The 72,089-nt window shown below is 35.4% G+C and overlaps 2 protein-coding genes across 4 annotated transcripts; both read left to right on the plus strand.

The window, feature by feature from the left end:
• Positions 1 to 51,994: 51,994 nt before the first annotated feature.
• On the plus strand, positions 51,995 to 56,103 carry LOC143564853 (uncharacterized). 3 transcript variants are annotated; one of them, XM_077052000.1, is made up of 5 exons: positions 51,995 to 52,149; positions 55,020 to 55,098; positions 55,509 to 55,678; positions 55,841 to 55,901; positions 55,983 to 56,103. In XM_077052000.1, exons 1-5 carry the CDS (start codon positions 52,021 to 52,023, stop codon positions 55,997 to 55,999), a joined length of 456 nt encoding a protein of 151 aa, XP_076908115.1. In that variant the 5' UTR covers positions 51,995 to 52,020; the 3' UTR covers positions 56,000 to 56,103. The 3 variants fall into 3 exon arrangements, with proteins under 3 accessions (XP_076908115.1, XP_076908123.1, XP_076908129.1); XM_077052008.1 differs by having other exon boundaries at positions 55,844 to 55,901; XM_077052014.1 differs by having other exon boundaries at positions 55,847 to 55,901.
• Positions 56,104 to 65,423: 9,320 nt separating this feature from the next.
• LOC143564077 (uncharacterized) lies at positions 65,424 to 66,419 on the plus strand. The gene has a single exon (XM_077051465.1). It carries the CDS (start codon positions 65,424 to 65,426, stop codon positions 66,417 to 66,419), a length of 996 nt encoding a protein of 331 aa, XP_076907580.1.
• The last annotated feature ends 5,670 nt before the right edge of the window (positions 66,420 to 72,089 follow it).

Raw genomic sequence — 72,089 nt, forward strand, 5'->3', positions numbered from 1 at the left:
TTAGAGACTAAAAATCAGTCTTAGTACTACTAAAAGTGATTTGACTTAGGGATTATTATTCAGTCGTGAATGTCCTTTTATATATAAAATGATTAAGAACTGATTTTTTAGTCTCCAAATGTGTTTCACAAATTCTAAAATTTGAATTGACTATCAAGTACAATTGTGTAGGCAACTTATCTTTAATCCATCGTATGATGCTATATATTAGAGATTAAAAATTTGTTCTTCATATTTCTACAACACTTGATTGCACTATGGACTAATATTTAGTCCGGACTGTCTTTTGCGTATGAAATGATCAATGACTAATTTTTGGTCTACAAAACGTTTAGCACAAATTCTTCTAGTTTAAGAAAACTATTAGAGAGACTCTGCTACTAATGATATAACTCGTTAAAACATGTACAATCGTAAAAACGTAAAAACGTGATTTTTTTTAACTCAAGAAAAAAAAATAATAACAATAATTTGCAAAGAAACATTTAGTAAGTACTAAAGTTTGCGAAACTTTATAAGACCTTTTAGTGTAAAAGATTTTCTGTCGGGTTGTGTCTTATGAAATCACTATGGAGGATCTTCAAATGTTATAACTGTTATAGTGATAATATTTTTATTAACGAGACTCACGGATTTAACAAGTATGTAGAAGTTGGTTATTGAGTGAAAGGTGATAAGATTAATTTGTAACAAAAAGAAATAATAATAATCTTTTTTTTAAAGATCTTTTTTTTTTGGGAATAATAATAATAATAATAAAAATAATGATAATAATAATAATAATAATTTTTAAAAAGATAATAATAATAATAATAATAGTAATAATAATGATGTACGAGTAGTAATAATGTTAGGGATAACCACTACCAAAAAATGGGCCATTAGGGACTAAACTATCAAGGACTGATATATCAGTCTCAAATACATACTATCTGGGATTGATTTGTCAGTTACTAATATTATTGGAGACTGATTATTATGTGACTGATTTTGACGACTAATAATCAGTCTCTAATATTCCGCCTTGCTATTTGAGACTGAAATTTAGTCACACGTAAGCCTATGTAATATAAGGTTTTAAAGGGGAAGTTATTGGCAACTGAATTTCAATCCCTAATATATGATGACACATTGTGTAAGTGCATGGTGACTAATCTTTAGTCTCTAAGATGGAAGGAACGCATTAGAGACTAAAAATCAGTCTTAGTACTACTAAAAGTGATTTGACTTAGGGATTATTATTCAGTCGTGAATGTCCTTTTATATATAAAATGATTAAGAACTGATTTTTTAGTCTCCAAATGTGTTTCACAAATTCTAAAATTTGAATTGACTATCAAGTACAATTGTGTAGGCAACTTATCTTTAATCCATCGTATGATGCTATATATTAGAGATTAAAAATTTGTTCTTCATATTTCTACAACACTTGATTGCACTATGGACTAATATTTAGTCCGGACTGTCTTTTGCGTATGAAATGATCAATGACTAATTTTTGGTCTACAAAACGTTTAGCACAAATTCTTCTAGTTTAAGAAAACTATTAGAGAGACTCTGCTACTAATGATATAACTCGTTAAAACATGTACACTCAATTATAACTCATCATGTACTAATATTATTAGCTTTATCCTAGTGTAACCTTTCAAGAAAATTAGTCTTTTAACCGACGTGTTGCATCGAGGAAGGTCAATAAAACTCAGGCGTTGTCGGTCCCAAGTCTTGAGGCGGTAAGTTCATGTGCATTCGATTGGTTTCGGTTACGTGCGTTATTGTACCATACTTAAAACCAAAAATATAACAAAAAATTATAAAATTGAGGTTGACTAATGGGTGGCATCGGTTGGTAAAACTCGAGCGTTGGTAAAACCTGACCGCTATTGATCCAGGGCATTAAGGCGTGGACCTGCGCGAATTCGGTCGGTTCCTGTCACGTTCAATACAGTACCAGAGTTAACAAATCCCAAAAAAATAAAAACAAAAAATTCGGTTGGTTTTCGTTACGGTACTACGGTACTGGAACTAACACAATGCGCGATGAGTATGCTTGAATTACGTTGGTTTTCGTCACATTCGTTGAAGTTCTAAAACTATAATCCGAAAAAATAAAATAAATAATCTAGAAAACAAACAAAAAGGCCAATAAAGTGAACAAATTAGGTGCTGCCACACGGTCCATTTACGCTATATTGTGCGAGTGGCATGACAGAGCTAAAAATGAAAATACTTGTTGGTGGAGAGGCCACTACGCATGGTCTAAATCCTAATACGACTTAACATAAGAGCATTAGCATTCTATCCAATAAATTATACTTGAGTAAGATTTTTATACATATCTTGTTAAAAAAAAGTTTGTTATAATTTTAATTTCATATTTATAAAATTTGTATATATATATATATATATTAAGTTTTTTCTTTAAATACAAATATTATCATGCCCTTTTCGAACCCAAAAAAATCAAAAACTCTTATACTTATTCTGGCCCTAGAAAAACTACCGTCTCAAATGAAGATGGCGATGAACAACTATCCCCGGCAATAACTACACTTATTCATCTCTCACTCACCGATCTCAATTCCCTACTGATATCACTTGTCTCAGTTTTCTCCATCGCCGTCGTTTACTTCGTCTCCGACCTCGGTGTGAATCGCATTCAGACAGTGGTTGTTGTGCTACCAGGGGTATGTGGCGGGATATCTGAACTGCGGGACGCAGCACTGAAATCACTTGTAAGCAGGTCGATTTCTCGTCAATCTTCTATGCATTGTTAAATTTTTTATGTGCTTCTGATTACGTTGTTGGATTATCATTTATCCGAAGGTCTAATCACTAAAAATTATGTTACGGTTTGAATATTTGATTTATTTAGAAAATAGTTAACTGCAAGTATGTGCTAATTTGGGTTTATTGCCAATTTTACAGATGAGTAATGGTAGCTGAATATCAGTCTTTGAGTGTCCTCGTTAGGGCGAGAGGTGAGTGATTATTAATATATTTTATTGAAGTTGGTTTAGTTGAAGTTTGATGCCATTATAATGTCTTGTTTTGTGACGTTGTTGTTGATATGAAGGAATAATGAGGTGCAGCTTGCTGGTGAATATAACCCAAAGGTTCTTGCTATCACTTGGAATTCTCATCAGATGCTCAAAAGGATGTTGGCTTACTTCACTTGTTATGTTATTATTTATTTTCTAGATTACTGGTTCTAGACTACTCATTTAAGTTCAGTTTGATTTGAGTTTTTAATATAGCCGGCTCGAGCTCGTTTAAGTTTGGTTTGATTTGAGTTTTAATGAGGCGATCTCGAGTAGCTCACGATTGGCTCGGCTTGTTTATACCCTACTCATGACAATGGTATTTAAAAATCCATCTTTTCAGTATTTAATTGTCAGTGATAAAATTTCTTATTTTGATGAAACAATTGCAACACAAGTTTATGACAGTAGAAAATTGGTTTATAAATTATACAAATTTTAGCTCTTTGTCAGTGATAAAATTTCTTATTTTGATGAAACAATTGCAACACAAGTTTATGATAGTAGAAAATTGGTTTATAAATTATACAAATTTTAGCTCTAATATTTAACAATACTTTGATCATATCTTTACTTTGAAGCTATATATGATCAGTATCACTTTTTTTTTCCCTGTAGTTGGATCTATTTTTAATTGTGTTGTAATATTCTTCATTATTCTAATATTTATGTTTGCAGATAAAATTTAAGAAATAACCATAACTATATGCTGTTGTGCCTGTGTTGAGGAAAAAGATAATTGGAAGAAATCGCTAGCCTAATCATCTCAACGTGATTCAAGTGAGATTGAAGACAATATGAAAGAATGCAAAGAGTTCTTGTTCACAAAACACAATCTAGCACATTAGTTAAGACGCTTATTATAGTTTTTTGTGTAATACTATTTTAATCTTGAAAATTGTAATTATGATATTGATGCTTGAATGTATTGATCAATTTATATTATTTGTTTGGTTATATGGCTCTAAAAGTACATACTAGAGAATAAAATAATTGCTATATGAGATTATATTTTAGTCTCTAAAGAAGCATATTAACGTCTAAAATCGAATGATGCTAGGGACTAATTGTTAGTCTTTAAATCTTATTTGGGAATGATTTGATATGGAATAGTGAACCTAACAAATAGGGATGGCAATGGGTCGGGTCTGGGACGGGTCTAGGCATTCCTAGACCCGAACCCGATTATAGAAACCCGTCCCAGACCCGTCGGGTTTTTATCGTGTAATTACCCACGGGTTTCGGGCATACCCACGGGTTTCGGGCGTACCCGTTAGAGAAATGTTCCCATATCAGTGAAGGTAATATTCTTTTCCTTTCTTTAGTTAATTAATATACTAAGGAAAGTGAATAATCAAATAAATTTTGATTAATTAATATACTAATATAATAGAATATACTTTTTTCTAATGTTACTCTATATACTATCTTTTAACGTTACTGTATCTTTAGCCAGTTAGTTGAATGGCACCACCGCACTAGTTAACAAAAAATCAAAAATACTATTTTTACTATTAATATATTAAACATATGTATTTATATATGTATAACACACACATATATATAATATTATGTCGGGTATATAATCAGGTAAATGAGTCAATATTATCGGGTAATCGGGCCGGATAACTGGGTATTTTATAAACCCCAAACCCGTCCCAGACCCGCGGAAATTTTTAAAACTAATCCCAAACCCGTCCCAAACCCTAATGGGACGGGTAATACCCGTCCCAATTATGTCGAGTTTCGGGTATTCCCGTCGAGTCCGGGTTTGACTGCCATCCCTACTAACAAAACGTATTAGGGGCAATGTGGTCTTTTTAAACTATTGATTTTCAGTCTCCAAAGTCATATATTAACGACTGAAATATCGAAGTAACTGAGACTGATATGCAGTCCTTGAAGAAATGTTTTAAGGACTGAAATAACGTGATATCAGGGGATAAATCAAGGACTGAATGTTTAAGTATTGGTGGCTGACCAGTAGTCCCAACTGGTGTCATACATCGGAGATTGATTTTCAGTTACTAAAAGCGATTTCTAGGACTAGGTATCTGTTACTGGCTGGGGACTAGCAAATCAGTCCGCTACAAGCATTAGGTACTGATTCGGAAGTGTCAGAGACTAATTTTTCAGTCCTAGATAGCAATTGATGTGCTTGAAGTAGTTTAATATTTATTAACTCAATTAACTAAAAATAAACACTAAGTAATACTCTAGACTCTCTAAAACTCGACTAAACTACTAACCGGCAAGTGAACCGATCGACTATAGTAAAGCTAACTAAGTCCGGATATCGAACCCACGAGACTCTCTAAATTACGTTTATTTCCTAATTAGACTCGACTACAAAAAACGACTTATTAATTATATTTGTTTGGGGGATTTTTTTATTTAAAATACTAATTTAATACTATAATTAAAAACCAATTAAGAAAACAAGTAATTTAAACGAAAGCAAAGTTTGTTATGAAAATAAGATGATGATGATGAGAAAACTACCTAGGCCAGACTCCTCTAAATTTCAGTAATGAATTGACTTGGGAAAATATTTAGTTATGGACTGGGATCGTAAAATAGACATTTGAAAGAAAACCCGAACAAGACCCCTAACCTCTTCTCATGAGAAACCTATGGATTTCTAACAAGTTTTAACGCACACCAGTATTAAAAATCAAGTTTACGGTCACTCAATTGTTTATAATTTAGTTCCTTTATACGAAATCGTACCTTACAGCGCGGAAATCAATGGCAATTTACTATACTTAATTGATTTGATAAACAATAATAAATAATTAACCCTAGACGGACTTCTTACGAAGAACTAAATCTAGCAAGATTAAATAGTAAAGACTTGTCAATAACCTAGCACTTTACAGATTTTAGGTTAGTAGCACACTTAGGTTTATTTGACAATATTATTCCTATGATCTTATCATGACATCAATCATAAAATAATCAAAAACATAAAGTAATTGACCTAATAGCAATCCTATCATATGACAAACAATAATCAAGGAAAACTATGGAACAAAACTCATCAAACAATCCTAAGTATCCATATGCATCAATTAATTATAGATAAATCTTTTACTAAACCATAAAAACCATAACGATAAACAATCACAAAGTCAAATCAAAACATCAAAATAAGTTCATCATAACCTAGGCAGTTCATGTAATTTAGCCTAGAATCTTAGGTTTAAACAAAACAAACATATAAGAATTCATGACGATAAAATAATGAAAACGAAAGAAATAATAGATAGAACCCGTGTTCTTCGTCTTCAACCAATATGCGCAACACCAGCTGATTCTTCGACTCCAAAGTTGCCGGAAACGGCTCTCAGTTGCCTCGGAACCCACCAAATTCATCTGGACTTCAAGGTATGATTAATGGTAAGTTTAGAGGTCTTTTTATAGGCAATAGGGGTCCAAAAATAGGTTAAGACGGTTAAGCATGGAAGATTCAGGAGACTAGGCACCGCCACCATCATGCCGTGCTGCGGCGGGCTTCCCCCTCCCCGTCGCACGGTGCTCCGGCCTGAGGGGGGGGGGGGAGGGTCTGGTCCATCTTGCTGGTTCGGTTCATTCCTGATTCGGTCCGGTTCGTTTCCTGATGCGTCGGTTCTCCGGTTCGGCTTGTTTTTGCTCGTTTTTCGCCCTCTTTTCATCGGAATTAAAACCCGAAACCTAAAACATAAAACTAATTTGGTAGTATACAAATATTATGAGAAAACACACAAAACTAATAAAATAATAAATAAAATGTACACGGGATTAATGTATAATAAACGTTATATCAGCAATCTTTTTTGTAGTGAACCCATTTGGTTGAAATGAGATTTCTTTTAGAAAAATATCTCGATTATACGAAATATATATGGATGTATATTTGTTAATTGACTATTTAAAATAATCGAGATTTGATTATTTTTCACATAAAGAAATAAACGGGGAAAATTATGTATGAAAATTTATATATTTAAAATTTAGGAATGGTTGATGAGTTTGAAAAGACTAGGTATTAATGTCGGAAGCAAATAAACTTTTTAGTAGTCAAGGGATGTGGGGTAAGGTATGGCATGGCGGAAACAAGTTAGGCCTTATAACGGGTGTGCTTGAGTTACTGCAATTGTAGCGAGCATGAGGTAAGGCATACGGTGGGGAATAAATGGTTGGGTAACAAGTAGTGGGAATAAAGGTGTTGTATTGAGTATGTATAGTTATGAGGCAAAAGTTGATGAGTTGGCCGAACTTAACACTATTTGGGACATTTTGACATCGCGGTAGCGGAGTGGGAGAATCGTTCGTGTTACAAAGAGTGGGTTCTCGTGTAAATACCTCGGTTGAGTTGGGTTTGAGTATCCAAGTGTCAGGTTGGGTTTGAATTTACTTAGGTATGGCTTTGAGGTTTGAATATATTATTGTGGTTGGTAATGAATCTTGGTTTGTTATGGTCGGGATTGCGGATGGTCAAATGCTTGATGATTTTGGTTGTCATTTTGTGGGTTGAGTTTCAAGGGCAGCGCCGAGGAGAATGAAAGGACATGAAGTGTGAACAATTCGCGTGACATTGGACGTAAATATGAAATTCATATAAAAATCAAAAGAAACGTTACACGAGAGATTCCTAAAAATCGGAATCCATCTATAAGTATGAAAATAAATAAATAAGTACAATCAAATGAAAAAAAATTTGAAATCGAAATCGAAGTGCTCATGAGTGAGTATAAGTTTTTGCATTTCACTAATACTAATCTTGTAAATTTTGAATAAACATATGGGAAAATATATCACGTTTGAAATGAAAACACGAAATTAATAGAAACCTAATATGGGTAATGAAATTGAATTGAAAATCGAGTGTTTATGTACCTCCATGACTTTTCGAATTTTCAATTAAAACCATCATAATAAGCAAATTATATAGAGAAAACGAACTGAAAATTGACAATTCATGTATCACCATGACTTTTCGAATTTCTTAATTTAAAAACACATGAGAAAATGAGTATTGAAAATCGACTATTCATGTATCATCATGACTTTTCGAATTTTAAATTTTAAACCAAAAACAAAAAACAACTTGAAATTTGACAATTCTTGCAATTGCACGACTTTTAGAAATTTCAGTGAATATATAACCACAGATAACGAATTAAAAACTTGACCACTCACATAACCTAGTGACGTTTCAAAACCGTAATATGAACAATTAAGTTTTTGGAATCACACGTTGTACGAATCATCATGACTTGTATGTTCCAATGAAATTAAAAAAAATGCGAAATCAAATTGAACCAAAAGCTATGTATTCGTGTATCACCACGACTTGTCAGACTTTTTGTTAAAACACATTGTAAAACATTGAGGGTCGGAGTCACACGTCGCATGAACCACCATGACTTGTGTGACATCCTAAGGAGTGCAACCATATCCTTATCACAAAGGGGACATGGTCTTTAAGAAGATGAACTATCGGAATACCGACTTTGAAAATTGCTTGAAATTGCTTTTGAGAAACCATAATTTAGGCCTAAGCCTTGTACTTGTATGTGTGTACTTGTGTTCATGAGTCGTTAATGAAATCAGTAGTACAGTAATAGTAAATGCGTTTAAACAATCAAGTATAGGCTCACATAATTCTATCATGCAACCCTAAAAAATAAACAAATAAGCTATATCTAACTAAGGCACTACGTCTAATCTCCTATCTTAAAGTCACGGCTCTAATACCAATCTGTAACACCTTGGCTAGAGTGGAAACGCCTGAGGGTGACGTACAGATTGCTCAAACACACGTGACACTATTAGGTGACTATAATAACATTATTTCATTTAAATCATCATGTAACACAAGTTTATCAAGTAATACAAGTAAAAAATAATTAAACGAAACAATAAGTTGTTCTTTGAATATCCTATAAGCATGCTATGTGTCTTCTAACCTTCATCCTCGTACCTTTACACCTGTAGCATATGTATAAAATAAAGTCAGCTATGAAAATAGCTGGTGAGATTAACACAGTTGATATAATACGTAAAAATTATACAATTCCATGAAACTTGTGAAATGAGCACATAAGGGTTCTTTACACTCGATGCAATGGACCTGAGTGTAAAGAACAATGAAGTTCCTTTCCAGTTGGGGCTACCAAAGTACTCGGATATGAGGTCCCTTTTCCACTCGATACAAATGGACCTGAGTGCAAAGGGGGGCGTATGATCATACTTATTGAGGCAACTACTTGAAATCCACGTATATAACAAATAAGAAAGTAAGCACACAAGTCCATGATATGAATTGTAGTTTGTAAGCAATATTGTAAATAATGAGGTTTGATAGGATACATATACTACCCCCAAAATATGAAAACTTTTAAAAACGGGGTGTAAGAAACTCACCTTAAAATCGAAGATAAACATTGCAATGAAAATCGAAAGCATGATGACGAAACCGAAGCGATTGAATCTCACGAACTATAAATAATAACGAAGATACAAAATCAGGGACTAGCTACCGGGATCAATAAAGTTAAAGTAATTTGGTTTTAGGGTTTAAGCATTATTTTAATATTTTATTAATTTATGACATTATAATTTTATTTTTAAGTTTTAACAGAATTTTAATTATTTATATTATTTAAATATTATAACTAATGTTATTAAAAGACTTATGGTATATACAAGGCACAAATTTTATCTCACAAAAATTAATTATGTTATTGGATTAAACTAGCGAATTATATCTAATGAATTATAGTTTAACGAAACTAATATTAACGAGAAAGAATTATAATATAATATTAGTTACATGTTATTTCAACTAACTGTTTATTATTTATTAATATGAGAAATCTTATGGAACATCGAATTTTGGTTTAATATTTATTTTGAAAATGGTTATGTTAGCCTACTTAACGAAACGGAAAAAAATAATAATAATATAACATTATGATATCAACGGAGTCGTGAAACGAAAAATTAGTTGTTTAGATTTATAACTAATTTTAAGATAATTTATTTTAGCGATTTATAAAGTTAACTAAAGGTTAAATATTAATCTAATATTAGCCAGGTTTTAACGAAAACTGAACGGAAGCGAAAGTCGTTTTTTTAGGTGATAAGTATAAATTATAACTACTTCTATTTAATTTTATTTGATTTTTAGTAATTACATTTGTTTTATTGTAAAAGAAAAATAGGTAAAAAGATAAATAAAAAAATTATGCATTGACCCAGGTTCGAACCCGGATCTGGTGTGCATCACCCTTGCGTTTTATCCAGTGAGCTAGATTGATTATTTGTTATTAGAACGAAATCAGAAATATATATATATATATGTGTGTGTGTGTGTGTGTGTGTGTGCGTGCATTGCAACTTCATCTTCTTCCTTAACAATACCTAGATTTCCAATTCAGTTAAAAGATTCCATGTTTGCTTAATTAGGTTGGGGGTTTCGATGTACATCTAAAAACTATAACGTTGCATATAACAATTACCTTGTGTCGTTACGAGTTGACGGAGAACCGTGGTTGGCCAGAGTCGGATTAAAACGAACTGATTATAGATTGTAGAGAGTATGTTTTGAGATTGTGAGCTAGTTTAGTTTGATGTTAGGAAGCTATTTATACTACTAATTGAAACAGACCATCGTTAATTCTTGATTAATATGTTGGCCGAAAATCCGGCAATATTAACGGGATTAATATGCTCGAATTAGTACGTTATAACTTGTTATAGTTGATGACTAAAGCGAGATATTGGTGTCAAAAGTCGTTACAATGTTTGGGTTGGTCAAAAACGCGAGAATTACAGTGGTTTAATGTTTGGCCGGAAAACCGGCGTTGCCGTCGGCGAGGTCGCCGGAAAAACGAGGGCTAGGGGGTGGCTGGGTTGGGATATTAAATTATTATAATTTAAAATACATTTTACAATTTTGGCCATCCTACTTTCAGTTTATATTAAATCAGAATATTAATTATAATTTACAAATTAAACCTTAAACTTTATATTAAGATAAAACTTGAAATATAATTTATAAAGCTTGGATAGTTTTTGTATCAGACTCGGATAGTTTGCAAATCGATTTACACCTTTAAATAAAAACTTTAAATCCCGGAGTATCGTTGGTTGTACAAAATGAACAAGAAAACGAATGAGCGTTAAACGTAAATCTTCGTGAATATTATGTTAACGATGAACGTCAACACGAGTATGATGAGACGTAAACACGGGTCGGTTCAGTGAATATGAATACAAACCCAAATAGAAATAACGAATGACACGTAAAATAAATGAAGCGAACTTGAGATATAATATATATTTATACATATATAATTTATTAAACAAAACCGAAAATTTAAAATGGGTCGGGTTTTCGGGTTTGAAAAGTAACGAATGTAACACAAGTAAGGGTGTAAACGAGCCGAGCCGAGCCCGATCTCGACTAGGCTTGAGCTTGGCTCGTTTAACTTACACAGAGCTCGAGCTCGGCTCATTTCGAGCTCTATTTTCAAAGCCCGAGCTCGGCTCGTGAGTAGATTTTCAGGCTCGAGCTCGGCTCAAGCTCGGCTCGTTTACTATATATCAAATATTTTTATATAATTATAATTATTTTTATATATTTTTTTCTATTATAATTTAGTTATTTTTATATAATTATAATTATTTTTATATACTTATATTATTTAGTAATTTTTTATTTATTTTTTCATAATATTATATATATTAATTAACAATTATTAAATATATATTTTAAAAAATTATATAAATGACTGGCTCATTTAGGCTCGCGAGCCGGCTTGAGCTCGCTAAGTGAAGCTTGGGCTCGGGCTCGTTTATTAAACAAGCTTACTTAGGCTCGAGCTCGGGCTCAATTAAGCTCGGCTCGATCGAGCTTTTTAACGAGCCGATCTCGAGTAGCTTGCGAGTAGCTCGGCTCATTTGCACCACTAATAACAAGCGTTTTTAATCTTTAATATGAGTATGATTTTGTTATATAAAAATTAAAACAAAAATTACGTCATTGTGTCTTTTTGCTTACCATTATGTATTTTTTCTTCATTATGTCTTTTTGTTTGTGATTGTGTTTTTTTGTCATTGTTTCTGAAAACTCATCATTCTTTTTTTTTAAATACCAATAGCACCGTTGTGTAATAATAATATGTAAATATAATGAAAAATTCTAACAAATTATCTTACACATAAAACACAATGATGAGTACATATTACACAATAACATGAAACCTAAAACATAATGATGAATACATATAACACGAAGACTTAGAACGTAAGACACAATCGTGAATACATATAACATAATAACCCGAAACACAAAACACAATGGAAACTACATATTACACAATGACTTTAATGTAATACCCAATGAACACAATATTATTTTTCTCAAATTAAGTGAATGCCACATGTCAATTACGAACAAAAGACATGAACGCATTACACAGTTACTAAAACAGAATGATAAGTGGAAAGACAAATGTTGAGCACAAAGCACAATGACGAACTAAATGACACAATGATGCAATTTTTGTTTTAACTTTTATCTTTAATATGAGTATCAATTGAAAAACATAATAACCAAAATTTATAACACAATGAATAGAAAAACCCAATTAAAAAACATAATGAACAACCAAATAACACAATATAAAAAAACCACTAATTTTTTTTATTTATTTTTATATAACAATACAGCAACAACGACTATACCTAGTATAAATCCCACCAATAGCAAAGCTGTTGGCAAGGTCTAGGGAAGGTGAAATGTAGGCAAACCTTACCTCCATCCCAATGAATAGAGAGGTTGCTTCCAGAGAGACCCCCGGCTCGAAAACCATATGCATGGAATCAAGTAAAAGAAAACCGGATTCAACCACTAACCTGTAGGCCAGGAAGGAAAAACATATATCTATAATAACTAAATAAATAGGTAATTTAAGATAATTATAGTAGTCGTAATAGAAATGTCATATGAAAAAGTTATAGACGTTCTAAAATGATGAGGGGAATTGACATGTGTCATGCATGTGGAAAGAGAAAGTCATCATAAATGGGTTATTACCTTAATGCATTCTCATCAATTTTTATTCTTAAATAATTCCCACCATCCAAATCTAAGACTAATAAATTAGATTTATTCTTATTTTTGTTGTACTTTGTATTTTAACCTTGTCCCACAAACACAATTGTTGTAACTGCTCTTTAAATTTAAAAATTACTTATCACATATTTCTCTAGGTTAAAATTACTTGGATATTAAACAAGATTATATATATAGATGTTATGTGTTAAAAAATTGGGTTGGTTTAAACCTTTTTTTGTTATTATTAGGGCAAGAGGGGCGCGGTCGGTAAAAAGAAATCGGATACCCATACATGATAGTCAACATCGTCTCCATCAACTTAAATGGCTTTAAAGATACCAGAAATAATGGACAACTACCCAAGTAAATTGTGTGTGCATGGAGAGGAGAAGGAGAAAGAGTTAAATTAGTTGAATGAACTGTTGCTTATTGTTTAAGTAGTTTTAGGGTGACATGGCATTATGTGATTGGGGGTACCTTGCTTAACCACCCATCTTGCTCTTACACTTTTCTAGGCTAGCAAAATGAACTTTGATTAAGCAAACAAGCATTCACTAGAACAAGATCAACAAGGTGTTGAATTAAGACAGCCCCTAAGTATAATGAATTATCACGGCAACTTGAAATAATCCATACGTGTCTAAGTGTGAAAGATATTTGTTGTCGAGGGTGTATGTGTCGTTACAAGATTCTTTTATTGGCAACCGATTCAAATAGAATGAAGTAAATTAGAATTCAAAACTTTTATCTAATTCCTTCATATTAATCAATCATTCAAATTTTAATAATAATAATATAAAGGGGATGTTTTTTTTTGAACTGTGATTATATAAAGGGGATGTTAATATGCTGTTTTGGTTATTATACATATACACACACATTAAATATAATATAATATATGATGTTATACATTCGCGTGAACAAACGGATAAGCCAAGGATTTAAAGTGGAATCCAAATTGAGTTGTGTCTTGTGACGAAGTCAAGGAACATGGGTTTCTTATTATCAACTGCAGAAATCGTGGCACTCTGTAATTGGTTACTTTTCTTGTGTGCCCATATCTAAATAGGATAAGTCGTAAGATCCTTAACACCTGGCACGAGGTTTTCCAACTGAAAACGGCAAGGTTACAATCAAAGCCCCCTCAACTTTACGAATCTTTATTTTCATCCTTCAAGTAAACATTTAATCAATAGACATCACAAAAACTAATATTACTCGTTTGGGCATAGCGGCAGAAAGTGTCTTTTGAATAAAAAAATAACATAAAAAGTTGAAATGTTTCTTATTTAAAACCAAATATAAAACATAAAACTTACGGTTTATATTAAAAAATGTAATTAGTCGAGTATATTACACCCTATTTACATAAAAATAGCATAATGGAAGTAGAATGCACTCATGTTTTTAGGTAACCAAAATCATGTATATAAATATGAAAACATGATCAAATACATTTTATTCTTAACATGAAAATAGTGAGAACTACTTTGCTGTTATTATTAGTTTTATTTTTATAAGTGTTTACTGTTATTTATGGTTCTTATTTGTTAATTTTCGATTATGAGACGTTACAAGTATTTGTTGATTTCTATTTTGTTATTATTAAATTTTTTCTTTTGCTGTTATAAGTATTTAATGTTATTATTTTGTTCTTAATTTTGATTATTTTCTTGTAATTTTTAAGTTTTTTTCTTTGTTATTATAAATCATTGTTTATGTAGATTGATATTGTAGTTGATATTGTTTCTTATGTTCTCATTTTTTTTATAAATTGTTATTATTTCCTATGTTCTTATGTTAAAATTAAAATACACGTGAGCTCTAAATATATTAAATACCCTCTATATAATATTAAAGTATGTCACATACACATAGTCATTAAATATATTTCTTTAGTTCAGTAGAGGGTGTCTCTAGCTCTCTATCTTGGGTCTGGTTTTAATGTTTTATAAGCTTCGTCCAATACTAACTTGGCCCACCTCCATCGTATAAAAAGATATTAAATACTTATTTGGACAAATATAATAAAAATCAGCATGCTCTTTTTTTTTTTCCCTTTTCTTTGTTTTTTACAAGTCTCTTAACAATTTTATGCTACATAAAAAGCCAACATATCTTTTGTTTTTATCATAAAAGTCATACATATGTATAGGGTTTGGATTAAATACAGATTAAATTAGCGTGCTAACTATGAGAGTCAATGAGTGTAATTATATATACAACATAGTGTAATTATAGTGTAGTGTATTTACAGCATAGTGTAACTGCACCATGATGTAATTGCATAATTATACTACTTGTATATATGATTACACTAATTGATTCTCACAGTTAGCACGCTAATTTAGTTTGTACGTTAATTTTCCTCTCTATACACACACACACACACATATATATAACAATATTTTATACATAAAAAACCAGTATACTTTTTGTGTTTTTTATCATTAGTCATTTAACATGTTAAATTTGAAAAAAAAAATATTTCTTAATTATCATTGGATGAAACTATGAAAACAAAATTACATTATAAATTATCTTTTTAGCAATTTTCAAATTGTTACAAACGTATTTATATGTTTTTAGTTTTTTAATTACTTTGAGTTACATTATCACAATATTGATTTTGAAAGATTATTTGGGATTTATCAACTTATGGAATTAAAATATGAAGAAGAAAAGACGAAGATTGAGCGAAATTTGTCTTGCCGCATATATTTAGAACATTAATTCATCTCAATTCTTCCCTCATGTTTTAATAAAAGTAAAAATGTTCAAAATTTTGTTCAAGTTTAACAATTAGAGAGACTATAATGTATAAAATATTGTTGTGAGACTCTTAAGAGGACAAAAGAATTTGTTCATTTTTTAAATTCAAATAATTGTTAAGGGAATTATATAAGAAAAAATACAAAACGTATTGCATTTTTAATTGTATTTGCACATCTTTCTCCCTCTCTCCCTAACTACACTATTTAAACATCTTAAACTTATTATTCATGTACATATAGTTGTATTTGTAATGTTAGATAGATATGCTAACATGATCGTTAGGGTGTGGTCTTCTAAGAGTGAATGTATTGGGGCGACAAGTGAGAAGATTTTGGGCGATAATGGGTTATAACACCCCCCCCCCCAACAGACGATAAGTGGGTCATAAGTGTTTTGCGGGGGGAGGGGGGGGGGCGTATATTTGTCGCCGTGGTTTTTTTTTTGGGATAATAGTATTATATTAGTATATGTGTGTAATATATATATATAGGAGGGATCTTTTGAGAACTATGTTGAGTTTTAAGAACTTAAGAACTCAATTCTAGACCACACATTTAATTAAATGAATTGGAATATATGGTTGAGATTAAATCTGGCAAAACAGTTAAAGTAGGAGAGAGAATAAATATGTAAGTGGTTATACTAACTTTTACGTCCGTTACACATGTTTAAAAAGTCGACTCGGTGCGTAAAAAATTCTGTAATTTTTTTACGTGTATGTAACTTACATATATTACGCATGTGTAAAAAAAAATTCGAAAAAAAAATCGTTACACTGAGTTCTTTCGAGTTCTTAAAACTCAAAGGGGTTTTTAATTGAAATCTCCTTTGTATGTATATATATATATATATATATGATGTGATGGAGCTACAACACCATTACACCCTTAAAATGAAAATCGCTCATTTGCTGGCGTGACACCATGTGTCAAAAATCCCCCACATTTTGTAACTCTCCACTACACATAATCTAAGTTGTGGCCTCATGAACCTCTATAATAGGTTTTCAATGTGTGCATCCATGTCCTCAACTCTGAAGAGGATGAATGGCCTAACACGATCGTCAAGATCACTTTAAACTAGAGGAGTCTCATTCCTTCACATACTTTCTTTCACTTGTAAAATTAACTTGCAAATATTTGAAGTGACAATGTTCATTGTATTTGAAAGAAACTAATTATTGACTACACAATTACTGTTTAGAAATATTTCACATTACGGGGGAATAATTTTGGTGGATATTCATAGTTAAGGGCCAAAAGCAATAAAAATGTATAAAGCCATAGCATGGGTCATGAGACATCGGAGGGATAGTCGCCAACAGCAAAAAGGACAAAAAGAAAGTTCCAACGATAACAGCAAGTGCATCATTATATTTATGTGTGTATATATTTTTTAATATCAGAATTGTGTAAGTATTTCCTATAGAAATACCCAATAGCAAAATTAGGTCATCGTATGTTGGTCTAATCTAGTTGTATGGAGCCTCTAAACGTCTCCAAGTTATTTCCAGTTTCAAGGAAAACTCACATGCCCGAAGTCACATTGGTGATATAACCCGGACGCCCTCAGGATGGAAACAGAGATCATGGTCATCTTTCGTTGAACAACTCATGTCCTTCCCAAAATGTTTTCTATGGGGATTAAACTTGGGTCTCTACTAAAAAACTCAGTCTTTCTACCAAGACGCCATATTCCTACATAAATAAAAAAAGCATATGTTATTTATAAAAATAAATAACACTTATTATACGGTATGCTTAATATATGACCACTTTTAAATAGTTACTGAGAAAACTACATAACAAATAGGAAAATATTAATAACACTGACTAGTAGACGGCATGTAACCATCTTATATATTGTGAATTAAAACAAAAGATACAAATGTGTATACGGTTAAATAAAAATTAGTTTTAACGCGCCTCAACTTGATCGATAGACTTTCACTATATGTTTTCATTTAAATTAAATAAAAATTCTTATTCAAATCATAAACAACAATTTAAATAATTAATATTAGATTATTCAAATTGCCATTTTTTTAGGGTTACGGGTGTAATCCCAACCAGGGGCAGATCTATAGTGTACGAGGGTGGTTCCCAGAAACCACCCGAGTTTCGAAATAATAATGTATCGATATATAGAAAATATTAGAGGAACCACCTTATAAATTAGGAAGGAACCACTCTATTTACACTATAATGGTTGGACTAGCTGGTAAGTTGCTGGTATTTTAAACAGAAGGTCACGGGGTTGATTCCATGCAGCAAGGTTTCTATGTTTTTTTTAAGTTGTTGTCTCTCTCCATTCCTCATACTCACCCTTGCTACTCTTCCTAGACTCCTCTCACTGTAAAAGTAAGTTTAGATTCATTTGTTAGATATTTAATTGTTCTTGATGTTGTTAATTGTTAAGTTATTTGTTAAATTTTAGTTTTTAATTTGTTAGTTTATTAGTTTTTGTTAGTTTTTAATTTGTTAGTTTGTATTGAATTTTGTCCGAACCATCGAACCGATCTGAATCTCGTGCACCACGTGAAAAAAATTCCTGGATCCGTCACTAATCCTAACCTTTCCTGAAAATTCTTTAAAAAAGAATCAATTATTGAGGAACGCCATATTGCAACCCAGAAATACCCATATGGGTTACAACTTACAACATCGTTCCCCGTCAAACCTAATATTACCCTAGTGGTTTATTGAAGGTGCATCTAGCACCTTTGGAGCATATTTGGGATTCACTAAACATTAAAACGAAGAAAGAAAAAGAGTTGTAGAAATTAATTCATGATTCATAACCATTAATTTCCTCTCCATTATGACATCATTGATAAGGTTATGTGTAGTGAAAGCTACAAATTTAGAGGGATAATTGTCATGTGACGTATAGCAGCAAATGAGATATTTTTGTATTAAGGGTGTAGTGGTGTTTTTAGCGTTGTATATATATATATATATATATATATATAGGGTAAGGTTAAAATAAAAACCCACTTGAGTTATGAAAACTCTAGAAACTCATTCCCAAACACATGTTTTTAATTAAAGTTTGAACTTATGGTCCACAATTAAAGTTAATAAAAAATGTAAATATAAATATAACTTTTTCTCTCTCCTGAAAACATATATAAAAATTAGTAAAAAATGTTAAAAATTAGTAAAACATTTTTTTTTAGTTTTCGATGTTTTGTATTAAATGTTACAACATATATTACGTGTGTAAAAAAACAAAAAAGAAAAAACGATGTTACATAGGGTTTTCATGGGTTTTCATAACTCAAGTGGGTTTTCATTTTGTACTTATATATATATATATATATATATATATAGGGGAGGGTTAACGTACAAATGAAATTAACGTGCTAAGCATGAGAATCAAGTAGAGTAATTACATAATTACTCTACTTGATTCTCACGTTTAGCACGTTAATTTCATTTATATTTGATCCAAACCCATATATATATAGGGTAAGGATCCTAAGAGAATCATTTGCAAATTGAGAACTTTAAGAACCATTTTGTACCACTAAAAAAACCTCTAAGAAAATATTTAAAAATGATAAAACAAAAAAAAAACGAAAATTTTAAAAAAGTAAAAAAACCAAAATTCTTATTGTTAGGGCTCGGATTTTCAGTATCCTCAGCAAACATTAAATTCAAAACAACTCCAGGATGCGGTATCCTCCAAGGTGATAGGTATCCTAAATACGTTATATTACTAACAATTCGCTTGCAGCCTTTCCTTGTTTACCAAGTCAAAGAACGTTGCATAGATTCCCCAAAGACTCGCACTTTCAGTTAATAGAGTGTGGTAGGAAAGGAAACGTGCTAATTAAGGGGATTAACGGCTAATTGGACTCATTCCTTAGTTTCCTAAATTGTAGAAAAGTTTGTTAGACTCTTTTTTGTTATAAATAGAGCGATAAGCTTCGATCAAAACACACACTTTATCACTCGAGACTTACTAGTACTCACATTCTCTGTAATCAGGATCGAGTTTTAGCTCCACACTTGTAACCACTTTGTTATTAATAAATCGGTGGTGATAGTTTTCACCACCCGGGGTTTTTCTTGTTATCCTAAGGATAACAGGTTTTTTCCTCGCAACAAATCTCTGTGTTCAAGCCAATTTTACAAGCACCTAGTCCCATTTTACTAATTTGGTTATAAAATCACGATTGTCAATTTTTGACCAAAACAATTTGGTGCCTACCGTGGGGCTACGGTGCTTCAATCCTTGAAATCCGTTTATCTCATTTTCAATCACTTTCATTCTCTTGACAATTGTGACATTTGTCAATTTCGGGTTATTTTATACTTGTATTCTTAATGTAAACCCAACCCGTTTTGTATCCCGAACCTTTCGATATTAACAAAATGATGAATTTTATGTTACATATTTGTTTTATAGTTGTCGGATCTCAAAAAAACACCCTTTTCGGTTCTTCAAATGCCTCGAAAACACTTAAAATGAACTTCAGGGACTAAAACTACCAAAATGAAGACTTGAAAGACCCATTTGTAGTTTGTGCTTTCTTGGGTCTATAACCAACCCATTTTCATGCAACATCCTTTATGAAAGACCCATTCAACTTACCCTATATATACACCCATCTTCTTCATTTGTGCTTGCTCATTCCTCATTTCTCTCTCAAATTCTTGAATTCTAAGGTTGTTCTTTATAGTTTGACTCTCAAGGTCAAACTAAGCAAATCTTTCAATTTAACTAACTTCTCGATACTTAAAGCTTGATGCTACAACATATACAACATATATATAATATACACTCCTTGTTTACCTTCGGTATTTCATTTCTCCGGTCTCGGCCAGTTGAAATGTCGGGCTAGTAAGGCAAGGTTATAAGGAGGACTTTGTAGTCCTTGTTTATATATTCAACAAATCTAACCATATAACTTGTTATACTTGCTTAACTTCTGCATATTTTAGTTTATTGTTCATATTTGTCAAGTTCCATGGTATTGGGTATGTGGTGACTAGCTTTGGTTTCATCCCGAGTTGAGAACCGAGCCAAAAACTGAACTTTCGTTTAAAATCTTTATTGTTAACTTTTTGAATGTAAAACTTGAGTATTATTATTTATAAGTTATTTTACGAGTTTCATGGTAATTGGGTATGTGGTAACCATCGTCGGTCTTATTCCGAGTCAAGGACCGAACCAAAAACCGAACTAAATCGAGTTCACTCGCTTAAGACACACAAGTGTGTTTTTAGCCACCAAAACTCATATTTTTCTTCAAGATTATATTTTAAAACAATTTTAGTTAATTTCTAAAGATAATTGGCATGTCAGTAACCAACTTGATCTTATAACAAGTTCGGACCGATAAAGTCGTATACTCACTTAACGAACGTTAAGGTTCTTCACAATAGAACTACATACTTGGTTAAGTCTATTTTGATTTTATTGAGTTATCTCATAACATTTATTATTTTGGGAAGTTAACTTTGAGCTTGGACAATTATCAAGTCTCGAACTGACAAACCCGAACACTCGTTTAAACCTCGTTTTGGTATTCTTATAACCAAGGGTTTTGCAATATTGCATTTTAACCCACATTATTACTTAACATAGGTTGAGTAAAAAAAAACTAATGAATAGAATACCGAGACCCGGTTTCGAGTAAACTTATTTTACAAAACTCGTTTTTTTAATTTCTCAAGTATTTACATTTTAAACCCTAAACTTTATTTATTTACTTTATTTGTCATGTATTCTCACTCAATTTTCAATTGTATTCTCACTCAATTTTCGATTGATCTTATCCCGATGCAAATGGGAAGTTTCGATGTCATAGTAGGCATGGATTGGTTATCTTTGCACCGTGCCGAAGTCGTTTGTCACGATAAAATCATTCGAATCCCACTTGTAAACGGTAAAACACTCAAGGTCCACGGCAAGACTACTCCTAAAAGGCTCTACCTTATGTCATACTCTCAATCCCGAAAATATTTGCGCCAAACGTATGTTCCGTTCCTAGCTCAAGTGGTGGTTAAAGACCTTAAGGAAAGAAAAATCCAAGACATCTCCATCGTCTGTGACTTCCTCGATGTCTTTCCCGAAGACGTTACCGGTCTTCCACCCATTCGCCCGGTAGAATTCCGAATCGATCTTGTGCCCGAAGCATTGCCCGTAGCCAAAGCTCCTTACCGTTTAGCCTCGTCGGAAATGCAAGAGTTATCAAACCAACTTGAAGAACTTTCCGACAAAGGCTTTATTCGTCCAAGCTCTTCTCCTCGGGGCGCTCCCGTCCTGTTCGTGAAAAAGAAAGAAGGTTCGTTTCGTATGTGCATCGATTATCATGAGCTTAACAAACTTACTATTAAAAATCGTTATCCTTTGCCACGAATCGACGACCTCTTCAATCAACTTCAAGGCGCAACGTGTTTCTCAAAAATCGATCTTCGATCGGGATATCACCAATTGCGTATTCGCGATGAAGACATCCCAAAAACCGCATTCCGTACTCAATGTGGACATTTCGAATTTCTAGTCATGCCTTTCGGTTTAACCAACGCAGCCACGGTATTTATGGATCTCATGAACCGCGTTTGCAAACCGTTTCTAGATAAATTCGTCATTGTCTTTATTGATGACATCCTCATCTTTTCCAAAACCAAGGCCGAACATGAGTATCACTTGCGTTCCATTCTCGAAGTCTTAAGAAACGAACGACTTTACGCCAAATTCTCAAAATGTGAATTTTGGCTAGAGGAAGTTTAATTTTTGGGACACATCGTCAATGACAAGGGTATTCATGTCGTTCCCGCAAAAATCAAAACCGTCAAAGATTGGAAGACTCCGACTACACCCACGGAAATTTGATCTTTCCTCGGTTTGGCCAGATATTATTGGCGTTTCATCCAAAATTTTTCCAAGATCTCTTTACCCCTCACTTCCCTAACTCACAAAGGAAAGGCTTATGAACGGGGATCCAAACAAGAAGAAACCTTTAATACTCTTAAACACATACTTTGCAATGCTCCCGTTCTAACCCTTCCCGATGGAAACGACAACTTTGTAGTATTTTGCGATGCTTCTCATCAAGGTCTTGGTTGCGTTCTCATGCAAAGAGGTCAAGTTATCGCGCATGCTTCAAGGCAACTCAAGGTCAACGTGAAGAACTACACGACACACGATCTTGAACTTGGTGCCGTAATTTTCGCACTCAAAATTTGGAGACATTACCTTTACGGAACGAAATGTGTGGTTTTTACCGATCACAAAAGCCTTCAACACATTTTTGACCAAAAAGATCTCAACATGAGACAACGACGATAGGCTGAGTTACTTAGTAACTACGATTGCGAGATTCGCTACCATCCCGGTAAAGCGAATGTCATGGCCGATGCCCTTAGTCGAAAAGTTAATGTCAAATCTGTCTTGCTTCTTAGCGTCACCGTTCAAACCGATCTCCAAGCCAAAATCTATCAAGCCCAACGTACCTCCGTTGATGAAGGCAACATGTACGACGAAATGTTATGTGGAGCCGAGCTTCAACTCGAAACAAAACCCGATGGCTTATTGTATTATCTCAATCGTTTATGGGTCCCGATCGCGATGACCTTCTTACTTGCATACTCGACGAAGCTCACAAGTCACGATATTCTGTTCATCCCGGCACGGATAAAATGTATTTCGTTCTTCGTTCTACCTTTTGGTGGCCGGGTATGAAGAAAGACGTAGCAACGTACGTTTCGAAATGTCTTACCTTCTCTAAAGTCAAAGCCGAACATCAAAAACCCTTTGGGTTACTCGAGCAACCATCGATTCCCATATGGAAATGGGAAGAAATTACTATGGACTTTATAATGAAACTACTCACTACTCAAAAAGGCAACGATAGCATTTGGGTGATTATTGACAGATTAACCAAGTCCGCTCACTTTATTCCAATTCGAGAAAAATACTTCATTGAGCAACTTGCCCAAATCTACGTTCGCGAAATCGTGTGTCGCCACGGTTTACCTTTGACTATTATCTCCGATCGCGATGCTCGATTGACGTCTCATTTTTGGCTATCAATTCAAGAAACCTTAGGAATTCATCTTGATATTAGCACCGTTTATCATCCTCAAACGGATGGACAATCCGAACGTACGATTCAAACACTTGAGGACATGCTTCGAGCGTGTGTACTCGATTTCCGTGGGAATTGGGATTCTCACATTCCTTACATTGAATTCTCTTACAATAATAGTTTCCATTCTAGCATCGGTATGCCTCCTTTCGAAGCTCTCTACGGTCGCAAATGTCGTTCCCTGATTAGTTGGAACGAAATCGGTGAAGCTCAAATTACTGGACTCGAAATGGTCCAAGAAGCCACCGACCGTATCGACCAAATCCGCAAGAACCTACTTGCCGCTAGAAGTCGACAAAAGAGCTACGCCGACAAACGGCGAAAACCGATCGAATTCAATGTCGACGATCTCGTCCTTCTCATGGTATCCCCTTGGAAAGGAGTTGTTCGTTTTGGAAAGAAAGGAAAACTAGCTCCCCGATTTGTATGCCCATTCAAGATTCTTGAGCGAGTCGGAAAAGTAGCCTACCGACTCCAACTACCGGAAGAACTCACCGGTGTTCATCCGACCTTTCATGTTTCAAATCTCAAGAAGTACTTAGCCGAAGGTAATCTCCATATACCTCTCGACGAAGTACATGTCAATGAATCAATGATCATGGTTGAACGACCCGTTGAAATCATGGACCGCAACGAAAAGAAATCCAAGCGAAGTCGCATCAAGTTAAGTAAAGTTCGATGGGAATCACGGCGTGGCGCAGAGTTTACATGGGAACGAGAAGACTCGATGAAAGAAAAATATCCACATTTGTTTACATTATCTTAATTTCGGGACGAAATTTCCTAAAGTAGGGGATACTGTGACATTTGTCAATTTCGGGTTATTTTATACTTGTATTCTTAATGTAAACCCGACCCGTTTTGTATCCTGAACCTTTCGATATTATCAAACTGATGAATTTTATGTTACATATTTGTTTTATAGTTTTCGGATATCAAAAAAACACCCTTTTCGGTTCATCAAATGCCTTGAAAACACTTAAAATGAACTTCAGGGACTAAAACTACCAAAATAAAGACTTGAAAGACCCATTTGTAGTTTGTGTTTTCTTGGGTCTATAACCAACCTATTTTCATGCAAAACCCTTTATGAAAGACGTATTCAACTTACCCTATATATACACACCCATCTTCTTCATTTGTGCTTGCTCATTTCCTCATTTCTCTCTCAAATTCGTGAATTCTAAGGTTGTTCTTCATAGTTTGACTCTCAAGGTCAAACTAAGCTAATCTTTCATTTTAACTAACTTCTCGATACTTAAAGCTTGATGTTACAACATATACAACATATATATAATATACACTCCTTTTTTACCTTTGGTCTTTCATTTCTCCGGTCTCGGCCGGTTGAAATGTCGGGCTAGTAAGGCAAGGTTATATGGAGGACTTTTTAGTCCTTGTTTATATAATTAACAAATCTAACCATATAACTTGTTATACTTGCTTAATTTCTGCATATTTTAGTTTATTGTTCATATTTGTCAAGTTCCATGGAATTGGGTATGTGGTGACTAGCCTTGGTTTCATCCCGAGTTGAGAACCGAACCAAAAACCGAACTTTCGTTTAAAAGCTTTATTGTTAACTTTTTGAATGTAAAACTTGAGTATTATTATTTATAAGTTATTTTACGAGTTCCATGGTAATTGGGTATGAGGTAACCATCGTCGGTCTTATTCCGAGTCAAGGACCGAACCAAAAACCGAACTAAACCGAGTTCACTCGCTTAAGACACACAAGTGTGTTTTTAGCCACCAAAACCCATATTTTTCTTCAAGATTATATTTTGAAACAATTTTAGTTAATTTCTAAACATACTTGGCATGTCGGTAACCAACTTGATCTTATAACAAGTTCGGACCGATAAAGTCGTATACTCGCTTAACGAACGTTAAGGTTCTTCACAATAGAACTACATACTTGGTTAAGTCTATTTTGATTTTATTGAGTTATCTCATAACATTTATTATTTTGGTAAGTTAACTTTGAGCTTGGTCAATTATCAAGTCTCGAACCGACAAACCCGAATACTCGTTTAAACCTCGTTTTGGTATTCTTATAATCAAGGGTTTTGCAATATTGCATTTTAACCCACATTATTACTTAACATAGGTTGAGTAAAAAAAAAACTAATGAATAGAATACCAAGACCTGGTTTCGAGTAAACTTATTTTGCAAAACTCGTTTCTTTAATTTCTCGAATATTTACATTTTAAACCCTAAACTTTATTTATTTACTTTATTTGTCATGTATTTTACTTTAAACCCTTCCAAGACTACCTACTAACAGAAGACACGTTTAATATAGGTCTTGCTCTTTAAACCGATCTCTCCGATTATTCACGACACTATCTTTCAAGTTACTTGTTAAAGTGAGTACTTTTTCATCCCCCGTTTTCCATCTTTCATTTTGGGGGTGGCATTGCATACTTACTCAAATTCAAATAATTTATATTTGAGTCTTAAACCACAACACTTATTGTATATGTTTACTTAAATAAATGCTCGATTTGGTGTTACTTGCTTTACATGATCATGTGCAAATTCTTGAATGCTAAGGCGAGTAGCCTCTTGAATGCTAAGGCGGGTAGCCTCATCAAAGTATGATCATACGTTAATCCGTGTATATATGGTATCCCCATATAGAAAGGTGTTGTCAATGTATTCTTATTGACGATTTCATTATTGTCGTCAATGTATTTTTATTGACGGTTCATCAATGTATTCTTATCGATAGTTTTATTATCTAAATTGTTGCTATTATTTATTGTTTTCATATACTTGTTGTGGATTTCATACTATATACTTATTGTCCAAAACTATGAAAATTACTCACCAACCTTTGTGTTGACAAACTCTATTTTATGCAATGTTACAGGTTTGATGTTAGCTTGATTGGATTACTTGAAGAAACTTATCATCTTGGCTTTAGGATATTAGAAAATGAAAGAACAAGTTATTTGTTATCTATCTATTTGGCATATTGTATGAACAATTGTTGTGTTATTTATGATGATATGGTTTTAAATGAGTTGTTTAAATATTGTCACTTTATAGTGTCGTTGTGCCATGAACAATCATGTCGCGCCTTGACGTTTCCGCCTTCATTGGTCGGGGTGTGACAACAATGGCCTCACAACCAAAAACGAGTTCAGTTTTTTCTCCGGTGGTCACTGCTGCTTCAAATGTCAACCCAGGACCTCCACCATCGCCGAAGAAAAATATTCAGCCCAGAGGAGAACTTCCACCATTCGCGGGATCCTCTACACAGGTAGATCCGTCTATTTCTAACAATGATATTTTTGCTTTGATAAAACAGGTCAAAACTCACATGGAGCAGCAAGAGAATACCAACTCAAGGCTATTTAAGGAGATTAAAGGGATCAAAAAGAAACCAAGGCAAGAGGCCACTCCAATCATGCCCAGGGTCCTTGATTTGGTTCTCCAGGATCATCTATCCTTCAGAATCCCAGATCCTTGGGGACACAATCAGCAAGGATTCCGCCCCAGCAGCAGTCAGGATACTGGGAGACCTACCCTTGGTTATCCTCGGAACTACCGAGACCTATGAAGCTAGACTCCATGAACATCCAACCTCGTTCAACCATGCCAGCCGGCATATTCTCGTCAGGATCTCCTATGGTGTCCTCTGAAGTGCATATTGGAGATGACATCCCTATGCAGACGTCACCTAATCTTGAGGATACTCTCTATGGAGGAACTAGCAGTCAAGGCTCAGGATACCAGAGACCTAACCACAACCTCGGTGACAGTTTACTTAATGCTAATTTATGCACTAACCGTGGACACGGGCAGGATAAGCGGATATCCCCTAAGATAACCAGGGAATTACAGAAGATGAAGGATATAATTTTCAATATCCCGGGGATAATACCTCCCATAGCTGAAGTTCCCGCAGGTAGCCACGGGATATCCAGGTTCACTTGGCCTATATGTGACGTGGAGATCCCCAAGAAATTCCAGACGCCCATCATGAAGCTGTACGATGGCACTACAAATCCCAAGGAACACGTAGCTCAGTATAGAGAAAGGATGGAGATCAATCCCATCCCCATTGACATCAAAGAAGCTTGCCTATGCAAGGGATTTTGTTCAACATTGACGGGGCCAGCACTCAAATGGTTATTGAGTATTCCTTCCAACACTATTACCTCATTTTCCCATTTGAATAACTTGTTCAATAATCAATTTTCTTGTAGCAGATCTTTTGAGAAAAGGATAGGTGATTTATATAGAATTGTTCAGCATAACCATGAATGCATAAGGGATTACATAACTAGATTTAGCAGGTAAGCTTTAGAGATCCCCAACCTTGACATGGGAGCTGCTGTCGAAGCCTTCATGGGACTAAGGAAGGATTCTCCTTTCTATGATGACCTTGTCATGACTCCATGCAGGAATCTTGATGAAGTCAGAAACATAGCGTTAAGATACATTCGGCTAGAGGATGACACGAAGGCTCATGGAAACTCGGTTATCCCGAAGTATGAGTCCACCAATAGAAAATCAGACTCTCCACAAAATTTCTCCAGGTCAAAACCATATTCCAAACAGGATAATTCCAGGGTAAATGCCGTGGAAGAAGATGAAGACGATGAAGAGTATTCTAAAATCTCTGAATATTGTTTTAATATTGATATTAGTGGTGTGATTTGTGCCATGCAGGATCTAGGTGACAAGGCCAGATCGCCTAAGAAAAATGAAAAGCCCGGATCCATCAAAGACAAGTCCAAATGGTGTGCATTCCATGAAGACTTTGCCATCGCACTGAAAATTGCATAGCACTTCGAAAAGAAATAGTATATCTTCTCAGCAAAGGGTACCTAAAAGAACTGTTTGGAAAAAACAAGAACAAGAGTCAGGATCCTGTCAAGATACCTGAAAGAGCACCTTCTCCTCCACCCGGAGCTAAGGTTGTATCCTTTATCTCGGGAGGATCCGACATCTGTGGAACCTATTCAGCAACTAAGAAGCGTTCTAGAGAAACAAAAATGGACAACGGAGAAAGACCTCTCCGCAATTTCACTCTGACAACTCAAAGGATCATATCCTTCGACGAGGAGGATCGATGTGATCTTGTGGATCCCAACCATGATGGTTTGGTAATCACTTTTTGTATAGCTAACTGTTTTGTGCGCAGGATACTCGTTGTGGAGGAAGCTCTGTGAACATTATCCAGATGGATGCCTTGAAGAAAATGGATATCCCAGAAACGAAGATTATTCCAAAATCCTCAGTTCTCGTAGGATTCAGTGGCAAGACCAAGAATACTTTGGGAGAAATCAAACTTCCAATATATATTGAGGGAACTAACTCTCTACAAAAATTTTGTGTTATTGACTCATTATCTTGTTGTAATGTGATATTAGGCAGGCCCTGGATCCACAGCATGAAGGCAGTACCCTCGACTTATCACCAATGTGGAAAACTCCCAAGTCCTTGGGGAGTCATCAAAATTGAGAGTGATCAGCAGGATGCCAAGGAATGTTATGCTTCATCAATGAAGTGGACTACAAAGCCTACTCAAGCATAGCAATTACAGAAACAGCCGGGGAAGGTCCTGCAAGCAAGAGAGAAGGATGTAAAGGAAGTATCTTTGGATCCTCAAGATACTGAGATCAAAGTATTATTAGGATCAAATATTCCTGAGGATATTGAAATAGAGTTGATATCCTCCTAAAGGAAAGAGCTTCTACCTTCGCCTGGAAACATGAAGATATAACAGGTATCTCTAAATCTATAATTGCTCATAAACTTGGTATAGATAATCTTTCAGGCCGGTACATCAAAAGTGAAAGAAGTTTGCTCCTGAGAGAAACATTATCATGCAAGAAGAAGTGCAAAAGCTGCTCAAGACCAAGATGATAAGAGAGGTCCAATATCCTAGATGGTTAGCCAATCTAGTTGTAGTCCAGAAGAAGAATGGAAAGTGGAGAGTGTATGTGGACTTCACAGACCTGAATAAGGCCTGTCCAAAAGTCCCATTTCCACTCCCACACATTGACTCAATGGTGGATGCAACTCCTGGCCATGAACTGCTAACCTTCATGGATGCATCATCAGGATTTCAACAAATTCAAATGGAGCCTTCGCATCAAGAAGATACAGCCTTCATGACTCCTACAGGTATATACTGTTATACTGCAATGCCTTTTGGACTAAAAAATGCAGGTGCAACATACCAGAGGCTAGTCAACATGATGTTCAAAGACCAACTGGGGGACACGATGGAAGTCTACATAGATGACGTGGTGGTAAAGTCAAAGAAGGCAGAGGATCATCTCAAAGACTTGGCAACAATATTTGATATCCTGGATGAATACAACATGAAGTTGAATCCAGCCAAGTGTCACTTTCGGGTCAAAGCAGGAAAATTCCTTGGATACATGGTCACCAAAAGAGGGATAGAAGCAAGCCCAGAGCAGATCAAGGCTATCCTGGATATCAAATCACCAAGAAATGTTAAAGATGTCCAAAGGTTGACCGGAAGAATCGCTGCTCTCAACAGATTCAGCTCAAGATCTTCGAAGAAGTGTAAAGACTTCTATGATATCCTGAGGAAGAATCAAAAGTTCGAATGGGGAGAGAAACAAGAAAGGGCATTGGTATCCATGAAGGAATACTTATCCTCAGCACCACTCCTAATGAAGCCAGTCGATGTGAGCCATTATCCCTGTACCTAGCCGTTTCTGGAAGTGCAATCAGTGTTGTCTTGGTCAAAGATCATGAAGGTTAACAACATCCAATATATTATGTAAGTAAAAGTCTACTAGATGCTGAATCCAGGTATTCTTATCTTGAAAAGTTAATTTTAGCACTCATAATGGCTTCTACTAAATTAAGACATTACTTTGAAACTCATACTATACATGTAAAGACTAACTATTATATTAAGGCTGTTTTGAGAAAACTAGAAATGTCAAGTAGGATGGCAAAGCAGGCTGTAAAACTTAGTGCATACGATATCTTGTATGAGCTAAGGACAGCCATCAAATCTCAAGAACTTGCCGACTTTGTGGCTGATTTTAGCCAGGATATACTTGTAGAAGTAGAAAAAGAAGTTCATCAATTGGAAATCAAGGAGAGTTGGACCTTGCATACTGATGCTGCCTCCAACATAAGAGGAACATGTCTAGGTATCCTGCTCAAATCACCACAGGGGGACATTATACCTCTATCCATATCTTGCGAATTCCAGGCTACTAATAATGAGGCTGAATATGAAGCCTTAATAGCTGGTTTACAATTAGCTAAGGATATGAGGGTCAGGTATCTTCAAGTTTACGCTGATTCTTTGTTACTAGCTAACCATTTTAATGGCTCTTATGTAGTGAATGCAGAAAACTTAGTAAAATATTTAGAAGTAGTTAAGAAATTAGCTATGTGTTTCGAAACATTTGATATAGTACAGGTACCAAGAGAAGAAAACACTGAAGCAGATACTTTGGCAAATTTAGCATCAGCTCTCAAGATACCTGATGAAATCAAGATATCCATCATACATATCTTGACTCCAGCAACAAAAGAGAACCACGAAGTTGTGGAAATTTCAAAAACTGAGGATGACCTAGTATCCTGGACCTATCCTATAATACGGTATCTTCAGGAAAATAAGATCCCAGAAGGAGAAAATCCAAGAGCTTTCCGAATCAAGGTAACCCAGTATATTATCCTAAATGATGTTTTGTATAGAAAGTCACTTGCAGGTCCATACTTGAGATGCTTTGAATATCAACAAGCACAAGAAGTTCTCAAAGATATATATGAAGGTGATTGTAGAAACCACATTGGGGGCAGAGCCTTAGTATCCAAGATACTGAGGACAGGTTACTTCTGGCCAACAATGAAGAAGGACGCAATGAACTTCTCCACAAAATGTGATGCTTGTCAAAGACACAGCAACATCTTGCATCAACCAGCTGAACCATTATATCCTATCATATCCCCATGGCCATTTATGAATTAGGGAATGGATATTGTGGGAAAGCTGCCCAAGGCTCCTGGTGGAAAGGTCTTTATGCTGGCCATGAAAGATTACTTCTCCAAGTGGATCGAAGCAGAGGCATTTGTCCAAGTTAAAGAAAAGGATGTGATCTCATTTATCGAACGTAATATCCTGACAAGATTTGGTATCCCGGCAGAGATTGTTTGTGACAATGGATCACAGTTCATCGGTAGAAGAACAACCAACTTTTGTGAAAGTTGGGGAATCAAGATGGTGACTTCGACTCCAGTGCATCTTCAAGCTAACGGTCAAGCAGAATCTAGTAACAAGATCATCATCAACAATTTGAAGAAGAAATTGGGATCCAAGAAGAGAAAATGGGCTGAAGAACTACCATTTGTTCTTTAGGCTGATAGAATCACTTCAAAAAAATGCAATGGGACCAACACCTTTCTCCTTGGTGTTTGGGGCTGAAGCTGTTATCCCTACAGAGATGGTGATCCCCACAGCAAGAACCAGCATCCAAGATACTGAATCTAACAACCAAAGCCTTACTGAAGACCTGGATACCATCGATGAACTCATAGATCTCGCCAGAATCAGAATGGCAACATACCAACAAAGAATAGCCAAGTCCTACAAAAAGAATATCAGAATTCAAATATTCCAAGTAGGAGATATGGTGTTAAGAAAGGCATTTCAGAATACCACAAACCCAGCAGATGGAAAACTAGCTCCAAAGTGGGAAGTTCCTTACTTGATTGATTCAGAAGCAGGAAAAGGGGCCTACAGGTTAATCACTAAAGAAGGTGTTCCTATACCAAGAGCTTGGAATGCTATCCACCTTAAGGCATATTTTTGTTAATATCCTTAACCGGTATATTCGTATCCTCAGGATAAAGGTATGTTCCCTCGTCCATGTTTACATTTTTGAACTTTATTATTTCGAAATCAAGTTTACTGACTTAAGCATCGGAGGGGTGTTAGCCAGGCTAACACCCACCCCTCATTAAGAGCTTAGTGTTTTGCAGTTATCCCAAGGATATGTTATCTTCACAACAGTCAGAGGCTGGTCACCTCACACACGAATAAGATATCCTTGATATCTTCTATGGTTTCAAGATCTTCACCTTGCTAACGAACGCCTGGAGCGCACGAATAAGATATCCTTGATATCTTCTAAGGTTTAAAGGTCTTCACCTTTCTAACGCCGCCTGGAGCGCACGATGATTCGGATATAGTTCAAGGCAGGCGGAACAGACCAGCTGATAATCCGTTTGTTGTTGGCTATATACCGAATCCTTAAGATAAGTGGCAGATGTGCTACACATATGGTTTATAACATTTTCATGTTATCTAAGGTTTATACTATTTTCATGTTATCTAAAGTCTTGGCATTTTCATGCCCATACGATTGGGATTTTCCCCAGATTTATCTCAAGCTTAGACATTTTTATGTCTCTCAAGTAAAGACCTAGTCGCCAGTGAAAAGGCTTTATCGCCAGTACAAAGGCTTTATCGCCGGTAAATGGGCTTTATCGCCAGAATTATCTAACTTTATTGTGACAGGACGGAGATCGGCCAGATCGTTAAGTATAAAAATGTTACTAAATCCCAGAAGCATGGTACTTAAAAAATCATCACGGTTGGGGACATCATATGTATGCTAACTAGATTTATAAATGATCTCCACGAAGGTACTCTTTACACTTAGTATTATCACAATTTATATTTCAAAGCATGATCTTTTGGTTTGATTGTGACAACTTACACAAGGCGTAAGGATGTATTATCCTTGAAATGCTTTATTTCAATACATAACAAGTCTTAAAGATATATTTTCTACAAATATATATAATCCTTAAAACATTTTATGAATAGGACACATTATCCTCAATATGTTTTATCCTCAAGATGTTCAAAAAGCATGTTTTCAGGATACTTTATCTTATTTCAGAAAATGGAAGATATGTAATATTCCAATTATAACTTATTCACATAAGTTATGTAAAAGTAACATACATATTGAACACAATGCTTAAAGCCAAAAGATTATGTTATTACTAATCATAAGTGCAGGAAATTAAAAGGGCAACACCCGGGTTTCGTCTTGAAAAGCCAAGATCCCTCCACCCGAATATTGCCAGATGTTCAAAAGTCAAGATAACATGGGCTTCGTCTTGGAAAGTCAAGATCTCTCCACCCATGTATCCTATTATCCTAAATCTAATTGTTCAAGACAGGAAAATAAAAATTGTTCAATAGCCAGTACAACCCATCATAGACCAACAAACACCAAAAGCCATAAAAAATTGGGCTCAAGCCTTTTCTTTACCGCTATCATCGCCCAATTGCACCTCGTCACTAACTGCCTTCACCGAATCCTTGATCGCCACCTCAACAGTCTCCTCCGCAGCCTTCTCCACTCCACTCGGACCAGCATCTTCCACATTCTCACCGTTAAGCTCAACCAAGACTCTCTCCCAAGCAGCCACATCCCAAAAAGGAGTCTCCAGTCCCGCATCTTTTGCCTCCTTAGCCATCCTGAGCCGGGACTGAAAAACAGAGACAGCAGCCGACCTCTTCGCCCCCTTGGTAACCTCTTGGATCTGCACCAGACGATCCGCCTCTTGGTAGAAGAGCTCCTTCTTGGCTAGCGAGAGTTCCTGCTTCAAGTCCACGATCTCCTTTGTCTTCTTGTCAAGAAGGCTGGTTTTGGCATTTGCAATCTTCAACATCTCGGCTATGCGGGTGTTGGCATCAAGAAGTTCATAATGCAGATCGTTAAAGCAGGAGGATAGCTATTCCAGTCCCTGTCCAAAATGAATTTTCCTCAGCGTATGTTATCTTCAAGATACGAGGACACTATCAGAAGGCATACCTTATTAAACTCCAGGTTGCAGGTAGGAAAAGAATCAGAAGCCTCTTGGGTCTTCCTCTTCTTAGAACCTTTAGCACGACTGCCTTCGGGTTTCGGCTGGGGGACATGAGCGACTTCCTTTTTCTTGGGGCTGCGAGTAGAAACCATGCTGTCAATATCGTCAAGGATGAAAACTGAAGCCGATTTTCCAGCAAAAATATAGGTTAGTATCTCTAACCCTGAAAGATATTTATGCTAACATTTCAGTGTTCCTTACCAGACATAACGGAGCCTGCTGATGGCGAGGGTTCTTGGAGGCCTGACTGAGGATAGAACGTCCTTTCTTCCTCATCAATAAGAAAGAAAGAGCTAAGCTTGGTCTCAGTATCTCTGGTGGGCGGGGCAATCTCGAAGAACTTTAAAGCTGCAAAAAACGAAAAAACACATCAGTCGTGAAGATTATCGGCACACATCTTCAAGATAGTGTATCCTACTTTTGGCAACCCAAAAATACGAAAGATCCTCAGGATGAGGGAGACTATCTCTCCTGATTAAGAAGAACTGTCTCTTCCACTGATCGTTATTTTGGGTATTCTTAGAAACGAGCGGGGTACAGCCAGATCTAGTTTTGAGAAGGTATCTGGAGGAACCATGACTACGAAGGTCATACACAGAAGCAAGTTCATAAAGGGTGAAGTCAAGGGCGTGGTCAGCAATTAATCTTTCCAAAACAAAAAAGGTCCTCCAAACCATAGGCATGGTTTGGGCAAAACTAAGACCAGTTCTACTAAAGAACTCGGTGGTAAAAGCAGGAAACGGATAAGAAAAACCGATTTTAAACAGCAAAAACGGAAAGCAAATCCAGGTTTTTGAAACAAGATCAGAAGAAAGCGTGGCATCAAATGATCTAAAAACAGTTCCAGCAGGAAAACAACCCCGAGATTGAAGGTTAGCGATATTGGTGTTACCAAAAATGCATATCTCGTTCGCAGGACTTGCGAGGAGATTTTGAGACACAAAATCCTCAATACCGGAAGGACAAGGTTTCGGACTCATGATTTCGCGAAGATAAAGAAGAGAAATAAGGAAGAAGTTACCTGGATAGAAGGGAAGATGGATAGAAATGTTATTTATCCGGGTAGTTATATGGACGACCTAGGGTTTGGCGAATCACCAGGATGTATGACACGTGCAGCAAGATCCTTCACACATGCGGGAATTCAAAATTTAAAATTCAAAATTTCACAGCTGTAATCCATTTTGGGGACAATTGTTAGGGCTCGGATTTTCAGTATCCCCAGCAAACATTAAATTCAGAACAACTCCAGGATGCGGTATCCTCCAAGGTAACAGGTATCCTAAATACATTATATTACTAACAATTCGCTTGCAGCCATTCCTTGTTTACTAGGTCAGAGAACGTTGCCTAGATTCCCCAAAGACTCGCACTTTCAGTTAATAGAGCGTGGCAGGAAAGGAAACATGCTGATTAAGAGGATTAACGGCTAATTGGACTCATTCCTTAGTTTCCTAAATTGTAGAAAAGTTTGTTAGACTCTTTTTTGTTATAAATAGAGCGATAAGCTTCGATTAAAACACACACTTTAGCACTCGAGACTTACTAGTACTCATATTCTCTATAATCACGATCAAGTTTTAGCTCCACACTTGTAACCACTTTGTTATTAATAAATCGGTGGTGATAGTTTTCAACACCCGGGGTTTTTTTTTCTTGTTATCCTAAGGATAACAGGTTTTTTCCTCGCAGCAAATCTCTGTGTTCAAGCCAATTTTACAAGCACCTAGTCCCATTTTACTAATTTGGTTGTAAAATCACGATTGTCAATTTTTAACCAAAACACTTATATTTCATTCCGGTTTCATAAAAAAATTAATTCGTATTTTACTTATACACATGTGTATAATTTCATTTCTAGTTACGCAATGCACACATATGTACATTATCATTTACCTTAAATTGTGTATATATGTATAAAAAAACCTGTGTGTATATATGTACATATTATACATATATGTATAAAAAATAGTTCTTATGGTTCACAATTTCCAAAAAGTTCTCACATGATTCTGATATATATATATATATATAGGGGTTGGTTCAGAAGAGAAATTAGATTACTGCGAGAAATGAATATGGACCACTAGTTTTATTTTAGATTTTAGATGCGTAAAGATAAATAAGAAAATATTAATGCATGCTCTATGTTCAATTAATATATAACTAATAAATACAATAGTTATCTATTCGATTAATATAACTAATCAAATTATTATAATTGGAAAATATTAAGAATTCATTTATTTTTATAACTTAGTTTTTGTCTCTTAAATTTTTATATCTTACACAAGTACAATTTATTCATATATTAAAATTTCTTTTTATCCAAAACAAATTTCTTCCAACTCAATATATTAATATCCATCAACACGTAGTTACATCGTGATAAATAGTATCAAAAACTCTATTACACGTTTTTGCATTAAATATCAACAAAAAAATACACAATCTACACATAAACATATAACCTACACTTGTTCTAAGAATTGGAAAACATATAACCTACACACGAAAAACATATAACCGACACACAAAATTCAGTATCAATAAACTACACACGCACACGAAAACGTATAACCTACACACGAAAAACATATAACTTACACTCGAAATTTTATCCTACACAAATACAATTTATTCATACATTAAATTTTTTTTCTATCCAAAACCAATTTCTTCCAACTCAATATATCAATATCCATCAACACGTAGGTCTATTGTGATGAATAATACAAAAAAACTATTTTACATATGTTAGTATTAAATGTCAATAAAAAATATACAACATACACAAAAACATATAACATACACTTGTTATAAGAATAAGAAAATATATAACTTATACACGAAAAACATGTAACCTACACACGTATAGGATTTGTGTATCTTTGTCTAGTTTATATAATTGTTGATGTCGAATTACATATGTAAATTGTATACTTTTTTGTATGTCGTACTTTTTTATTGCTCAAAACAAGTGTAGGTTATATAATTTTATGTAGGTTGTATATTTATATTTAATGGACACATTTGTATGATATTTTTTTTATTATTATTTATCGCAATAATTTTTCTAATTATATAAATTGAAAAAAAATATTATGTTTTGATATTTATTGTTAAAATTTACGTGTTAATATATGCTAATAAATTGAGTGGAAATAAATTGTTTATTTTATAAAAAGAAATAGTATTATATGAATAAATTGTATTTTTGTTGGATAAATGAAAAGGGGGTAAATAAATTATATATAAAACTAAATTAGTGTTTTTATCTTTTTAATTATTATAGTTAAATTAGTTAGGTATATTAATTAGAGAGGGATTTATTATGGTTATATTAGTTGTATTAATTGAAGAGAGTGGATGCATTTATTGTTATATTTATATTTTTTTTTAATTTATTTTAAACATTTAAAACTTAAAATAAAACTAGTGGCCTATATTCATTTCTCGCATGGATCTCATTTCTCTCCCGAACTTATATATATATATATAGGGGTGGGCTATTTTACAATAATGACTTATCGTACATTACCTACGCGACATTCTAGAGCGTTGGATTAAAAAACACGCGGTGACAGTTTCGTAAATAACCCAAACTAGTTCATGATCAAATTCATCAATTACAAATCCATTCTGATCCAAATTCTGAACTCATCGCTCCATCTCATCCAATTTCTAAAACCTTAATAAGAGCTTAAAATATGAAATCTCTAAAGTCAAAAACCAAAATCAAAATGAAACGTCGTTGAACATCAAGAATCTTCAAAATTGATCAAAAAATGATGATTTAATCAATCAAATTAATGTGTAGAAGGATTTAGATTCATCAATCGATTAAGAAATAGCATAATACTATACTCAATTGAGCTCTTATTATAGTTCAAAATATTACGTTTAAACGTTCTGAACAAAACTGAAGACACTAAAACGTTCTAACCAAAACGAACACCTTTAAACGTTCAAGTTAAATGCTCTGACCAAAAAATGAACACCTTTAAACGTTCTAAACAAAATTAAATGTTCTGACCAAAACGAACACCTTTAAACGTTTAAGTTTAGAAGTTTTGAACAAAAAGTTTAGAAGTTCAGAACAAAAGTTTAGAAATTCAAAACCCTAATCAGAGCTCAGATATGAAATTAAATGTTCTAGCCAAACCTTTAAACATTCAGAAGCTCAGATCTGAAATCAAACTATCTGTAACATGAAATTGAATGCTGAAATCACTTCATATAATCTCATAATCATCAAGAAATCATCAATTAACCATCGATTTATTCATCGATTTCATCATATGAACAAATCTGGAACGTATTTAAAGTTTTGCAAATGGATTTCTGCAAATGGCATATTTCAATTCAATTCAATTGAAGTGGTGTCTTCAAATGGCGTCGTGACGATGGTTGAATCGGCCCAACGGTTAATTGGGATGGAAACGAATTGAAATAATTTACAAATCTGCCACCGCGTATTTTTTGAAATCAAGGGTTAAGGGTGTCGCGTACATAATACACGATAAAGGATTATTGTATCAGATCCTTTATCTATATATATGACACACACACACACACACACATATATATATATATGAGGAAAGTGAATATGGGGCTGTTAAGCACCTAACCTTACATGTGAAACCATCAAAACTACGTAGTTTTGGTTAAAAAGTTTCTAAAAATACTGATTTTATTCTTTCCGTAATTCTTTTTCCTCTCCATGAGTTTATCAAATTTTGAGTAAGTCTGATTCTTAACTTATCATCATCCATGAAAACAATTAAAACTAAAACTATCTATTAATACCGAAGAAATTGAATTCTCATATCACAAAACTATTCTTGATTTTCAACTAAATTGGTTTCAATTGTTTTTCAATATGAATGAAGGAGGTGAAACTTATTTTTAAACCACTCCCATCTTGATTTTATATATACCGTCTTCATCTTCTTGACAAATTAATTTTGGGTTTTACTTTTAAATACTTTCATCTACGATGACGAATTATGAGTTAGGTTTTCTGTAGATCTGATAAGCTCACAGAGAGGAAAACGAATCAAGGAAAGAATAAAATCAGTATTTTTAGAAACTTTTTAACCAAAACTACACAGTTTTGATAGTTTCACATGTAAGGCTAGATGCTTAACAACCCCATACTCACTTTCCCCTATACACACACATGCTAATATAGAGGGTGGTTATTATAGAATACATAATTTATGTAGAAATGTGAGAATAGATTATGGCCTTTCATATTCATGATTTATGGTTGAGATTTAGTTTCTAATTAATTTAGAAAGAGATTATGTTTTTAGATATAAGGATGGGCAATATCGTCCTTTTTTTGTTTTTATTTGTAGAAGTTCAATTTGGTTCTAGATTATTGGCGTCCCTTCTAGAAACAATGATAATGAGAATCAAAATCAAACTCAGCATCAAATCTTTCAATAAAATATATAATCTAAGATTAAGTATTTGCATAAATTTGATTCTTCATTTACTTATCTTCATCTAGTACAATTATTAACAGCACATTCATTAACAAGACACTAGAAAGAAACACATTTAGTAACAGTACGCTCGTTAGCACACTCGTTCAACAATCAGAAGATTACTCAGTAAAAAAAGATGAAGAAAATGGAAAATTAAATATGCGCAAAATGGGATTTTAACAAACCAGCACACTTGCTAACAACACATTCAGTAACAACACGCTTGTTAACATCACACTCGTTCAACAATTAGAAGAATAGTGAGTTAGAAAAGATGGAGAAATAGAGAATAAAAGAAACACAATATGGATTTTTATCAAACCAACATATTCATTAACAACACTATGTATAAAAAAACATGCCCCATCTTGCCTTTAGAACACCGAAAGCATGCTCCATATATTTTCTTGCCGACGCTTGAAGCTTCAAGAACCTCTTTTCCTTCGTCAATATGGGATACGGGAAGGCTTTCATAAACGTCGACCAAGTGGGGCAGATCCCGTTGGTAAGATAGTAACCACATTTGTATTCTCGACCATTTACATGAAATGTAGCATAAGGCGCGGTTTCATTTTGATGGGTGAGAAGGAAGAAGAGATTGTTGGAGGACCATGATGCCATTGTTAGATCCTAGCGGACCACAGATCGCATGCCAAATCCACAAATCATTTGAAGCCCGTACCGTCCCCGCATCCCCGAAAGGTGATGTTTTGTTTCATGTGCTTGATACAAAATGACAATGTTGTGGCTAGTTGGTCTATGTAAGAACTCTTGGTCATATAAATGAACCACGACATCATAGAAAAATGTAAGGATTCATGCTAAGTCCTTGCAGACACACAAATACTCGTCGTATTCGTCTGGAGGGTTACCGGAAGCGAGTTGTTTAACAGTTGAAGTGCATTTTTTTAATGCGGAAAATCTCTTTTTCATCCTTGCGTCCGTACCCTCTTTGAAACAAACGAAGTTTTCTTCTATATCACCAACAATTTTTTCAAAATAAACGTTTCGACATACGAAACATATATCAAAACATGTCTTCGGGGTATTTTGGATCGTCGACGAAGTAATCTTCCATTTGAACTTGGTGATCTTTTTCTCGATCACGTGCACGTATATTTTTTTAGATGTACCAGTGTCTTCTCCGGCTTGTCGGGCAAGATCATAGAGAAACAGGTGACTACTATCGTGGATTCACCATCGTAATCATTGGGTGGAATATACACGGGAAGAAAGTTTATGTTCATTTTAAAGAGTGTATGGAGAAAATAGTATAGAAATGGTTATAAAGTTGGTATAAAATTGTTGAGTGTATGAGGTTACCCGTGGTGGGTACCCGAGCTCCACCCCCACCACTCTAAGTTTCGGGGAGGCTTGTGAATGATGGCCAGAATATGGGATTTTGAAATTATGGAAACTCAGGGTTTGGAATTAAGAGAACCCACATTTTGGAATTTATGAATCCATGATTTTTGAGGAAGTCTGTTTTTGGGCACCTTTGGAATATTATAAGTTTTGGTTAGGGTTGAGTTTTTATAACATTTCAAATTTTTAGTAATTTAAATTAAATGCACATAACTTTTTACATTAAATCATATTTGAGATATGATATAAATTGTTCTTTCATACAAAGACGTTTGATAAGAGACTAGAGTGCCAAACTCTTGAATTCTAGGCTAAAAGTTATTGATCAAGTCTGAGTGAATTATGCAAAAAAAAATGTAGTTGAAGTCCAAATAAGGTCAAATTATGCGAGGACCCGAATTTTTGTATATATTATAGCTTGAACGATTATGAATAAAATTGTTTATTAATTATTTATTTAAAGACTTTTATGGCAATTAAGAAGTATTTAGGAGTTATTATGTCATTATAAAAAAGGATTAACATGAAACTCTAATTATAAATCAGCCATCATCACAATATCTCTTCATTTCATCTTTCTTATAAAAAAAATGTAGAGAAAAAAGGTAGAGTGAGAAAGTGAGGAAATCATTGTCCATTCTTGGACTTGAGCTTGGAATTCAAATGAGAAATTATCTCTATAGCATTGGAGGCGAGATCAAGGTGAGAATCTATTCAAAACCTTCTGTTTTGATCCTTAAATTTGGGGGTTTTGGGTTTTTTTTTTAAATGAGGGTTTTCAATTTAAAACACATTTTTACGCGTGCTTATGGATTTTGGTCATGGATCTAATCTTTTGGTTGTTAAATAAATGATTTGGACATAAAAAAGTTTGGATTTTGAGCTGAAAACGAGATAGTTTGGAGTTGGTGTTCATCCGGAGACTTAGTGTTCGTCCGACGACGCTTCTGTATTCATCCAGAGAAATTTATAGTTTGTATACGATATTTGGAGACACTTCTAGTTCCCATGATATTTGGAGACGCTTCTATCTCCATGTTATTTGGAGACGGTTTTTAAGAACTAACAGAAGTTAGGCGACAAGTGCTTGCGACCGTGTCGGCAACACTGCTTGCAATAGTTCTCGGGTCATTGTTGGCTACACTGTCTAGCAACACTGTTAGTGATACTAGCATTTTGTGACGAGTCTTCACGTGTTAACTTCTATGCAGATCGACATGAGACGTTTATTCTAGTTTTAGGCAACTCTGCACGTGCAATTAACCACGATCAGGTGAGTTTTAGATCTTTTAATTAGAATGTTTTTAGGGTTGTTTGGATCTGAGAAATGGTAAAAATACAAAGTTCTATTGTGAATGTCATTATAAATTGAGTGAGAAGGTCAAATCTACTGCTAGGCCTCTCATATGAGCACACATGAGGCCCCTCTTATGGACATGAGTTAGGCCTCTTGGGCATATGTCAAGCCCCACGTTTCATAACCAAATTACCTAAATGTCGTAGCCTTTGTTTTTATTTTTTCGGGGTGGGGTTTGTTGCCTACAAGACAAAAAAATATAACATGATTTTTTGACAAGTAAATGGAACATGTTTTTTTGACAGGATTTGACAACCAGTAGAATTTTGTCCTTAACTCGAACCGACTGTTGTAACAGATTGTTTTGTTACTTCTAGTTTATGATCTTAGTACATTAGAAACCAATATTCGCCATTCATAAAAAATTTAATGGCTGTGCCAGTTAGCGGTTAAAAGAAACATATAATTCTCACATGTAAATTCATTTGGGACTAATTAATAGATGGTCTTTAATAGGACATAACCCATCTGGAACGACGTTGTTGGGCCAATATTCTATATTGTTTTTATAATTGTATATGTCGTTTTAGTTTGCTTTTAGTCGGTGTAGTACGTACTCGGTACGTTTAGTTTGTACGTTTATTTTGTAAGTTTTGGAGAAATGGGGACCTTATAAAAGGTCACTTACCCATTTCTCCACACCAACTCTTCACTACTTCAAGAAAATAAAGTTTCTCTCTCTCCAAAACCTCTCATCTCATTTTCTCTCTTTTGTAATAACAAACTAAGATCCGAGATCCGAGTGTCGTTGGTGATTTCCGCTAACCAACAACACGGATTGATCCGAGTCAAGTCTTGAGATCCATCTAGAGGACCTACAAGTTTTTTTTTTTTTTTTTGAGAGAGAGAAACTTTATTTTCTTAAAATAGTGAAGAGCTGTTATGGAGAAATGGGTAGGTGACCTTTTATAGGGTTTCCATTTCTCCAAAACTTACAAAATAAACGTACAAACTAAACGTACCGAGTACGTACTACACCGACTAAAAGCAAACTAAAACGACATATACAATCCTAAAAACAATATAGAATATTGGCCCTACAATCTCCCTCTAGGATTGAGTATGTCGAGGAACCTTCGTCAAGTTCTTTGCTTCGTCTTTATTTCTTGAAACTTAGTACTTGTCTTGATCCAGGATATTGAACCAGATTGGATCTTGAACAGTTCTTTATTTTCCAGTTCTTATCTTATTTTCTGGGAAGGATCGGCAACAACAAATTTTAGAAACATCAGATGCGGGAGGCTCGACATCTAATTTTCTTTTGTTGACTTTCTTGAGCCAACTGGTTTCTTTCCTTGTCTTCAGATACAATCAATTCCTTTTTAGGTTCGACCACCAACTTTCACGTTCTCGTTTTCTTTTAAGTGCTTCAACATCTGCAACTCCAAGCAGACTTGATCTTGATCTACCTGTCCGTATAACTACACAAAACTTAGAACGAATAAGATTCGTTCACAGACCCTCTCGAGGGTCAAAGAAGAGTTTGTTCACAGACCCTCCCAATTTCAGTCTCTCAACTTGTAAATGATTTGTTTAAGTCCCAGATTTCCAACGAACTTTGCATGAACGACCTTGACAACAAAACAAATGATTTTGAATGAAACACAGTTTAACAAAATATGTACGAACATAATAAAAGTTTAAAATCTTTTTGGCATTTTCATATATTTTAAAAATAACGAAAATATATACATAATATTTTGAAGTTGAAACAAAAAATAAAACAAAAATAAGATAGGAGTAAAGATGAAATTAATATTATATATCAAAAATATTTACTTTAAACGTTTACTAAATTATTTTTCTGAGAAAGATCACAACATGGAATCACATTATCTGTTAACGTTCTAGATCATACTTCTATTTGGACATTATTATGCCAAGAACCCAAAGTCGATTCTAGATATAATTTGTTCACTTTAAACTTAACAAGTATTTTGATGTCAACATGATACATTAAGGTACAGTTAGGCACAATGCTTGTGTGGTCCCCATTTAATCTGACAAATTACAGACTCCATCATACCTCGGGCTTAATTTGCTTTCACATGTCACCTCAACTTGACTTAAACCTTTCTTATTTGATCACAGTAATCTTATTAACACACTTGACACTTTGACTTTGTGCACTTGAAACTTTGTACACTTAACTCGATCTAGAAAGATTAAAATAAAGCAGAAGTTCAGGCCATAACAATCAGGTCGGATAATACCATATTATCGTGCAGAGAAAGTCCAAGGCTTGAACAAAAGAAAGAAAATAAAACAAAGCAGAAGATTCAGGGCCTTAACAATCAGGTCGGATAATACCATATTATCGCGCAGGAGAAAGTCCAAGGCTTGAATCAAAATAAATGAAGAAATAACGCAGAAGTTAAAATTCTTAGAACTGACTCTTTTTCTGACTCTTTTTCTTGATTTTTCTTTTTCTTTTCTGCCTCTTTTGTTTCTATTTTTCTTGCTTTTCTTGACACTTTACTTGACTCTTTTCTTGACTTAATAAAAATTAAAAATGACACTGATTTTTCATAAGTCAACTGTGATAAGGTAAAGAGAGGCTTGGGTATGACATGTTTAATTGCATTTCAGCCTTCATTAATATGACTTTAGTTGGAGTCGGCAACCGCTTCATAACGTGTAACCACTAGCATAGGCAGATATTTAAGTTTATATCACTATGACACTTACTCATTTGTCAAGCCTATCTACACATCAAGCAATGATCTTGTTGGCTTTTGATCTACTCTTTTCATGTGCTAGAATTGTTAGAGATAATTTCTTATCATTTTCCAATGGTCGGATCAATTTCTCAAAATTTTAAAAATTTTAAATATCCGACTCCTTCTAAGCAGGAGCTCCCTCTAAACGGGACAATTCCTTTTAGATTTTCTTAAAAGTAATATAAAATCTTTTTGGTAAATCAAATGATTTGTTTTTGCTTTTCTTAAGATGAATTGAAAATATTTTTGGTGAGTTAAACTTAACTCATTTTCTCCCTCTAAAATTGTGACATATTTGAAAAATATTTACAATTTTATATACAAAAAGATAGATAGTTTGTTTTAATCAAAATTGATCATGCCGATCTATATGACCCGAAATTCAAATCGAGCATGATCGATGTTTTTAGTGAAAAGGTCAGCAAAGTTGTTGTCAGGTGGACTATCTTAAGCATGCATTATCACATTGTATGACAAAGTTGAAGAGATTCAAACCGAGATCCAACAGCTGATGCTGGATCCATCACTTGAGAGAAGTAGTTGGACGAGGTTAGTTGAGAAACGCTCGAAAGTTCTTATTGAACCATTTAAACAAGGCTTCCCTTCTTTGAAGTTTGTCCTCCTATGTCGCTTATGAAAGACTCGAATCCGCCATCGAATGGTTTAGCATCAAATAGAAAGGGTTCGTCTCCCATCATATGCCGGGTGCAATCACTATCTAAGTACCTAATACTATTGATAGTCCTCCTTGATTGACCCTGCATGCACTAAGCTTTCAAATAGACATGGGTTCCCGGGATACTTTTGTCCCGGGAAGGTCAACCGTAAATCGACCAAACTTGATTTTATTTCCTGAAAATCATTTATTTCTTGTTGGAGCCTCACTTGATGAAGATCGGTCCTTAGGAATCCAAGCAAAAACTTGTTCCTTGGTTTTGGCAATTTTGGACTTCTCTTTTCTTGCTTTTAAAACTATTTTTAGTAAATCCTCAGACTTTACAGTCTTTGGATCCTTTTTGATTTTATCCTTCTTGGTTTTCCAAAAAGGTTTCTTTTTATGTTTTAATTTATTTACTTTGGATCTCACATCCATTTCACTGGGTTCACTATCAGCTTGATCAATTCTTGAATCAGGGCTACTAAAAGCTCCTTTTGGGGACTGACTAAACCACCTTTGAATATCAAGCTGTTGCTTGAACTAGTTCTTGCAATGTCTTGCAAGGTGAGAAGAGTGACCACACACAAAACAACACTTTCTCCTAGGAGTGCCAAAGAACTCATCTGAACTATAATGTGGTTGGTGTGGTGGGAAAGGTGATCCTTGGAAAGGAACATGATTATAAAACACATTTGTGTAATATGGATCAACAAAATTTTGTTGATAATGACCATAGTAGTTGTTGTCACAGAAGTTGTATGACTGAGGATCTCTTGATTGATTGGTTGTTTGAGAAAATGATCGTTTATTTGGTGGAACATATTTACAAGAAGTACTTGTCTTTTCATTTTCAAAAACTTTGCTTTTACTTGAATTATCCTCAGTCTCACAACTTGATGATAAACAACTTGATATGTTCACCTCAACAGGCCTACTTTCGTTGACACATTTTTCAACAAAAATTTCATCACAAACGATTTCATAATCTGAGTCAGAAGAAGAACATTCATTTTCATTGCAAACGTTTGTACAACTATCATCACTTGAATTTTCATAAAATACATAATTTGACCCTGACTTTAAACTTCCCAACATGGATTCACAAGTTTTATTACAAACTGGATTGTTAATAGTTTTGGTTAGATCCACACATGATTCAAAACGTGGTTCTAACTTTCTTTTTAGCTTACAACCCAGGTTAACCGTCCCACATTCACCACCATTTACATCACCAGCTGCTACACAAGACACATTGATGTCAGATTTATCAGATGATGGGACTGGAGCAGCAGTTTGAGAGGCAGCAGGAACAAATTTCACAGGCGTTGGTATTCTACCAACCCCGTATTCCATTTCTTCCTATGCAAAAGTGTTATAGCTAAAGTGGGGCAAACTGGTGTAGTTATCATTGAATGGTGGTGGTACGGCAGTGTAATCGTACCCCAACCCCGCTTTAACTTTAGCGCTTCTCTGAGCTCCAATAAGATCATCTAATTTTTCAAATGATGCCTCAAATCTTTCAACTTGTTTTTCTTTTTCTTTCTTATCAGAAACTTCGAGTTTTAATTTCTTAATTTCTTCTTTTAAATCATTAAGTATGTCTTTATAATAAATGACATTATGCTTTTCTCGAAAAATTTCAAGTCTAAGATTTGCTACATCATCGTGATGAGTTTTGATCTTTTCAATGTAGATCTTGTCAGCTTTTACATATTCAGTGTTCAATTGACGAAGTTTTGCATTTTCTTTCAAAACTTCGTCTTGTAAGTATCTTTAATATGTAATCTTATTAACACAAGCTTGAGTGCACAGATTGTAATTTACCTCATCGACTGGTGATGTGTCGGAAATGATAGGACATGCATGACTGCTTTTACCGGCAGCACTTGTCCCAACTTTATTACTTGTCCCAACTTTATTTTCTTTGGACTGATTGTTCATTTGGAGCTTATCTTCCATTATTTCAAAAGACTTGATGGTAGAAGCCAACTCTGAGAGTGTCATGGTATATAGATTTGTGGTTCTTTTGATGGTAACCACATTGATGCTCCATGTATAAGGCAGTGAATTCAACAGCTTCATGTTGATCTTAGAGAAACCATTGATAATACCGACACTTCTCATTTTAGTGACGAGTGACTCAAATCTGTTGATGAGAGAGGAAACCGATTCTCCTTTAATATGTGTAAACATGTCGAATTCTCTTTTTAATATTTCCTTTCGGCTTTCTCCCATATCCAGATTTCCTCCAAGCTTAGATTCGTAAGACATTTTTTTTTTAACCTGATTAGTTTTTTTTTTAAAGAGAAAAAAATTTTAAGTTTTTTTTTGCTACAATACCGAGTTGCTACAGTGCCGAGTCGCTACAATGTTTCGCATGAGTTGCTACAGTACCGAGTCGCTACAGTGTTTCGCATGAGTTGCTACAGTACCGAGTCGCTACAGTGTTTCGCATGAGTTGCTACAGTCCCCGATGCGAAGCGATTGCTACAGTACCCCCCCCCCCATGCGAAGCGAAACGATTTGCTACAGTAACCGGTGCGAAGCGATTGCTACAGTACCTCGGCGATGCGATTGCTACATTACCCTGGAAGCGACTGCTACAGTACCCGATGCGATTTTTTTTTTTTGAGAATATAACACCCAAACTTCCAAAAAGTCAAAAAGACTTTAATCTAAAAATCAATAAATCGGCCTAGATCTGAGTTTTAAGCCGAATCTGAGCCCAGACACAAAAACTTAAAATACTAAAAACTTAGATTTGGTGATTCTCGTGTGTTTCTAAGGTGTAAGGGACTCCAAAAGAGATGAGTAACACGAAATCAACCTCAAATCCAACAAAAACTAAGATCAAAATCCGAAAAGTTTGACCCGAAAACCACAAAAAGTCGAGCCGAAAGCTCTGATACCACTTGTAGGTCCTCTAGATGGATCTCAAGACTTGACTCGGATCAATCCGTATTGTTGGTTAGCGAAAATCACCAACGACACTCGGATCTCGAATCTTAGTTTGTTATTACAAAAGAGAGAAAATGAGAGGAGAGATTTTGAAGAGAAAGAAACTTTATTTTCTTAAAGTAGTGAAGAGTTGGTGTGGAGAAATGGGTAGGTGACCTTTTATAGGGTTCTCATTTCTCCAAAACTTACAAAATAAACGTACAAACTAAACGTACCGAGTACGTACTACACCGACTAAAAGCAAACTAAAACGACATGTACAATCCTAAAAACAATATAGAATATTGGCCCTACAGACGTTCTATATATGTTGATTGAACAAATGGAACCCGATGTTTTAGAGAGAATCAAGTATGATATGAACAAATAAAGCTCAATTTGGTTTTATAAAACAAACAAATATATGGTGTTCTTGATCTATATTATAGAGATGGATACCTCATCACTAAATTAAATATTAAATTACGTTTTCTTTAAAACCTGACTTATGGACGAGACATATCTCGAAGTAGCTAGTGTAATAATATAGTGATACATGTTAGTATTAAAATGAACCTAATTATGATAAATAAATCAAGCGATATCGTTTTTGAAGATGTAAACTCTAAAAGTTGTATTGACGGTTAGGTTTTTTCTAACTAGGAAGAGTGTTTTAATTCAATTGGTATTTAAAAAGAAATAAACATAGTAAACGACTGATATATTGATCCTTGTGTCATACGACCATTAAAATAAAGGCACAAAAATGAGATTTATGCCAACCAAATTAAAAACATCAAATATCGATTAAGAAGAGTATTTACTCAGCATGAAAACACGTAAAAACTCATGCAACAACAACAGAATTACATGACGAGTTAATAAAAAAAAAGGTTTCAGTATAATTACCATGCATAAATGCACGTTGAGTTTCATAATTCACGGTATATACAAAGATACATACTAGAGTCATACTCATGTGTGTAGTACTAGTATATAAGTGGAGTCACATATGAGACATAAGTGAGGTGAGTGAGGTGGTCATGTGATAGAAATACTTTAGCAAGAATGAAAGATATGATGGGATAATTGGGGATAAAGATATGTCTTGCATATGATAAGAGTAAGGATTTAGCATGCTATGATCTTAAGTGCGACGCACATCATGCCTTTGTTGGAATAAGATATGGTAAAAGAAAGATAAAGACTTAAACTTTGTTAAATAGTTTAAAATAAAAGAAATGATTTACAACTATATTAAGCAAGTTCTTGCCTCATTAATGACAAAAATGTGTGCGAGGCAAGCGTTTTAACAAAATGGGTTTTTGGGTGATAGGTTTCCTCTGAAATTGATTGTAGGCTAGGTCATCTACTATGCCCGCAATCATAGAAGTCTAGCCTTTTACCATACCTAATGAACGGGCTTTATTGGTCTTTCATAACCAAAAGTAATATGATGGTCTTATTTATTTATTTTCTTTTGCATGGCCGTTTGGATTTTACTGTTTGTGATGTGTATGGCCGGTGTGAGCTGAGGTAGCTAGCTACCAGTCGCATAAAATATGAGATCGAGTGGCATTTACAATTATTTTATTGGACTGATTTTTACTAATGTCCATGATACATTTTATAGTTTATTATACAGTCGATCGGTGCACTTAAGAAATTTTTTAACTATAATTTATGTTAATTGCATTATATTTTATCTGGAATTAAAAAAAAAATGAAATACAAAAGGCTATTTAGAAGTACCTTTTAAATGTTTAAGCAGCTTGGAAATGATTCAAATGAATACATTTAAACGCACGGAATCTAGCGGTGCATAACTATAAAGATTATAAAATAATATAAATTTATATTTAACTAAAGTATACTATATGAAATAGGGAAAACTATATATTGCAAAAAATACATACCAATAACATTCCCATCACTATTATTTTCCTTTGTTCTTTGATTGATAGGGCAATCTACTATCTGGTAACATTTTAGCTTTATATTTCTAATTTCACGCTTAATAAAAGGAGTAGCGGCGCAACTTGTTGCCCGCTTGTCTTTTGTTTCGATGTAATCTAAACATTGAAAAATTTTCTATATTTAATTGAATAAGAAAAAATAAAAGTATATGAAAAATAAAACAATATAAAGATAGGAATCCCAGCATGTAACTTTTAATAAATAACGGGGTATACATAATATCTGGCAGTTAATTTAGCAGTCGCGTAGTTGTATGATATTAGCACCTTTAAAAATGAGATGATGGGTTTAAATCCTTACAAATGCAAGGTTAGTTGAATTTTAGATGAAAAAATTTACTATTCAGAAAAAGAAAAAAAATAGTAGTCACGTATGCGACAAATATTGGTCGAAGCCTGGAGGTATGAGACACGATTTTATAATCGGGTACGATCACGATCATTAAATTACAAGTTGTACGTTTAAGTTGAAAACATGTACAAGACTAGGCTTATAAATAATGAGCATAGGCCAACGGTTGCAGTTCCCCGCCCTCCTTTCACGTGTTCCCCATCTTCTTTCTTTCTTTCTGTGCCATTTCATAGCCATGGAACACAAAAAGCAACCAAGTTCTTCGACTTCATCTTCATTCACAAATGAACTATTTGGATCAAAGGATTCATCTGCTTCATCTTCTTCTGGTCTTTTTAATTCCATTTTCCCTCCTCCTTCAAAGGTATGTGTTTTCGGTATTTGTTTTTCTGATTTGAATAGCGGCCGGTTGCAGAAATAGCCGATGCATGCGAGTTTTGATTGAGAAATAAGAACGTATAGATACCATCTGAATCAGAATAAACAGATTAACGAGATATAAGCTCTGAGTTTGGTGATTCAATGTTTTGACGGTGTTATACGTGAAGAAATATTTAATTCAAAACCCGGAAAATTAAGCTCTGGGTTGCTGATTTCTCTTGTTTTCAGACTCAGAGTGTTCAAAACCGGACCGGACAAACCAGACAGTGGTTTGATTGCGTCTATTTGAACCGTGCTTACTTAATAGAGTTGTGAACAGGAGCAATTTTTTATTATTACTATTTTTATTTTTTCTCATTCCAAAATCTCATTTCTTTATAATTAGTTTATTAAGATTTTATAGTTTATTAATATTACAAATGGTGACGGTCTCTTGGTCTAGCGGTGCGTGATGTTATATCCTCTTCAAAATTTAAATTAGTGTAAGTTCAAAGTCTTACAAAATAAGAACAAGAATATTCATAAGTCCGGCTTTTAACGAGGGTAGGTGGTCGACCGACACCAGTCTAACACCTCGTTAGGCCCGAAAAGTAAAAAAAAAGGCTATAAAAATAATTATTTCTAATGTTTAAATCTAATTATTCAACTCATTTAAGTCTATCTTTATAAACAAAATTTTTTGAACCTAAATCATAATTAAACAAGTCTATCTAAAAATTTAATATTTTAAGCCTAACGAAAAACTCTTCTACCTAAGATTCAAAAATTTTTGGGATCTGCCTTCAGCCCAAAAAAATGAATGATTCTTCGAGATGGCCTTACTATCCATTGTGCTTTAACTATAAAGTGCTTAACTCCATGCAATGCTATTGTCAAGTAGAGACAATGGGGTTTAACTAACTCATCATTTTTTGAAAAAAATTCTACTTATATACCTATGGTTTGCTGCTTTCATCCATTTATATATAAATTCAAAACCTTTAACTCTTTGAATACGTATTAATTCCAATTGTATTCATTTGTATACAAGTTCCAAACGGAGTTAACCAATGCCGTTAAAACCTCCCCCACATGATGGGTATTTTCGTCTATTCAAATAAAAAATAATCCAAATTTCATATCAGACCAATTTAAAATTTTAAGCCAATTAAAAAAATACATTGTTTAGTTTTTTTTAATATTATTCCCAAACAACAACATTTAAACCTTATGACCTAATTTTTATTTTTAATGATATTAGGAAAAGAGGATACGTTGTATGAAAATGATAATGTCTTTATGCTACTGTTAGTGAAAGTTCATTGTAATTGCAGGTACCAAATGGTATACGGTTAGTGAATAAAAAAACTGACATTATGCATGAAAATCTGCAATATATTCCTACAATATATGATCTGCTGCAATATATATCGCAATATGATGCAATATATTGGTCACATTTATATTGAAGTAAAAAATCTGAAATTAACATTTTGGTAGATGCTTGAATGGGTAATTAGATCAATAATTCAATAGTTTGACCAAAAAGTCAAATGTAGATCATGAACATGTGAATCTTAATTATACTACATTTATGTGTTTTCAAATTGTTTTTAAATTATATCAGAATCGCCTCCTTTTTATGCAAATAAATTATGTTCCATTAAAATTTTGTAAACATAGTTTGACTATTTGTCAAACTATTATAGAAAGTCAACTACTCCTATTTTTATTCAGTTAGCCTTATTACAGGCTTACAACATTTTATGGGGGCATGCAAACGAACCGAATGAAAACGAGCATGTTCGTAGGTGTGTATTTAACTTTTAGTGAAAACGAACACATAAAATTGAGCATGTTCTTGTTCATTTAAAAAAAATAAACATATTCATGTTCGTTTAGGTTCTTTTAAAAATGAACGGTTTAAAGCATAAACGGTTTTATTGGAATAGACGAAAATATCCTTTATGTGGGGGAGGTTTTAACGGGTTGGTTAACTCCGTTTGAAATTTGTATACAAATGGATACAATTGGAATTAATATGTACTCAAAGTGTTAAAGGTTTCAAATTTGTATACAAATGGATGGAAGCAACAAACCACAGGTATACAAACTAAACTTTTTTCTCATTTTTTTTAACAAACTCACCATTTAACTATCACGTTGTGATATAAATAATATTTTAATAAAAGAAAAAAATAAATAAATGTGCATGTATTTGCATGTGATTGGTAAAGAGAAGAAGACTCACCCAACCAAAGTGAGACCTGCTAGTGGGCCGACACCCCCTTTGTTGACACCCCTTTTAAATCTTGAGACGCGGTGGTTCTGAGCGTTAACGGTCAATGTGGCTAGAGGCATTAGCCCACAACAAATACTCTAAATGAATTTTAGAAGGATGTGTGTTCACTTTTAAAATATAAATTAACATTACAAATATAAAAAAATTAACTAAAGTACTTTCACATTTTGTTTATATAATAGTATAATACTTATATATTAACCTTTTAATTCATTTATAACTTTATCCCGATTTTTAAGTCATTCCATCAGTGGACCAGTATAATGTCTTATTCAACGAAACATATATTTGGCTATAAATATTGCTGTGGCTTTTGACATGTCTAAGAACTTTGACTTGATTGTTACCAATATCAACCTATTGGCATAACTAAAAGTTAAAACTGATAACCTTAATATAAATTATTATTTTGTGGACTTATAATATTGTGTAATAAACCTAAATTATTGTTATCAGTATATTTATACGTATCACTGTAAAAAACTTTATTTACAATTTCCTTCTCATAATTTTTTACTTATTTATGTCATGCCTTAAACTGTGTATATATATGTTGGTTTGTTTACGTACAGGTAAATACAAGGGACTATATTCGCTCTGTAGAGACCGATAAGAGCTGTGAATCCGCAACCGAACGATGTTCGACCATACGTAAGACTACCATAGACTTCAATTTTCATTTTTGATCTTGTACCAGAATTACTATAATTCTTTTATTATTTGTTAAAAAATAAGAGGCCATTCCAGGAGAGACCCAAATGTGTAAATTTATTGTAGTGGACGAATCTAGTTGAGTTGGGTTAACCGCTAACACTTATATTAAATTAAGTTGTATTACATAATAACCCAAATGGTAATAAGTTGTATTACAGAATAACCATATTTATCTTAAAATACAGAATTTGAAATTTTGTAATCTATATGCATTCAGAAATTAATATGGATGCTTCTCTATCAGATTTGAACCGTCTTACTATATATTTTTTTTAAAGACAAATTTCTTTTACTTTTCGGAAAACTCTTCCTAATTAATCTCCCATTTGGTATTTTTGTCCATCCAGATTCTGTGGATAATGAAGACAGGAGTCGGAATCCTAAGACGGACACGAGCCGGTTTTATCAGCAGGAAACATCACAACCGTGTCATCTGAGCTCATCAATATACTATGGTGGCCAAGACGTTTACACGAATCCTCGTATTACCACCAAGAACACCCCTGCACACACAACAGTAAGTCATACCTTTTACAAGTTAAAAGTCTAAAATACCCTTGCATTGCAACAAAGAAAACCCTAGTAAGTATCAAATATGGACAAATTGGTAATTTCCACACGGAAGAGTTGTAGTTTTCATCGGTCACAAACACTAAAAATTTGTATGCGATTTCAGCAGCAGCAGTACACAAAAGATGGAGAAGATGATGGGCGTGCTTCACGAGGAAACTGGTGGCAGGGTATGATCAATATGTTACAATACATGATAACAAAAAGTTGAAGGTTTTTAGTAACTTAAATTATTGTTATCCTGATTTTAGGATCACTCTATTACTAGGACCACACTACAACCTATATGTCGAAATGATATCGACGTTATTAGGTAAGTTTTGTTTCCAATGGTTGTCATACACGCGCCTTAACTATTTCGTTTATTTAGTTAATTTATAATTATACCATCTTCAGCCTTCAGACAGACACATTTCACTAGACTATTTGTCTTAATCATAACCGTCATAATCATGGTTAAACAGTCACTAATACTGCTTTATGTAGTAGTGCTTTAACCACTCGATATCTTTGAGACGGTTATGACTGACACAAATGGCCTTGTGTTTGGGCACAAACTCACATTCCATAAACAAAGCAAAGTTGATATTAGATTAAGATATTATTAAGACTTGAAGCGAATTTTTTTATTTGGTTGTTCATGACTAATTTGTTCTTTGGTCTAATCTTGTTATTTGCAGGTTATAGTGAAGAACTGAAAGGATAGGTCCATATTAAGGTGAAGCGTTTCTATATATACATATATGATCAGTATTATATAAGAACTAGATATTTATTAGGGACCGTAGTACGTTATTCTTGGTGACTCATTTCAGATGCGCATACGTTTGGAAAACAGACGTGAATGCAACTAAAGATGCCTAAAGATGCATTACGTACATGTCTGTGCATTTGAAATGAGTTGTCAATTTACAATTGTTACGGTTGTTACTAAATGTTTAGTTTTTATTAAAATTGTTTATATATGTGTATGTGTATATGTATATACATGTTTATGTATATACATACGCTTGACATGTAGTTCTTTTGGCATAGAATAAATGCTCCTTTGATGGAGTATGTCGGACTAGAAACTTGATGTTGCGTGTAAAGCACTAGCTTGATGTTTTTAAGGTTGTTAAGTTTTATCAATATTTTCTTTCAAATGCCAAATTTTTTATACTCAATTATCACATACGGTTTTATGTTTCTGTTACAATTTTAAATTAACTTAACACATAATAAACCGTTTAAAGCACTTGTTCGATACTTTGACGGTCATCCAAGAAACACTTAGAATATCGCTAAACTAAATGTCTTTTAGTATGAGAGCTTCTTGCCGTTGGTCTTCTGCTTCAGTATCATGGGGGTAATGGCTAAGGATAGGATCTTATGATCTTAGCCTCTTAGGTTCAAAACCTAACTCAAGGGGGTTTTCCCTGTACAGTGGTGTGCTTTCTTCTTGATGGTGATCCTGGTGAATCAGGTGTATAGTGTCAAAAGCAGTATGGACGGTTGTCATCCCGTCTTAGGAATGCTCACTCGGGGTATTGGGGGTAATTCCAAATGTTGTTAAAAAAAGTATGGAAGCATCTTAATCATGTTTGATAGATTATTCAAGTGCGATATACTACTCTTGTCGAGTTTGTTTTATCTCTATGTTTTTCATAGGTTTAATCATGGGTGAGTTTTAGTTGATCAAGAATGCCAATATATGTTAATTTATATAGTATGGATTCCAAACGAAGGAATATATATAACTAGACCAAGAAGATAAAGAATGAATCTTTTTAATGTTTGCTCAATTCATTTTGCGTCACTCCTAAATAAAAAGTCAACTATTGAGTTGAATTTTTTTCTTAAAGTATGGCATGGTATAATACATGCTTGGTACGTATACTTGTGTGTATATGTGTATATAGCTAGGCGCATGTGTATTTATGTATGCGGATATGATTACATGTAAGCATTAGGTTTCAGGCGAGCTATGTTATATGCTCTTCTTGAATCTGAAACGGGCTGCAAACCATTGCTATCATCATATATCCATCTCGCTATAGTTTTGATGTTACGTATTCGTTTTATCCCGACATGATGAGGTTGGGGACCAAATACACGTCCTATCGCCATACCTAATTATTCTATACAAACTATTTTATCAGTCAAGAATAATTATAACACATCAATAGCATAGATATTCGGAAGTTTAAACCTCTTGAAACTAATTGAAAATGATGTTCACTAAAAATACGTGTGAATCCAAAAACGGACCACGGGTACCATGTTACTCCATTCACTTTATTTTATTATCTTGTCTTCTGTTACAGTTAGAGACAAGCATCCTTAATTAAGTAAAAGTAAAACAAAATATTATATACTATCTATCGGGTGGGTCGGTGGCAAGTATAAGATTTGTATGAGGCCAGTATAAGATTTGTATGAATGAAAGTCTTGATTTACACTAAAAATACAATCGCTTAAATAAGCCAAGGCTACAACAACTCATTCAATGGGAATGAGGATCTATAGGCAAAGAATAAGCTAATCAAATATAACATTAATCCTATCTAAAAATATATAAAGATTATAAGGAATGATGCTGAAAATCTGGAAATTATTTTGCAATGTTATTCTCATTATTATGACCCCCGCAAGATGGAGGAGCCATTGGATCCTCCAATCTTGGACCGTAGACGAAGAAATGGTCCTCGGCCTAGTGGTTTCGTGAGCACGTCAGCCTTGGTATTCAGAATGGATGTGTTGAACACGTAGTGAGCCATTTGCAATTTTTTCTAGAACAAAATTAATGATCGTCTAATGCCACATGCTTCATGCGTGTGTGGTAGACAGGATTCACACATAAGCGGTTTCGTGAGCACGTCAGCCTTGGTATTCAGAATGGATGTGTTGAACATGTAGTGAGCCATTTGCAATTTTTTCTAGAACAAAATTAATGATCGTCTAATGCCACATGCTTCATGCGTGTGTGGTAGACAGGATTCACACATAAATAAGTCCCCCCCCCCCACATTATCACAAAAGAGTGTAGGTGAGGTTGTCTTTGAGAAACCAAGTTCCAACAGTAGGTTTTGAACCCATGCTAGTTCGGTGACACCATTTGCTAAAGCTTTGTACTCGGCTTCGGTGGAAGAACGAGAGACAGATTTTTGACGTGAGGAACGCCACAAGATGATATTGGAACCGAGATAGAGGATGTACGCCGTGGTGGAGCGGCCCCCATCCAAAGTACCACCCCAATCCGAGTCGGTGAATGCTTGAAGATCAAGCCGATAATCACGATTGAGGAATAGACCATGGTGGATAGTACCCTTGAAATGTTGAAGGACCCGTTTTAGGGCTTGCCAATGCCATTCAGTCGGAGCATGCATGCATTGAGAAAGTCGATTTACGGAAAATGACAGATCGGGTCGTGTAAAGGTGAGGTATTGGAGGGAACTAACAAGTTTTCGGTATGGTGTAGGATCAATTTTGGACGACCATCAAAAGGGCAAGTGTTTTAGTGGACCTGAGAGGTGTAGCAACAGACTTAGCACCATCCATGTGGAACTTTGTAAACAGACTTTGAATGTGAGCATGTTGAGATAGGTAGAGGCCATTAACAGTAGAGATACCCTCAATCCCAAGAAAATGATGTAGCATGCCAAAATCCTTAATGTAGAACCTGTCGTATAAGGAACAAATGATCTGCTCAACAAAGAAATCAGTATTGTCGGTGATAACAATGTCATCGACATATACTATAAAATAACATACGGTGCTCCGGTGATTATATATGAACGAAGGATCGGCAAGAGATTTTTTGAAACCAAGGTGTAAAAGGAACTTAGTGAGTTCTAAATACCAAGCATGAGGTGCTCTTTTGAGTCCGTAAAGAGACTTATGAAGACGACAAATGTGGCTAGAAAAGTCCGGAAGAACGTATCCGGGTGGTTGGGACATGTAGACATCCTCATCTAGAGTACCATGTAAAAAAGGCATTGTTTACGTCTAGTTGGTGAAGGGACCAATGTTGAGATAAGGCAGTGCTAAGGACCGTATGAAAAGTAACAGGTTTTGAAACCGGACTAAAAGTTTCAAAGTAGTCTTTGCCATGCTCTTGGAGAAAACCTTTTGCAACAAGACGTGCTTTGTATTTGTCTATGGAACCATCCGGACGAAGTTTGATACAAAAGGCCCACTTGCATCTAATATTTTTGTGATGCATGGGAGGAACTAGTTCCCACGTGACGTTTTTGACGAGTGCGTTAAATTCACGATCCATAACTTTACGCCGCTCGGGATCTTTTAAGGCTTGATTGTGAGTGGTGGGTTCGACGAATGGTAGAATTGGGTGAAGTGTAGTGGTGTTGGCAAGGTTGGAGTTAAAGTATTTTGGGTTCGGTTTACTCTGGCAACGAGATTGAGTTGGTAAGATATGGGATACATTTGGTGAGGAGGAGGTGGAGGTGGATGATGCACAAGAAGCGGACGAAGGTGGTGAGGATGGGGCAGTAGGCGGGTGAGGGTGGGATGTGAGATGCTGAGAGAGGTGTAGAAAGAGATGGACTTGAGGAGGATTGAAGGAGTGGAGATGGGTTGATTTGTTTGGCTTAGGGTCATGCCCAGAAGGTGAGTGAAGTGGGTTGCTGAGTGGAGTGGAGTGGAGTGCTGGGCTGCTGAGTGAAGTGGGCTGCCGGGTGAAGTGGGCTGCTAGGTTGATTGGTAAGGTGTATGATTTTGTGTGTTTGGAGCAGGTGTAACAGGAGGTATGACGTAGAGGAATCCACCGTAGGAATAGGAGCAGAAGAGGTTTGTTTTAGTACGAAAAGGAAAGCCATTTTCTACAAACTCAACATGGCGAGAGTTATAAAGGCGACAGGTAGTAGGAGCATAGCATTTATAGGCGGATTTAGAATGGGAATAACCCAAGAAAATGCATTGCTCAGAGCGTGGGTGAAGCTTGGACTTTGCATACGGGCGAAGCCACGGGTAGCATAGGCATCCAAAGGGTTGACTTTAGTGTAGGTTGGTTGTTTTTGGAAGAGAAGAGTGTAAGGGGTTTTGAAATCAAGGATGGGAGTGGGTAACCAATTTATTAGATAAACCGCGGTCTCGAAAGCATGCATCCAAAAGGAAAGAGGAAGTCGTGCATGGTCTAGAAGAGATAATCTGTAACATCTCGGATTTTTCGTATTTGTATTCATTTAAGTTTAAACCGATTCAAAAATGTAATTTGGATCTTTCAAACTATTTAAAACTTGTATTTATTGGTATTTAACTTATTTTACAATTTCATAACATTCAATTATGCCAAATAGCCCTTAGAAACTTTTAAAATCGTTTCAAATGCATTTTTGGAACTTCAGGGACCAAAATTGCCAAAAAGGAAAATATGGTAAACCCCCCCCCCCCCCTTCATGCGGCACAAAGGCGGAGCCCTTGGTTCTTCGCGCAGCGCGAAGCGCGCCCAGACCAGCAAAATTTGGGTTCGATTTTCGTTTAATGCTAAATCTTTCCCTAAACGACCATATTTCACGAAATTGAGCAAAAAGTTATTTAATCTATTAGCGAATAATGTCTAGGTTCATTCTCTATATTTTGATTGATATATCAAAGGTTACAAGGCTCGATTTCGTCATTAATATGTTATTCGTTTACTAAAACGAGTCAGTTTCTTGTCCTATAAATAGATATACTGATTATATATACGTATCATAACTCCAAACCCTAGAGGTTACTGAAACATCACATTCCCAGCTGTCACATCCCTTAATTCGGCAATTTCTCTCTCGTTTTTGCTTATTTACTCGAAGACTTCAAGCTACTGTTTGACTTTGACGTTGTTCTGACCTTTGACTTCGATTTCTCAACAACTCAAGCATTATCAGGATAAGTTGTCAACTGATGAATTGTTCATTATAACTCACTTGTCGATAACCCTCAATCAATTTCTAAGATTGAGGGGTATTGACGGGTCAATTTAACTCAAACCCGTTTAAGGGTATATTGGTCACCAATAGCTTTCTATCACTTCTGGTCGGAACCGACTTTCAGTCCAGAAGATTATTATTATTATTATTATTATTATTATTATTATTATTATTATTATTATTATTATTATTTTGAGATTTTAAGGCTACTGACAAAAACTTGATTTCCGAATCGCTATTCAGATTCTGGTCAGTACTAGTTCGCTTAAACGTTAAATATATCATAACCGGAGGTCTAGGCATCCATGTGGATCTTTTCCAGTGGCTATGAAAAAAAATCATAGTTTATTATCTCTAAGTTTTAGGTCTGTTCGGTTTATCTCAGTCAGTACGTTAAAGGACGGTTTGTTCGTTTAATCATGTTTTTATTCTTATTTCTCGCACGCTCGCCTAAGCAATAAGGTGAGATATCATTCCCCTTTTATTTTACTATTTTCGAACGTTTGGGGGACATATGCGTCTCTAAATTATATTTTTATATGATATATATACACAAACTCACAAACGTGAATATTGCGTGTTTCAATTAAATGCTAATTGCTACTTGTTTGACTATTTACTTTATCACATTTGGATAGGTCCATTATAATCACATTAAAGTATGATTATACGCCGTCTTAGTAGCCAAAGCAAGTTCGCATGGCGAACCGACAATCACATTTATATGCTAGTCATAGTAACTAATGCCCAGTTCGCAAGGCAATGGTCAACTGACACATTATTTGCTCACGGTTTGACTGATATTACTCACATTATTTTGTTTGTGTATTTATCATTTATTATTTATTATATATATTATTATTAGTGTTGAAACTAGTGATCATCTCACTCAACATGTGTTGTTGATAAATCTCTGTTTATTTTCAACGCATATGCAGGTTACCAATTGATTTGAAGCTAAGATGAAGGACATAGAAAGACCTTAGAAAATAAAATCAAGAAATATTTGCACTATTAATTTGTTATGAATTATTTATTTGTTTTGTGATTATATTTGTTGTGTACGGAAACTTGTGCACTTTATTTAAATTTTGAAATAAATAAATTAAATAGATATTGCCATATTTTACTTTGTATGATAGTACCTTGTGTGCTGTGAACCACGGTTCATACCTCGACATTTCCACCTTAGGTTGGGGTGTGACAGACAGGTATCAGAGCTGAAGGTTATAAGATAGGTGGTTAGCAAAGTCCTAGTAATATGCTTAGGACCCTATACGTGCCTACTTGATTGTCTAATGTGCTTATTATTATGTGTTTACAGCTTAGATTATTTTTTTTATTTTATTATTTTAATGTTGTGCACACACAAATTCAGAGGCTATGCCTCATTGTTAAAATATTTTTAATTTCCTTTATTTAATAAATTTATTAGATTGATTTTATTTTGGGAAATTCCTTAAGAATTCCATTGTTTTTACTTTAATCCCGCACTTTAAAGCATGGGAGTATGACATGTTCTTGTATTAACCGTAAGGGGGAGAGAACCATGAGTCCGGCCTTGGCAAAACGGTTCCGAGAACCCAATGTAAGACGCTATTCCTTACCTGGAGGATAACCTGACCGCAGTATTCGATCCTATAGGCCAAAGCAGAACAAATGTCATACGACCGGAACTTTAAGTGGTCAACATGACAGGTCAGTTACATTCTTTTTATAAAAACCGAATTCATGGTGGTCGCTAAATTCGGGAAAAATTTCCAATATTTTATTATTATTTATTTTAAAATGTTTAGTTGGGTGAAAAATCCATGTCAACCCATGGGCACTCCAACTATCTGTTTCTCAACTCGTTTTCGATTTGATTTTTGGTTGGAACGTATCACCTGTGGTGGTTCATGAGATACTCCAATAAATCTTGAATGGATTTACAAGTGGGAGCTTGTACAAAAATATGCTCTTGTATAACAAGACACAACCGATGGCAGTTGCCAGTGTGTCACAGCGCTCGCATCCGGGACAAGACATGGACGAAGAGCGATGTGCGTTATGTGGTTTTTTAAAGGCACATACTGCGTGTGAGCATCGTTGCGAGCCGCTTTTGATATTTTTGAGTCATGATTCGTGGGTGTGCATCAAAATTCCATTAGTTAGATGAGTTACTTTGAGTATTCAAGTCAGGTCAATATTGCATTGACTTCATACTTAACTCACGAGTTAACTCCCAGAGTTAAGTGTTGTTCAGATCTCTAAGATGGACAAGTCTCGTTGCATATATGCCCATGTACCAGACCGAATAAATCCTTCATGCAAACACACACAAATGTAGACAAAGTTCCAGCATTCTCAACCTTGCTCGTTCTTGTATCAGCTATAGTTGGGTTCTTAGCGGTTCCCGGCAGCTTTTCTACCTCGAGTGACAGACAAGTTCACCTAGGTAGCCCGAAATCTATTTTATAGGACCTATGTTTAACATAAATCATCATTGTATTTGTTTTCATTAATGTTTATTTTATTATCATAGATGTAATTCGGATTATAATTAATATAAAGTTGTTTTATTTTATTTTTTACTTTTATGCACGGTTGTCCTACAAATGTATCATGAGTGGGTGCAAGGTTTTAACCAATAGAAGGTACAAGAAAATTATCAAATCGAATTAGGTATGGTTTTATTACGATAAAATTAACTAACAAGTGGTATATTATTTTCTTAAACTCATTTTGAGATGTAAACTGTAGATAGATATAGATGTAAATAGTAAGCTATGTGGTGAATAAAAGGAAGTGGTGAAACTAAAGAAACAAGTAACACACGTACGAATATGTTGTTTCAACAAAAAAATGAACGTCTAAGCCTAACATATAAAGACAGAAAATTGTATTTATATACAATAAGGGTGCGAGGTGTGGTATCGGCTTCGTCGTAGAGAGCGTGGGGTAGCCAAAAAGCCGTCCTAGAACACCATCACAGGGCCTCGGGTTTGGCTCAGGAAAGGGAGGTGTTAGGTGAGTCTCGCTAACGAGTCGTTATCCAACGGATATTATCCTCATTTTTCCAACGGCTAGTTAAAAACAAATTAAATGTGATAAATAGTAACCTTTTTTTAAACATTTTACAACATTTACCACAATAGATTGATAAAATATAATAATTCAAGCTTATTTCAGCACATGCATTATCTACTTTATCCCAATAAGTTGTTGCTCATCAAACGGCTAACTAAGTTTGTTTTGTTATCCTATTTTTCTGTATATGTACGTTAGGAATTAGGTCTATTTAATAAGCCTTATGATTCTCTTGTAATCATCACTTTATCACTTTATCATTCAACAATAATCTCAGAGCAATTTCTTTTGATTTCTTGTTATTATCACTTTGTTAAAACCATCAAAGTGGTATCAGAGCCAGTAACAATCTGATCCGGCTCAATCCTCTAACCCTAATTCCCTCTTCAAAAAGAAACCCTAGTTCCTCAGCCTCCAATTCATATGGCTGAACAAACTATTACGCTTCCCACAAATCCAACTCCTATCCCCGTGTTTAAAGGGGAAGGCTATGAGTATTGGAGTGTTCGCATGAAGACCATTCTCAGATCACGAGACTTATGGGATCCGGTCACTGAAGGTGTCGATGAAGCAGAAAAAGATGCAGGAAAACTGAAGAATTCCCAGAAGAAAGATGCTCATGCGATGGCCATCATTCAATAGGCTGTTCATGATCAACTTTTTTCATGCATAGCTGCTACCTCCAGTGCAAAAGAAACATGGGAAATACTCAAAATGGAATTTCAAGGAGATACTCAAGTGAAAGCTATCAAACTCCAGGGTCTTAGAAGAAAATTTGAAAACCTTGCTATGAAAGAATGCAAGGCTATTGGTGATTACTTTGGACGGATTATGGCCCTTGTAAGTCAAAAACAGGCCTATGGTGAAGAAATATCTGACCAAACTGTTGTGGAGAAGGTACTACATAGTTTAACTCCTAAGTTTGATTATGTAGTACCCTCCATAGAGGTTGGTTGTGATCTCTCCAAACTCACTCTAGTTAAATTAATGGGGTGTTTGCAATCACAAGAAGAGAGGATGAATTCTAGAACCACTACTGAGAAGTCACAAAATGCGGGAGATGAGCAAGCCCTTCAGGCTATGCAAGATGGGAATAGGTCATTCAGAAATTCCTCAACCTTTAGTGGAAGAGGTAGATCTTCTTATAGAGGTAGAGTAAGGGGGAGAAATCAAGGTGACAGAAACAAGATCCCACGATGCACCAATTGTAACAAATTGGGTCATGTGATAAAAGAGTGTTGGTTTTTAGATGAACAACCAACTGCTAATATGGCTGCCGACTCTGATGATTCTCATGAAGAAGGGGAACAAAGGCTATTTATGGCGTTGATTGAAGATCAGGTGTCACTAATGGCTGATAGTGCTGGTAATATCACTCCTTCTCATTTATGGTTCCTTGATTCTAGAGCATCTAATCACATGACTGGATGTAAGGAAAGTTTTACAACTATGGATGACAAATTTAACATCTCAATTAGACTCGGAGATAAGAAAACATTGGTTGTAGAAGGCAAAGGAACTGTGAAGATCACTACTCCAAATGGATCATCCAGATTACTTGATGATGTGTATTTTGCTCCTCAATTAGGCTACAACTTGTTAAGTGTAGGCCAATTGACGAGGAAAGGCTATTCCTTGCTCTTTGATGATGGTAAATGTACTATAAAGAGCAAGTCTTCTGGGTTGATCCTTATGCATGTTCCACTTTAGAACAACAACATGTTCCTATTAAATGATGCTGATGAGAAAGAAAAGATGACCAGTGAAGTTGAAAAATCACCCGTAGATGATCGATCTATGTTGTGACACAAAAGGTACGGTCATTATCATTTCCAGAGTCTTAAATTATTGCATGATAAGCACATGGTCATGGGATTACCAACTATACAACATGCTGACAAATGTGAAGGTTGTGTAGTGTAACACCCCGACCAAAGGCGGATTATACATCGGGGCGCCACATATTGTTTCATTACTCGTGACACTATTGGGTGTCAATATTTAATAAATATATTCATTCACGCATGCGCAACGTATACATAAGATATAAATAAACCAACATAAATCAATATATTATAAATCAAAATATTTGAACAGCAATAACTTGTCTTGATACATTTTAATCTAGGTCCAAAAGTAAAAACGTCCTATGTGTCCACAAGCTCCAAAACAGCTACTGCAAACCTGAACATGTGTTAAAATAAACGTCAAACACTTGCGTGTTGGTGAGAAATCAAGTTTAATACAATACATAGATAGCAATAAATCTGCGCGCAACACGTGTATGTCTGGTGTTTAACAAGGGTGCAATCAGATTGTGATCAAGCCTAGATAGATCATAGCTCATAGTTCATAGTTCAATCCGTGCTCCCAATTGAGCACAAAAACGAGAAAACATCTGTGCAAGTGTAAACAAAGAAAACCGTAAACGATAGGTCTCCCGTGTTCATCTAATGGATCCATGAAAACTTCGGAATAGGCCGAACAAAGCGGTTAATGATACACACATACAAATAAACAGCCAAGTAAACGTCCTCAACACATGGGATACTGCGCGACTAAAGTTCATAAACAAGTTTAAGACTCTAAGTTTGTATGAACACATGAACATCCCAAAACATTAAAAATAAAAAGGGATTAGGTACGAGATTACTCACTTGATAAACGATGCGGTGTAAGATAAAGCAAGAACCAACTTTAAACAAGCACAAGTTAACCTATAATTAAAGATTATTGTTTTAATGATTTGTTTTTAAGTCTTGATTATAAGTTAGCATAAGTAAATTATTATATATAATATATATATATTACCGGAAAAGCAGGGCAGAACAGGGAGGAAGACGGAGGCAGAGAGGGAGGCGGCAGAGAGAGCAAGGAGCAAGAGAACAGGAGAGATTAAGTGTTTTGTGTGTGTAGTGTTATGAAAATATTATTATTATTTATAGAGAAACCCTAGGAGACATAAATCCAGAAAAAGGGGAAAAGATCTTTAACAGGATCAAGCAAAAGATATCAAAAGCATAAGAAAACAAAAGCAAAAGATATAGAAAGATATGGCAGCTGCAGGGGGCAAAGGAAAAGCTGTCAGGGAACAGTAAAAAGCATGGGCGGGTCAGATAAAGGTACTGGTCAAGCATGGCAAAAGCAGATCTCAAAAGATTATGTCAGTCACTTTATCTGCCAACCAATGGGGTTGGCGCGCATGCTGCGCCGAAAGTAACTTTTCAGACATAAAGCAGATTAGGTCAACAGCTCAAAAGATAAGACAACACAAAAGCAAACGGCTAGATTCAACAGAAGAAAACTAAAAGGGTTTAGCGCGAGAAGGCTAAGGCGCGAAGGCAGACACAGAAGGTCAAGAGAGCGCGAGCGCGAAGGCAGACAGAAACAACCTTAACGCGTCGCGGAAAGAACTACATTTCTAAGCGCGTCGCGGGAAGAATCACATTTCTTAGCGCGCCGCGGGAGGAACTAGAATTCCTAGCGCGCCGCGGGAAGAACTATAATTCTTCGCGCGTCGAGGGATGAACTACGATTCTTAGCGTGCTGCGAGAAGAACTACAAATCCTTAGCGCGTCGCGGGAAGAACTACCGTTCTTAGCGCGCTGCGAGAAGAATTACAATTCTTAGCGCGCTGCGAGAAGAGTTCGTCTCGCGTATCGCTGAAACAGGTGGTCTTCACGCAGGATTCCTTGTAAGGGAGTCTGGCGCGTGGAGCTGCGCAGACAACCTTAGGCGGGAAGGAACAAAGGACAAGCAAAGAGAAGAAAAGAGGGAAACAAGGCGTAAGGGCGGGACGGCGACAAGAGGGAAAAGAAGGCGGAAAGAGAGGAGAGGGACGGGACGGCGGAAAGAAAGAGAGAGAAAGAGGCGGGAAGGAAAAGTATATTATTATTATTAAAAGTAAAATATAAGTATAAATAAATATTAAATCATAAAAGAAAGAGATCGGGTCAGAGAAACGGGTACCTGGGTCGGGTCGGATCGGGGCAGATGTCACAGTCTCCCCTACTTTAAGAAATTTCGTCCCGAAATTTATCTCGAAGTAGGTTGCGCAGAGAACAGGTGCGGGTACTTGATCTTCATTTGATCTTCCCTTTCCCATGTAAACTCGGCTCCGCGCTTGGACTCCCAGCGAACTTTCACGATAGGGATACGACTGCGCTTGGTTTGCTTAACCTCGCGATCCATAATCTCAACAGGCTTCTCAACAAAATGCATAGTTTCATCAACTTGAACTTCATCAAGTGGAATGTGAAGGTTCTCGTCAGCTAAACACTTCTTGAGATTGGATACATGGAACGTTGGATGCACATTACTGAGCGCGGGTGGCAGGTCAAGTCTGTAGGCAACTTTTCCCACACGCGCGAGAATCTTGAATGGACCAACATAACGAGGAGCAAGCTTACCCTTCTTCCCAAAGCGGACGACACCTTTCCAAGGCGACACTTTGAGGAGAACAAGATCATCAACTTGAAATTCGAGAGGCTTTCGCCTGCGATCTGCGTAACTCTTCTGTCGGCTTCGGGCAGTCAGCAGATGATCACGGATCTTGGCGATTTTATCGGTTGTCTCTTGAACAAGTTCGGGTCCTGTGATTGGAGTTTCACCCACTTCGCTCCAACAGATCGGGGAGCGGCACTTACGACCGTAAAGTGCTTCAAATGGGGCCATACCGATACTGGAATGATAGCTGTTATTATAAGAGAACTCAATCAAAGGCAGGTGTGAATCCCAATTACCTCCAAAATCAAGAACACAAGATCGGAGCATATCCTCAAGAGTTTGAATAGTTCGCTCAGACTGACCGTCAGTCTGAGGATGATATGCCGTACTCATGTCCAAGCGAGTTCCTAGCGCAGATTGGAGAGATTTCCAAAAGCGAGATATAAAACGGCCATCGCGATCGGATATGATGCTCAAAGGAGTACCATGGCGGCAGACGATTTCCTTGACATAAAGCTGCGCGAGTTGCTCAACACGGTAGTTTTCACGAATGGGCAGGAAGTGAGCAGACTTAGTCAAACGATCCACTATTACCCAAATGCTATCATGTTTGCTTGCTGTCAAAGGTAACTTGGTAATAAAGTCCATCGCTACACATTCCCATTTCCACGTAGGAATTTCAGGTTGTTCGAGCAAACCAGATGGGCGTTGGTGTTCAGCTTTCACTTTAGAACAAGTCAGACATTTAGCTACGAACACAGCAATATCCTTTTTCATACCGAGCCACCAATAAGTAATGCGCAAATCCTTGTACATCTTATCAGCGCCAGGATGAATAGAATACCGAGATTTATGCGCCTCACTCAGGATATCAACGCGAAGATTCTCATCAAAGGGAATCCAGATGCGATTAAGATAGCAGAGAATTCCACTCAGATTAGGGACAAAGTGTGCTTCCGCGCCACACGCTAACTCGGCGCGAAGGTTACCATTACTGATGGATGCGCGCTGCGCGTCACGAATACGCGATTCAAGGTTGCTTTGAATCGGCGCAAAGTGAAGATGCGTGCGCGGCAAAATACAGTTAAGCTGGCAGGGTTTTCGGCTGAGCGCATCGGCTACCACATTAGCCTTACCAGGATGATACCGGATCTCACAATCGTAATCGCTGATGAGTTCGTTCCATCGGCGTTGTCTCATGTTAAGTTCCTTTTGATCAAAGATATGCTGAAGGCTTTTATGGTCAGTGTAGAGGATACACTTAGTACCATAAAGGTAGTGTCTCCAGATCTTCAAGGCAAAAACAACTGCACCAAGTTCGAGGTCGTGAGTCGTATAATTCTTTTCATGAACCTTAAGTTGCCTTGATGCGTAAGCGATAACCTTGCCTCGTTGCATAAGAACACAACCGAGACCTTGGTTGGAGGCATCGCAATACACGACAAAATCATCATTACCCTCAGGTAGCGCAAGAACAGGAGCTTCACACAACAATTGCTTGAGCGATAGAAAGGCTTCTTCTTGCTTCGAGCCCCAAATATACGGTTTACCTTTGTGCGTTAGAGCTGTTAAAGGCAAAGCGATCTTCGAGAAGTTCGAAATGAAGCGCCGGTAATAACCAGCTAAGCCCAGAAAGGAACGGATCTCGGAAGGAGAGGATGGCGTAATCCAGTTCTTGATTGCTTCAATTTTGGATGGGTCGACATGAATACCCATCTTGTTAACAACATGGCCAAGAAACTGTACTTCATCCGACCAAAATTCACACTTGGAAAGCTTAGCATAGAGTTGCTCAGCTCTAAGCTTTTGCAACACCAACCGAAGATGTTGCTCGTGCTCGGCCTTGGTCTTAGAATACACCAGAACATCATCGATAAACACAATCACGAATTTATCCAAGAAAGGCCTACACACCCGATTCATTAGATCCATGAAAACGGCGGGTGCGTTGGTTAAACCGAAGGACATGACCAAGAATTCAAAATGGCCATAACGAGTTCGAAAAGCAGTCTTCGGAACATCTTCATCGCGGATGCGCAACTGGTGATAGCCAGAGCGGAGATCGATCTTGGAAAAACAAGAGGCACCTTGGAGTTGATCGAAGAGGTCGTCAATACGCGGTAAGGGATACCGGTTCTTAATGGTGAGTTTGTTCAACTCGCGGTAATCGATACACATGCGAAACGAACCATCTTTCTTTTTAACGAACAACACCGGAGCACCCCAGGGCGAAGAGCTAGGGCGAATGAATCCTTTAGCAGTCAACTCTTGAAGTTGGCTGGCCAATTCTTGCATCTCAGCGGGTGCAAGACGGTAAGGAGATTTAGCTACGGGGGAAGCACCAGGGACAAGATCAATACGGAACTCAACTTCACGAGCGGGAGGGATACCAGGAAGATCATCAGGAAAAACTTCAGGGAAATCACGCACAACAGGGATATCACGAAGCTTCTTCTCTTCAGCAGGTTTGACCACATGGGCTAAGAATGCAATACACTTCTTCCGCATAAGCTTTTGGGCTTCGGCGCAAGACATAAGCTTAAGACCACTGGAGGGTTTTTCGCCGTAGATGCGAAGATCACCGTTTTCTCGAGGAATGCGAATCAACTTCTTGGCGCAAATAACTTCGGCGCGATTATTCGAGAGCCAGTCCATACCAATAATAACATCAAAGCTCCCAAGAGGCATGGGGATGAGATCGATCAGAAAATCGTTTTCGTTAAGGTTAAGCGTGCAATCTTTAATCACCGAGTTAATTAAAACAGTTTCACCATTAGCCAATTCAACTGAAAAATCTTCTTTTAAGTTATCGCGCGGTCGCGCAAGCTTCTGCTCAAAGGCGTGAGAGATAAAACTTCGATCGGCGCCAGTATCAAAAAGTACAGAAGCAGAAAATCCGTTAAGTAAAAATGTACCATTAACTACGTCATTATT

The sequence above is a fragment of the Bidens hawaiensis genome, unplaced genomic scaffold (assembly GCF_021521415.1).
Source record: "Bidens hawaiensis isolate Kalapana, Puna unplaced genomic scaffold, B.hawaiensis_p1.1 tig00001206_1, whole genome shotgun sequence".
Lineage (NCBI taxonomy): Eukaryota > Viridiplantae > Streptophyta > Magnoliopsida > Asterales > Asteraceae > Bidens > Bidens hawaiensis.

Coding starts and splice junctions, on each gene's coding strand:
- LOC143564077 (XM_077051465.1), top strand. CDS start 65,424: ATGGAATTTCAAGGAGATACTCAAGTGAAAGCTATCAAACTCCAGGGT.
- LOC143564853 (XM_077052000.1), top strand. CDS start 52,021: ATGGAACACAAAAAGCAACCAAGTTCTTCGACTTCATCTTCATTCACA. Junction 55,099..55,508: donor CGAACGATGTTCGACCATAC/GTAAGACTACCA, acceptor TTGTCCATCCAG/ATTCTGTGGATAATGAAGAC. Junction 55,679..55,840: donor ACACCCCTGCACACACAACA/GTAAGTCATACC, acceptor CGATTTCAGCAG/CAGCAGTACACAAAAGATGG.